The following is a 70666-nucleotide window of genomic DNA, read 5'->3' as shown; positions in this document are numbered from 1 at the left end:
GCACAGCTTCTAGTATAATGCTGTCCTACTCTCCCCAGTCACTCACTCAACAAACGTTTATTGAATGTCTCTGTGGACCAGGCAGTGCTAGGTACAGGGAAACAGCAAAGAACAAAATGGAAGATCTCTGTCTAGTGGAGTTTACTGGTTCTTTGAAATATTTTAAAGCAAGACAGGTGGATAAACAGACACTACAGGTAACTTTTCCCCTTTCCGGAGAGTTCAAACTTTGGTTCTGTGCCTGAATAATTGTAACTTTTACACAGATAATTACTTTTTGTAATTCCTAACAGGTTAGTGACTTAAACTCTGAGTCTCAGTTTATTCATCTGCAATATGGGGCAACATTACCCACTTCACTGAGTTGTTCTGGCCATTAAATGAAGTGAATGTTTAACCCAGAGCTTGGCACTGTGGTGTGTGCTCAGCAAACAGACATTCTCACTGTCCTTGAGGTCCCAGGCCTCTTGTTAGCAATTGTATTGCTATTGTTAGCAATTGTATTGTATTGGATTCAGTTCCTGAATCCAATAAAAGGAAAGTAGTGTAAACAAGGGGGTGGGGTGGGGGACAGGAGAAATGACTCACCTCACCTTACTTTACCCTTGACAGGGAGATTCTCGTGAACTATGAGGCTCTAAAGTCTTGGGCTGCGGGCTTCATCCTGGGCCCAGGGTCCTGATAATCGTTCATTAATTCACTCACCTCCCCATCTAAAAATCATTTGCTGATCAGGAGCCCTGAGTCCCCAGGGCCCAGCACAGAGATGAAACGAGCTGGCCTCAGCCCTTGGCCGGCTCACAGGCTGCTCGTGGGCGGTTTTATGAAGGGTCTTGGGCTCCCCCGGTCTGCTCTGGGACACCCTGAAAAGCTTGTAGAAAGAGAGGACATCTCGGCCTTATGGCTGCCTGACCCAGGCCGGCGGCGCTGATGTGCTCACTCACGCCCTGGGCCCTCCGCTCGCGCAGGGGATTCTTCCCTTTCCACGCTTTCCGCGGTTCGGTGCGCAGGACGCCGGCGAGGGAAAGAAAGGCATTCCTCGAGCCGCGGACTGGCTCTCGGGACACGGAGCAGGGCGGGCGGCGGGGCGAGGCAGAGGGCTCGGAGGCGTGGAGCAGACGCAGCCCGCCCCGCCACGTCACTCCCTGTCGTGTTGAGAGGCTGCGATCGCCTGCCGTTTCCGGGGTCAGCTTTAGCTCAAGCGGTTACTTCGCAACTCTTCAATTGTTCTGAATTAGTCCCATCTGGGGTTCGAGACCCGCGGGTGCTTTCTGACCCTTTTGTGCCAAATTACTCGGAATTCTGTACAATTATGTCTCTGAGGATTTCAAAGTGTGTTCACCATGGCTTTCATTTTGCCTAATTGCTTAATGAAGCCGTGGATAACATTAATTGGGGGCCCTTTGATGACCTTCCGGACTATATGGAGAGGGTCACTCCTGGGCCCGGACTTGGCCCGGTTCTATAGCAGGACCGGCTGACCAGCCTCAGCTGCAAGGTGGGATACGTGCCAGCAGGCAAAAAACAAAGCAAAACAAAAAAGGGCTCAGCGGGAGACTCCCGGTCAGGGTCAGATCCCGGGACCTTCAGGCTGCGGTGTGGATTCTGGATTTCATCCCAAGCACACAGACAGAGGCTCCGGAGCTTGAATAACAACCGCTGCCATGTGCTATTATTTTATCCGTAGACTATTTTCTTCGCGTGTGCCGCGGTGCACAAGGGCCTGCTCGATCGACCAGGGCTGGGACACCTCCCCCTCCTCCCCCTCCAGCCGCCCCGGGGTTTTCCTTCTGGGCCTTGAACGCCCCCAGTGCCTTGCTGCGGCGGTGCCCGCGCTGCTTCACTCTCGTGGAACCTTCCTCCGCACGCCGCCCTCCCAATCCAAAGGGGCTCTTCCCTCTTATCCTCCTGCCACCCTGACTGGTTTCCTCTAGAGCGCTTGCACCATTTCCACACATTTTATGTGACCTTGTTTAACGTGGGGCTCCCCTCTAGAAGAGGAGCGGCCCGGGGCCAGGGGCCTTCGAGCGGCGCCGCATCCCCGGCACCTCGCACGGTGTGGGCTGGATCGAGCCCCGGCTGAGTTAACGCACAAAGACGCACAGGCATCGTTCATATTAACTTCCTGTACGTGGAGTTGCAGGCTCAGGACTTGCATGTCTCCGGGGCTTTAGATACACGCGTTGCCGAATTCCCTCGGGAAAGGTCGGGTTGGTGTGGGGAAGGGGCCTTGGTTCTCAGCGGAGGAAATCCTGCGACCCCGGGGAGGCCGCGACTGTGGGAGGGGGCGGGAGGTGTCAGGGCCGGAGACAGGGGTTGTCAGGGCCGGCGGGGAGGCCATCCTGGGGGCGCTCTCTGCCTACAGCCACGACTCCTCCCTTTTGGCCCTCGGAGACCGTTGGGGATCGCAGACCAGCTGTCCGACCTCGCCGTCCGTCCCTCCTGGCTCCGGGATCTCCCGCGGTCACGCCGCCGCGTTGTCTCGCGCTTCCGAGTCTCTGCACCGGCGCTGCTCCCATCGCCTCGCCGCGCACCGCTCAGCCCTCAAGCCTCGGCTCGGGCCTGGGGCCCCGCGGACACTGAGCGCGCCTCCCCTGCCGCCCGCGCCCCAGGCAGAGAGAGTCCTGGGGACCGCGCGCCCCTCGGGTGCACCGCTAGCTGGCGGGTGCTAAGAAGGCCCTCGGAGGTCGTGCACCGCCTCTGCTCCCCACCTGACCGGCTGCAGGATACTGACAGGAGGCTGGGAGCGATGAGCGGCCCAGGAGCAAGCCCCTTCATTTAGGGGCAAACAGTCCTCGCACAGAAAGAAGAGTCTCCCCCCACCCCCAGCCACCACCACCCCCTCCACCCCCAGCCACCCGCCCCCCTCCACCCCCAGCTGACCTTGAACCTCACAGGGGAGAGGAACTAGGAGCTAGTGAGAGGGAAACTGTTGAGCTAGAACCTGAGACATTAACAGTGATGAGGGGGGATTAAACTTCACATTTTGGTCAATCCTCATTCCAATTTTCCATAAAGAACACAGATTATATACTTTCCTTCCAATTTTCTATTATGAAAAAAGTAAGGAAATGCTCAAAACTCCTGAGATCATATTAGAAAGATATGGAAGCTAGCTTGTCCAGAAGGGCCTGGGGAGATGACCTGAATCTGCTTCAATCCCTAAATCTGAGTCTCAGGAGGATGGCTGGAGACACACCCCATCTTTAACGCAAAAGCCTCCGGTAGGAAACAACTGGATGGTGAAAAATGTGTATATTGGGCAGAAGATGAGGTGGTGACAGCACTGTCCTCTGCTCAAGTGCAGCTCTAAGGAGCTACCTTCATTGGCTGTTGGTGTGTGGCCCTTGATGCTCCTTTTCTTTCAGACCTGAAACAGCATCACAGCAACCCACCCTGTCTTCTCTGTGAGGAGTTCGTCCCTTCCCTATCAGGAGCCCTCTGGATGGGACGGTGCCCTCCTGCATATTTGGCCCATCCTGGTTTTTGAAAGCTTCCATATAGGGCCAGGCAGAACAGCTGGGCTTTGAATGTGAGCCTCATGTGACCTCCCCAGACCCCAGGGCTGGGGAGCTAGAGAGCTGGCCTATTCTCCAGGGAAGTAGGGGCCACTTCTCCCTCCAGTGGCCCGGGGCCCTTGTTCTCTCCTGCTTCTTCCACCCTTGGCTATAACTGAGCCCCCCTTTCTTCATGGGCCAGTGAGCTGCAGCTCAAAGAGCCACAGCCATTTTGGGCTCTGTGTTTAGAAGGAGACTATTCAGAAACCCCCAAAGACCCCTGTCTAGAAGCCAGTAGATCCAGAGATGTAGGATTGTGTCCTTGGAAAGGGTAACTGGTGACCTTGTGGGGCTGGAGATCCTGGCTCCTGACCTCTGGGGTGGGCATGGGGTTGGTGGGATGGGCTGTCTTCAGGGTAGAGCAGGAAGAGGATCCTGCCAATCCTGAGAGCTGGACCAGTGAGGCCAAGCTGTTCCTTCCATCCTTCTCTTGTTTTTCTTACCCGCATTGTGTCCCCAGTGACAAGCACTGTGCCTAGCATGGAGTAGAGGCCAATGAAGAGATGGTGAGTCAATGAATAAGGTGTAAGTGACTCACATGGCAGTCATCCCAGAAGAAGGACACTCAGAGCCCAGAAGCTCTTCTTTCTTCCACTCTCCTGGGGCTGATGTGGATGGGCGGGGTGGAGCCACATGAAGTTAGTGTGGGCTAACCTAGCAGACACACACTGGCAAATTCTTCATATAACAAGCGGCCATCCCCTTTAGGATCTTTAACCAAGTGCCTCCACCCCCAGTTTTGCAAGAACACAGGTAGTAGGTAAAGCAGCCCTGCTCCCCACTTTCATCCCCACCCTGAGGTCCCACAACTGGCATGTGATGATTTCTCTGAGCCTCGGTTTATTCATCTATAAAATAGGGGGTTTACAGATAATATTACCTACCTCACAGGTGAGAAAATATTAATTGTAAAGACACTATTAACTACACACATTAATTAACCAAACATACAGTTAAAAACAAGACAATAGGCCCCAAGAGAAGTCACTTATGCTAAACCCCATGTCTCCAAACTGAGAGTTAATTACAGTTTTGGCCTTTCCTAGAAATGGAATTTTAAACCAGTTAATCAGAAATCACATGATCAGCACCAGTGAGGTAATCTGCCTGACAGACCCCTGCTGTCCACTAAAGGAAAGAGACCTTGCCACAACCAACCCACATTTTGCTAGTATAACTTCCTTGTTCCTGCAACCATCTCTGCCATTTTGTACAGCTCCTCGGAGCGCCTTTCTACCTGCTAGATTAGATGCTGCCCGATTCATAAATCATCGAATAAAGCCAATGAGATCTTCAAATTTACTCAGCTCAGTTTTGTTTTTTTAACAGTTTATATGTTAGCAAACATACCATTAACTAAGAACAAATAGTATTACCATGTCTTCCCCTACACCTCCACAGCCCCACTCCTAACCCCCTAGACGCCCTCCCCCCACTCTCCAACCCCTTTCCTAGCACAGTTCTTGGCACACAACAGGTATTCGATATGTACTTATTGAAAGAATAAATGAATGAATGTTCAGAATGATAATCCCACCACCTCCTGTCAGGCAGGTGCTAACTTTCCCTATTTCCCCAGGCCAGGGAGATCCCTCTGCTTTCCAGAAATGGGTGTTTAAGCTCCAGACACTCAGGCATTAAACTGAGGAAAATAACCCAACCAAACAAACTGTATTGCATCTATCTCCCTGGCTGCTGTTGGTGAATCAATAAGTAGACATCTGGAGTAGTGCTGAGCCAGATGTCACTAAAATCACCAAGTCAATGGCTTTCCTCCACGAATGTTGCTTCTTGCATATTTGCATAATGATACCAAAGTAGCTGCCTCTGACCTTGTCAGGAAACAGAATTCCTGCTGGGCTCCAGATGTGGCTGGCAGGACCCCACTCTGCTTCCTGCTCAACCTGACCTGGCCTCTGGGGAAACAGAGCTTTGCCTTTGGAGCCCAAAGCAGAGACCAAGAGATCCCGACACCCCTTTTCTGCTGGCTCTGTCTTGGCAGATGTGGCCCATTTCTCTGATAGCCGCTCGAACAACTGCTGGCTCCACTCCCGAGTTTCTCGTCCAATAGGTCTGAGGTGGGGCCCCAGATTTTCATTTCTAACAAGTTCCCAGGGGATGTTGCTGCTCCCAGGACCACACTTTGAGAAACACTGGTCTAGGGCAGTTCTTCCAAATCTGCTGTGACACTTACCACTCAAAGTGTGGCCCCTGGACCAGTAGCATTAGTGTCACCTGAAAACTTGTTTGTAATGCAAAATCTGACGCTCCATCCCAGACCTGCTGAATCAGAACCTTCCTTTTAACAAGCTTGAGAAGCAGTGAGCTGCGGGGGAGGGGGTGGTGTTAAATACGCTAATACCTAGGCTTCACCCTGGCCCACGTGAAACAGAATCTTGCAGGGTACGGCCTAGAAATCTGCATGTGTAACAAGGTCCCCAAGGGGTTCTTACACATGGCAGTGTCGGAGAACCATTGCTCTGCACATTAAACCCACCCGGGGAGGTTTTGAAACTACTGAGGCCCCGATTCCCTTAAGACCCACTAAAATCAGAATCTCAGGCCTTGAGATCCAGGTTTCAGGATTCAAGAAGCCCCATAGAGGGTTCTAACACGCAGCAGGATTGAGCACCACCGACTGCTCTGTTATGTTGTTGCTGAATGCACGCCTTCCCCTTGGCTCCTAAGGTAGTGGTTAGAAGAGTCTAGAGTCAGAGCTGTGTCAGAATCCTGGCTCCGTCACTTATTTAACGATGCCTCCTTGGGTAAATTAGACAACCTCTCTGAGCCTCGGTTCCCACCTCTGTAAACTAGAACAATGATAAGATAATAAATGAGAATGAGTGCAAAATACCTGGCATGAGCCTTGTTCACGAGGCCTTCAGTGAGAAGTGGCTGTGATTATTATGATTGGCACTAGAGGGTGCGATTGGAGGAGCTCCAGGGACCTTTGTGGTCCAAGTTCTCTCTCCAGCCAGCCCTTGGCTGCTATAAGACAGAAATGGGAATACTTCAGTGTGTTAAAATGCAAAGGTGGCACACGTTCCCAGAAGGCCCTATAAAAGCACAGAGTTTCAGCTGATGGGGATCATAGTTAGTCAGTCAAATGTAGTCCCACTGTGTGTGGATGTCTTTGGGGTGACAGCTAGCCCACCAGGGAGGATGCCCAGGAATGCATGTGGAAGAGGGATGCAGCTAATCCAAGGGAGTTCCATGCCCCCAGCTTTCAGCAGGTCTCCTGTGGGTCTGGGACAATTTTGGGGTTGGGGAGTTGTCCCACTTCCTGGAGGAAGGGCCTTTACTTGCATAGCAGGGCCTCACAGGGCCTGGCCCTGAATCCCAGTCCCGGAGATGTCCTCGTGGTCCAGAACACGAGCTTTCATGGAGCAAGGGCAATTCAGAGGCCTCTGCAGATGCTGAGTGAAGAAAAGAAATTAAATCCACAAGATTATTCCCAAATATGATTTTTCTAATGTTGAAAATATAGTTAGAAAGATGATAAAAGGGGTTTTCTTCTTAATCACTCACCAGTTTAAATGTCTATATTAGTTGTCTATAGCTGTGTAACAAGTTACCACAAACTTAGAGGCTTAAAACAACACCAAATCTTTCACAGTTCTGTGAGAATTCTGTGGACTAGACTGAGTTTTCTGTTCAGGGCCTCATGGCATCTGTGAGCTCTTGCCTGGAAGCTCTGGAGAAGAACGCATTTCCAAGCTCCTGTAGGGTGGTAGAATCCAGTTCCTTGTGGTTGAGGTCTGAGGTTCCCATTTCCTTGCTGGCTGTGGGGGTCTGGGCTTGGGAGGATCTGCTCTCTGCTCCTAGAGGGCTTGCATTCCTTCTCACCCAGCCTCCTCTATTTTCAAACCAGCAAATTTGCATCCAGTTCTTCTCAGGCTTCAAGCTCTCTGACTTCCTCTTCTGTCACCAGCCAGAGAAAACTGCTTTTAAAGAGCTGTGTGATTAAACTGGATAATCTCCCTTTTGCCATCAAGGGAGTAACTCGGCCTATCGCACACCTGCTTTGTTTTTACTTTGGAACTTATTAATGATTTATTTTGGTGCAATAAGGAAGATTACAATATGTTACGTATGCTCATATTTTCCTCAAAAACATCTGGAAGTATCTGCTCCAATAATCTGACCATCGTTGTACTGGATGTTAGAATTATAGGTAGTCTTTACTTTTTCTTTTTCTTCTCTATACTTTTCTAAAATTTTTGCAAGGAGAAAGTGTTAATTTTATAAAAAGAAAAAAGTTATCTTCAAAAGAAAAGAAATCCGACTCTATGAGATGTTACAAGATGCTAAATTAACACCAATTTAAGTGGTGTGGAACAGGTGCAAGCACAGATATGTAGATCAAAGGAACAGAAAATGTGGCCTCAAGATACTAGCTGATGTGAATAAGAATAAAGCACATCTCCAAGACGGCAGAACAAAGTAATGGAGAAGGAAGTGTTGAGTTCCTGATGATGGGATAAAAATTTGGAGGTGAAATTATTCATCAAGACCCTTAATTCCCATCTTAGTGTACATCAGACTCAAATTGGATTTAAAAGTTAACAAGCAAATGATAGACACAGTAGGATATGAAACTGAATTCACAAATATGATTTTTCTGAAGCTAAAAATACAGTTAGAAAGATGACAAAAGGGCTTTTATTTTTAATCATTCCTTGGTATAAATTTCATGATCTCCAAAAAAGATATAAGCTATTGATAAATACTTTCAAAGATTTACTTTATTTATGGAGTATTTCTCCTGGTTGAATTCTCTCAAGTATGTAAACTATAAAACCACAAATAAAGGTGTTTCCATGTTACTTAAGCATTCAGGGATTCCCAACAGTGGGGATTCTCCCATGTTGAAGACATCTTACCTTCTGAGTGGTCTTCCCACACTCCTGACATCCGCAGGGTTCTTGGCAGTATACTTGCGGGGGTGGACTGCACGTGAGCTCTGTGTGAAGGTCTTTCCACACCACACCTGATCGTGAGTTTTCTCTTTCCTCTCTTGCTGCCAGGCTGTCTCTGTGCCATTGAGGGACAGCTTCAATGCCCCGTTGCAGGCTCAGCAACTGGGTTGCAGTTCGATGGCCTACTCATTCTGTATTTATTGATGACCTACTGTGTATCTAAGCTAGACGCTTTGGGGGCAAAGGACTTGCTGGCTGCATTCAAGAAGTGTGCAGTGCTACGGAATTCAGGTCTGTCTGAAAGATATTTGGAGTCGGGCTCAGGGGGAGCGGTCATCAGGACTGTGTGTTGTGGGTACCTGTACATTTGCCTGAGGAAAGGGTCTCCAGCTTTTGTCAGGAGTCTCTGGCTTAAGGAAGACTAGGAATCCCTGCTCTAGGGTGGAAGTTAATAGGATCTGAATATAAGTGTTTCCTCTCAGAGCAGGGCAGGGATTTGAGGCTGCATCTTGGCAGTTTGGAGACTGTTCTCCCTTCGTTCTCAGGCACGTTCTGAGGAGCTGCCCCTGCACAACTGAAGAACTGAGGACACGGCGGGCTTACACTGTAGCCCCGATTTTGCTCCCCTCCCCCACCATGGTGTGACGAAGCATCTTCCTCTCCCAGGGCTGTTTTGCTCACCTTCCACTTCTGGGATCCCGACTGAGAGCCGTCATCAGGGAAAGGTCCCTGCATGCAGATGGCTCCCTTGAACTTGAATTATTTAAGGGCTGTTGCCAAGAAGCCATAGGGACTCACTGGCCCCACTGACAGGGGAGAGAGTGGTTTTCCATCTGTTCACTCAAAAACTCATTTCCGCCCAAATGAGGATATTTAATCAGAAGTCTTTCCCCTCTGTCTCTGCTGCTCACAAATCTCAGACCTTCTTCCTTCCAGCAGAACTGGAGGGAGAGGATCCTAGAAACGGGGAAAAACTCTCCAAGCATGAAACTTCCTCCCCAAAGCGGTTAGAGGGTCAGGTCACCTGCTCAAGATGAAGTGACCCATTCTGCAGTGTGATTAAGCAGCCATTTGTCTGTTCTCTGGACTCAGATGTTCTCCTTGACCTGGGGCCTGCTGACCCACGGGTGCCTCTCTCAGTTAGGGAGTCTTCTCTAACTGGGCAGACAGGCTGCCCTGAGGATGGTGATGCCCACAAGGCCACCCTCTACTTTCCTGGGAGAGACCTGAGGAGAGTGCTGGATGCAGGTTTCCTCTAACCCACATGCATGAGAACCCCCCAGAAGGATACCCCAAGTGACTGGGAAGCCTCCTCTTCCTTTTCAGAGAGCAACAGGGACCTGAGCCCACTTTGTTGAATGAAGGGACCATTTGTTTTCTGGAAAACAGGCTCTAGGGTAACACCTTTTGAATATTTCCTGTGTGCCAGGCCCCGTGCTAGGTGCTGGGACATAGGGGTGGGACAGAATCCCTACCTTGGAGCAGCTCACACTCTAGCAGGGGGAGCCAAAAAGGAAGCAGGAAATTACTCCAAATAAGTTACTAAGCTCTGTGATAATGGATGCACAGGGGATGGAGGGAGGAGCTTCTGATCCAGGCATGAAGGATGAGACTGAAGGAGTAGATTATTTCTAGCTTTTCATTTACCTACAAGGTTCTCGATCCCTGAAAACGGTGTCCATTCAAGCACTCAAACCAGAAAATGTATCCTTATCACCCTCGTTCCCTCTCACTACAGATGCGGTCCTCTTGCCTCCCCTGAGACTGTTCTTGCCAAGGTTACTGATGACATTCATATGGCCAAATCCAATAGGCACACCAATAATTTAGCACAGTCGATGCTCCCTCCTTCTTGAAAGGCTCTTCTCTCTTGGCTTCCAGGTTAAACACACTTCTCAGGCCCTTTTGCAGGTTTCTCTTCCTCTGCCAGGCCTCTAAATGCTGGAGCAACCCAGGGCTCTGTCCCAGGCACTCTTCTTTCTCTACCCTCTCTCGCTAGGTGATCTCACCCAGTCACTATTTTTGAATAACACTTATTTTTGATGACTCCCAAACACCCCATCTCAGGCCTGATCTCTTCCCTGAGTTCTAGGCTTGGATATCTAGAAGTCTTCTTGACATCCCACTTAGATGTTAAACTAACTTCCCCAACTTAAAATATTCAAAGTAGAACTCTTAGTTTTCCTCTACCAGTAGCTTCTCCCATTCTTCTGCATTTTGGAAAAAATGGCAAAACGTGAACATCATCCTTGAATTCTCTCCTCCTCTCACGCCACTCCTCTAGCCCATCTTAAAGTCCTGTCTGTTCTTCCTCCAAAATAAATCACAAATCCCTCATGTCCTTTCATCTCTAGTGCCACTGCCCTGGTCCTCTATCATCTCTTGCCTGGATGACAGTAACAGCCTCCTAACTGGATTCCCAGCTTCCACTCTTACCCTCACCCTAACTTATCCTCCACATTGAAGCCAAAGCAATCTTTCCAAGACATATTGGGAAATTAAGAGACAATTCCATTCACAATGGCATCAAAAAAATAAAATACTTAGGAATTAACTTAACCAAGATTCTATAAAAGACTTGTACACTGAAAAGTGCAAAACATTGTTGAAAGAAATTAAAGACACAAATAAATGGAAAGGCATCCTGTGTTCATGGATTAGAGACTTAATATTGTTAAGACGTCAATACTACACAAAGTGATCTACAAATTCAATGCAATCCGTATCAAAATCCCAATGATGTTTTTTTGCAGAAATAAAAAAATCCATCTTAAAATTCATATGGAATCTCAAGGGACCCTGAATAGCCAAAACTTGAAAAAGATCTTGAAAAAGAAGAACAAAGTTGGACGACTCACTTCTTGATTCCAAAATTACAGTAATCAAAACAGTGTGGTATTGGCATAAAGACTGACATATAGACCAATAGAATAGAGAGCCCAGAAATAAACCCTTGCATATATAGCCAAATGATTTTCAATGAGAGTGCCAAGACCATTCAATGGAGAAGGAACAGTCTTTCAACAAATGATGTGGGAAAACTGGATATCCACATGCAAAAGAATAAAGTTGGACCCTTACCTTATACCATACACAAAAATTAAGTCACAGTGGGTCAAAGATCTAAACATAAGAGCTAAAACTATAAAACTCTTAGAAGAAAACATAGGAGAAAAGCTTCATGACATTGGATTTGGCAATGATTTCTTGCATATGACATCAAAAGCACAGGGAACAAAAGAAAAAATAGATGAATTGTATGTCATCAAAATTTAAAAAATTTATGCATCCAAGGACACTATCAACAGAATAAAAAGGCAATTCGTAGAATGGGAGAAAATAGTTGCAAATCATATAAAAGAGATTAATATCCAGAATATATAAAGAACTCCTATAACATTAAAAATGCAAACAACCCAATTCAAAAAATGGGCAAAGGACTTCAACAGATATTTCTCCAAAGAAGATATACAAATGGCTGATAGGCACATGAAAAGATGCTTAACGTCCCTAATCAATAGGGAACAAAAGGAAATCAAAACCACAATGAGGTATCATTTCACAACCATTAGGATGGCTATTACCAAAAAATAGAAAATAGCAAGTGTTGGTGAGGATGTAGAAAAATTGGAACACTTGTGCACTGTTGGCAGGAATATAAAATAGTACAGCCACTATGAAAAACAGTATGGTGGTTCCTCAAAAAATTAAAAATAGAACTACCATGTGATTCAGCAATTCCATTTCTGGGTATGTACCCAAAAGAATTGAAAGCAGGGACTTGAACAGATAATTGTACATCCATGTTCATAGCAGCATTATTCACAATAGCCAGAGGGTGGAAGCAATCCAACTGTCCTTTGATAGATAAATGGATAAACAAAATGTGGTATATACACAATGGAATATTATTCCCCTTATAAATGAAAGAAATCTTGACACATGCTACACTTGGATGAACTGAAGTCATGCTAAATGAAATAAGCCAGTCACAAAAGGACAAATCCTATATGATTCCATTTATATGAAGTACCTAGAGTAGTCAAAGTCATAGAGACAGAAAGTCAAACAGTGGTAACCAGGGGCTGAGGGAGAGGGAGAATGAAGAGTTAGTGTTTAATGGATATAGTTTCAGTTTTGCAAGATGAAAAGATTCCTGGAGATTGGTTGCACAACCATGTGAATGTACTTAATGCCACTGAACCATATACCTAAAAATGGTTAAAATGGTAAATTCCAAGGTATGTATATTTTACCACAATAAAAAAAAATCTGATCATGGCACACCCCTCCCCATCCCTCTCCCCCAACTAAAACCCTACAGTGGCTTCTCATTGTCCTAAGGATAATGTCTAAAGTGCTTCCCACAGCCTGTAAGTCGGGCATGGTCTGGCTCCCAGACATCTCTCCAGAGGAATTTTCTCTACTCTCTCCACTCTAGCCACACAAATCTCTCTAGCACTTGCCTCAGAGGCTTTATGCACATTGTTCTTTCAGCCCAAACTCTCTTCCCCAGTTCCCTCATCCTTCTGGTCTCAGTGTCAACTCCATCGCCTCTCTCATTAATGGCAAGCTCCATGATGGCAGGGGCAACACAGTCGCAGCTGGCTGGAGTGTAGTTGGCTCTGTGGAGCCTGCCTCCAACAGGCCAGCAGGTTCCTGTGGGGCAAGCACACCTCAGCTGCTGCCTTCCTCCCCCAGGTCCCAGAGTCCTCTCCCCATCCATGAGAGTGCGTGGAGTGCGAGTTCTCTGTGCCTGAGGCTCTGTCTTGGGCCTCTTAGGCCTGTGGAGGGATGTGTGTGTGAGTGTGTGTGTGAAGGGGGTTGTCCCAGGACTCCACTCCCCACTACTTATTCTCTAAACTGGCTTAGTCTGGGATTTGGCCAGAGGTATCCCACCGAGTGGATGTGTTTCTTTCCTCACCAGGCAGGACGGCCAGAGGTGGCCCCATTTGACTTCTCTGGACAGGGCATTGGGCCCATCCCTCATTCCATGGCCTTCTCTCCTGGCTTTGGAAAGTCTTCTGAGCACAATATTCTGGGCAGTGCCTCTCAGACCATGACACTGAATTATGGTTTCAAGCTCGGAGGCATTTTCCTCTGCATGAGAAATCTCTTTGCTCTCTCTTCTTTCCTGACATCCAGGTTGCTGGGGCATTTGTGGCTGTTACTGGCCCCCCTCCCGCCCCCCACCACCATGTAAACAAGTTATGCTCTATGCCATGCAAGCAGAGACCAGATCGGCTGGGGCTTCTCACAAGGGAAGGGAGTTTTGAGCCCTTTCTGGCCACCCTGGCACCCATGTCCTACTTGCCCAGGGCTGCCTGGGCTCCTCCTCAAAGGACCCTGGTGTGAGGGGCAGAAGGGGCAGAGGTTAAGAGTGTAGGATCTGGAGTCTTATGGGCCAGGCTTGTGTTCCAGCCTCTTCCTAGCCTGTGACCTGGCAAACTAATTCACCTCTTTAAGCTTCCATTTCCACAGCAGTAAGATGAAAATTCTACTAGTACTTACCTATTTCATAGGACTGATGTAAGGAATAGAAAAGATCATGCATTTAGGTGCATAGCCCAATCCCTCCTCTGGCCCAATAGCTGAGCTGGCCTCTCGGTTGGCCAGTGCGGCCTCCTGTGTGGGAAAGGCACAACCTGGAAGGCCTTGGCCCCACTGCTGAGGGGCTTTGCAGCCCTCTCTACCCCAGGGGCCTGGTAGCCCGAGTGACAGCAGAGAAAAGGGAACCAGGCAGATCCCCTTTCCCATCTCCCTCTCCTTCCCTTTCCTGGTTGGGGCTCAGTGGGCAGGGCTCAGATAAGGCTTGGGCAACCTCCCTCTGGCTTGGGCTGCTCTCTGGCCTTCTGATAGAGTGGGGCACAGGGCAGGCACACACCTCCCCCCAGCAATCATCCACCCCTGGAAACATCCAGTGTCTGACCCCTCAGCCCCAGGAGTCCATCCCCAGATGGCAGCACCTAATGCTTAGCCTGAGTCTCCAGGAAAAACAGGGTGGGGGCGTGTGTAGCACACAAAAAGGGAACTTGACTCTCTTTGGCTGGGAGGGGAAGGCAGACTCATGGCTGCTTGCGGTTCTCAGTCACATGGAGGACTCTCCAGCTGAAAGAGCAGAGCGGAGAACCCCTGTTGTGGAGGCTGGGATGGGGGCAGGGCAGGGGTCACAGGGATAGATGGAGGGAATTTGGCGTTCTTAAGGAATCACGTGGTGATTTTTACTTTAAATTAAAGGATCTTTAAAAGTTATGCTAATCCCCTCTTTGGCTTCTGACGTTGTCTCGAAAAGTCCAAGAGTGTGCATTTTGGATGCCCAAAGTCAAGCATAGCCGCAGCATGCCCAGTGAGAGCTAGGCCACCACTGGCAGCCCAAGGAGGTATGACCACTCGGGGTGGGTGAGCAGGGCAGAGCTGTGGGAAAGTGACAACGGGACCAGGCACACACACAAGGCTAAACCTCACCTCTCGGGACACCTTCTTCAGACCCCCCTCTAAATTAACTGACCCCTTCCCCCCAGGTTAACTCTTTCAACTCCTCTCATCTCCTCTTACATCTGGGAGCTTTTGGGTGTCCCTTCCTCTGGCCTCTGCTTCCTCAGATTCCTTCATCATCTGTCACAGAACCACAGTGCCATCCTTCAGAGTCCATGTGGATCCGCAGGGGTAGTGCTGTTAGCTGATTAACAATTCTCTTCCCTAGGAGTAGGGAAGCTTCCCGAGAACAGGGACGTGTCTGCTTTCTGGACCTAACACAAATATTTGTGGAACGAATGAAGAATGACTTTACTGGATGACACGTCTTTCCCCAGACTGGAAGCTATGTAAGGGAGGGGCTCTGTCTGCTCGTCCATTGCTCTATTCCCAGCAGTGCACAGACCAGCAGTGGTGCAGTAGACAGCACCATCTTTGGGTCATTGGGTCCGCTCCGCCTGCTGGAATGAGTCAGCCTTGGCAGAGTGAAGTGTGGGAGGGTAGAACTGTCCCATTCTCTGGGAAAGTGGGCTGCCTTTGGGAAAGACACAAAAAGGCTCTCAACTGCGCTGATCCTGAGCAGTCCTCAATGGCATAAGAGTAAGGATACCTAATGCTGTGCCAAATGTTTTATAAGGATCATCTCCTTTCATCCCCGCGACGGACCACGGAAGTAGATGCTATGGTTCTCTCTCTGTTACAGATGAGCAACAGAGGCACTGAGGGGTTAAGTGACAGATCCAAGGCCACACAGGAAGGGAGAAATGATGCCATGGCCACACTTTCCTCTCAGTGCTGAGGACATTTTAAGATGGAGAACACAAAAGGAGACGGCGGAAGGGATTTGAATGTGGGTCAGCACAGAGGGTATAGGCCTGGAAAACCTGGACTTGCTCACTTGTCAAATGGTGGTCTCCGGGAGTCAGGAGACTTAGGTTCCAGTCCTAGCTCGGCCATTTTCTGTTTTACGATGGTTCTCCCTTTCCTGAGCCTTGATCTCCTCATCTATATAATGGGACCGTACGGGCAACTACTTCATGGGGTGGTGCCAAGGATTCAAAAGTCCAACACAAAGGTGGGGGGTCACAATGCGGGAAGGGAGATGGACACTTGGGGCCAATAAGAGGAGTAAAGTGTGGTGAAGTGAACACTGAGGACTCGAAACCCCAGGGCTGGTGGAAACCGAAACGAAAACAAGCTCAACAAAGACTGAGGTTCAAACCTCCATGTGCTGTCTGGGCATTTGAGGGCCAGCTGCTGGCATCTCCCAAGACCATCCCTCAGGCTCCTGCTGAGCTGCTTCTGGGTGGAATCTCTGTATGAAGGAGCATCACAGCCCCGAGGAACAGAAACCCATACCTCGTGAAGACCCAGGGCAGCACACAGTTCCCATCCACACCAGCATACCTTTCTTTGGTTTTATTATTACAAACACACCGCAGCTCTGCCACACCTGGGGAATCCTGGGCTCCGCATGCTTTACCTACCCTCTCTTTTCTACCTGGATAGGGCCACACAGAAGTGTCCAAGCCACGTGTGGGCACAAGACACGTTTGACAGAGCAGTTCAACTCATAGCTTATAAGGATGCCATTTCTCCAGCTGCGAAAGAGCTTTACAAAAACCATACCAGGGCTCCCTCAGGATACTGGATTGCTTGATTCGTGTTTTATGAGCTCCACAAAACTTCAGCTCCTTTTTCCAGAGAGCTTGGCATAGGCAGAAAATTCCACGTTTGGGACAGGTCCTTTCTGGAAGTGAATGTCAGGCAGTGACATCCAGGTCTCTGCGTGCAGTGGGTTAACAGCCATGTTTGGGGGGGAAAAAGAAATTAAAAGTACATTTGTCTCCCTCCTCCCCCCACCCGCCCAAGGTTCAGATCTCATTATGTTGCAGGAAATGTACATTGAAGTATGATATTTGGATTCAAAAACATTCAGTCTCTTTGGCACATTCAGAGAAACTGGCGGGAGCCGCTGAAGGGCATTTGTCCTGTGGTCCGCAGACTACTGCTTCATCCTCTCTAATAACCGCTGATAGACAGGTGCTGAAAGAGAGAAGTTTGAAAGGTGAAGAAGATGCAGACTTCCCAAGTCTGTCCAGGACACTGTCGGAATCACAAGCATGGGGGTCCAAACTCTCCTGCACACAGCAGATGCCTTTTGGTTTGCGAAGCTTCATATCTTACCCAGTGATGTTCTGAACTGGGATTTTCTACCTCTACCACCTCGGAACCATGTCCTTACCACGGGCTCCTGCCAAGCTCCTGTGCAATATTCCCAGCTCCCAAAGCCAAAAACTCATATCAATCCTAAAAGGTTGGCACTCATTATCTCCATCTTACAGAGAAGGAAACTGGGGGTTCGGTGTCTGACCTCAAAAGCCAGGCTTGTTTTACTGCACCATGATGTTCTTATGTATACACAGCAGACGGCAAGTTTGGGGCTGCTTGGGGGTAAGGGCCGAACAAGTCTAGAGGACTTCAAACCCAGATCAGACTTACCTAGTTTCACAGAGCTCTGGGCAGCCTGAAAGAAAACATAAGGTGTCAGGTTTTCTAGTGAAAGTCATACCTGCACCCACTTGCGGCAGTGGCTTTGCCCATTGCAACCCCTGCTCAGAAAAAATGCTGGGGCTGAGGAAGAGGAAGGGGAATGTGGAACCGCTGGGCCCTGGGGAGCCCCAGAGTCAGTCTTATCAGCCCTAAGTGATGTGCAAGCCCCTCCCAAGAAGAGTCTGAGGTGGACATTCCTGGGAGACCTCAAAGCCAGACTTGCACTGAGACCAAAGCCCAGAGCTTGGGGAGCTGGGATACACAAGGGGTGGCTCTCAGGAGTAGGAGCTCAGTGCCAAGAACCCTTCTCGAGGGGCACTAAGGAGACCCCTCTGTCCGAAAGTAAAGTGAGGTATTCCAGCTCCAGGCCTCTGGGTTAAGGGCTACTTCCTGCACCCTCTTCTCTTGAAATCCAAACTCTGTACAGCACCCCATATTCCCAAGGGGCTCCATCTGACCCAAAGCAGCAAAGAGGCCTGACTGGGGCTCCTGGGCCCGGGGCAACCTGGGGAGTAGGAAGAGAAGCACAGAAAGAGTCGGAGAGGTTCTGAGAGGGAGGTGGGGCTGAGGCAAGGAAGGGAGGTTCCATATACATAGTGGGCCCTATATTCAGAATCCACACCACTGCCCAAGAGAGCTCCAGTATCACCCAAGATGGGCCATGTCATGGAAAAACGGAGGAGTGACTTGGAGGCCAGGCTCAGGGCAGGCCGGGCTGCTACAAAGCGAATTCGGGATGGGTTGCCCTCCTTGGACAGATGGATTCCAGAGCTGTTTCTGTTCTTATCAGCAGTGGCTTCCCACAGACTGAGAGCTCAGATGCCTCGGTTTGAAGGCCTGGGCTTTCGCACACAAAGGAAGCAGAGGCTGCCTAGGTTCTTTTCTCTGAACTCAACACAGGCCAGGGCTAAGGATGCCCCAATGGGAGTGGGGAGAAGTTTCAAGAGAGCCCTAGGAGAGCAGCCAAGGAAGACAGGGGCCCAGAGAGCCTCCTCCATGGCCCAAGCAGAGGACCCAAGGCTGCCCGGGCCAGGGGCGAACCTAGCAGGCGTCTTACCCTGGAAAATGCTGATGCTTGTTTGAAGATTTCAAGCGCAGAGTCTGCAAGTTCGTCCCCTCGTTCCTGAGGTCTGTTGGCTGGAGATGAAAGAAAAGGCAGCTTTGGTGAGAGAGAAACTATTAGCACGACATTCATAACAACCGTGACTGAGGGGCACTGTTGGGCTTTCTGGTTCACATTCTCAAATAAATTTTTCCTTTATAACTTTTCATAACTTATGGTAGAATTTGGCCCATGGCGAGAGACTCAAAGAAAGATGAATGCACAAGTGAGGACAGAGGCTGGATTCAAGTTCAGCTTTGCTGGAGGTAAAAAGAGCTCACACGAGGCGAGATGCTGTAAGAGGGGTGCTCTGAACCACGTTCACAGCATCCACATGTAACAAAAAATGGGCTGTGTCTGTGTGGCGCTAAGACAGCCAGGCAATTCAGCAAAGAGAAATCTGTCCCTGAGATCCTTAGTGTAGTGCATTCGAGCCAACAGCTCCTAATTCGCTTTTCAATCAGCCATAGCAATGTTGTCCATGGAGGCTCAGCTTACATGTCGCGTATTATTCTTATCTTTACTTAGAACACTTTTTCTATTGAGCACCAACTGCCATGTGTAGAGAAGGGCCAGCTGCAGACTGAGTGGGGATGTGGTACTTCAGGCCTGACCTGGAGGCTGCAGGACAGTGGAGATGGCATACACCACGCCATTGGTGGCCATGATGTCAGCTTCAGCGACAGGTTCCTTATTGACATTCACTACATTGTTTTTCTAGGAGAAAAAAGACAACAATTGTTGAATGTAGAGCATATTTATCTCATTCATTCAGCAAAGGTTTGCTGAGCACTTCTAGAAGCTCATTGCTAACTGCTGGGGATACTCTGGTGAATGGAACCGTCCCTGCCCGCTGCAGATCTACAGTCTTGTGGATTCATTCTAGTCCCCTGGGTAGACTCAGCATGTGGTAGTTTACAAAATAGTCTTTTGTGTTATTCACTTAGTCCTCACAGCAGTGTATGGAGAGGAGGTCAATACTATTGCCTTGTTTAACAGAAAAGGAAACTGAGACTCAAGAGAGGCCAGGTACCTCCTTTAAAGTACATAGGTGGGACGGCTGGGAACAGATGCCAGGCCTCCAGCTCTGGGTGAAGGGCTCTTTCCACTTCTCCTCGATGCCCTACTTCAGATTTCCTCACAAGAAGCACTACCTCAGGCCTTCCCAAACAACCCACGTATCAGACTCCAGGTGACAGACAGGACCCCCACACCCAAATCTAGGAGCTGGGAGATTCCCAGGTGACCTGCAGAAGTCAAATAAGTCATCACATCCCTCCCTACAGGCCTTCCCATGCTCCAGAGAGAAAGTGATGAACAAAGGGACGGTTGAAGGTTAGGAGAGAGGAGCAGAGAGCAGAAGTTGAGCCAGCCACACACTGAAAGAGTGGCCCCTCCACGGGGGTGTCAGTGGCCTTGGTTGGTGCAGCCAGAGAGGCCACAGGCAGCTTTGCAGAGCTGGGCTGGCTATCTCTTCTTTTCTCCAAGGTAGGGACCCTCTGAGGCAGCTCCCGAGTGGAATATGTATCATCAAGGTGCAGAGCAAGGGAAGGCTCACAGACCAAGCACAAAAGAAAGCCTCTTGGGATGGTCTGGCTCATGGTGCAGCACAGTGAGCCCCTGGATTCGGGATGGGTGGGAGGGGATTGGGGATTGATTTCTCAAGACACATAAGTAATTTCCTATCGTCTCCTTAAGGGAAGGAAGATCTAACAGCCTTTCCCACATGCTAAATGAGATGCTTATTCCTCTGCAAATCTGAAAGTTCTTATTTATGTCTAACCACAATCTTGCTTGATTTCCCTGAAGACCCTTTTCTCTTTTCACTGTTCTCTTTCTCTTTGGACAAAAGGCACTCAGAGATTCAAGATGCATCTTAAAAACAGTGTGTGTGTCTAATGCCATCCCAGGGGCGAGATGTGCCCTGGAACCCTAGTGGCAGGGCACGGCCAGCCTTTTAATTTTTAGACACACTCACTGAGCTGACTTCCAGCTTGTCGCCTTGGAGAGACTTCAGCCGCACCAGGGCCCCAATGCCTCCACTAACCAGGATTTCATCGCCAATGTGGTATTTCAGGATGTTGGCAAGCTCCTTGGCATTGCCTGCAGGTTTATGGGAAAAGGGGACAAAGTTAATCACAAGGTTGGCAATTCGTGTGGTCAAGGAGGGCCCCCAGAGAAGATGCCAGTGGTCACCCCTGAGATGGAGAACTCCCTGCCCAGGTAACAAGCACTCATTAAACACTCACCATGTGCCCAGCCCTCTGACCCACTGTCTGCATGGTCAGGAGCACAAGGCACACGTCCATGGCTTTGAATCTGCCCCTGCAGTCGGCAGGCTGCTGGGTTAAGCAAGTGCTCTCTGTGATGCTGAGAAAGAGTTAATCCATACTCCTCCACGAGTATGACTCATGTTTCCATGAGCTAAATATTTGCTTGGAAAGCCAGGGGACCTTTCCAGCACCAGCATCTGGGACATTTCATCATCAGTGTGGCTCCCGACGGTTATAACACAGTAGTGAAATATTTACACATTCTGCCCTCAAATGCATATTCTGAGACGGCTGTTTCCTGAAGGGAGAACTTAAAAGACTCAACAGCTGCATTCTGGAGGAGCTATGGAGCCGATGAGGTCAGGGCCGAGGGGGATATTCCCTCCGCAGCATCCCTCCTTGTCACGTCTCAGCATTCCTTCCAGCCCACGTCAGCTTCTCCACCAACTGGGGAAAGCATCCAATTGCTCATAAAGGTGCACAGGCATTTCCCAAATTAAGTGTGGGAGGCAATTCTGAAAGCTGCCAGCTGCCCTCTCGTCTTTGTCAAGCTGCCCCTGATGCTCAAATTACCAGCCAAATGGCTGGATTTCCCCAGGGCTCATGGATGGCTATTTCCAGCATCTTGAAACGGAGAAGAAGGAAGTTTTAAACCATTTTGGAGAGTTCTCTTGGTTAACAAATCCACATTCGTGCCATGGGATGGAGCCACCAGGTACCAAGTGATTTCTAAGTATCCACAACCTGGAGCCAACAAGAGTTCCCTTCCACAAAAACATTGCTTGGAGGTGCTGAGCCAAGAGAGTCCCCGGGGTGCAAGGGGCCTCCCTCTTCTGAGATCTCTAACACCTGCATTGACCTTTAACACCTGGACGTCCTCCGTCCCCAGGAGCTTGGGGGTCTAATCTTGCTGGCAGGCCTGGGGGAGGGTGTGTATGGGAAGCTTTGCCCGGGCCCCTCCTCTGCTCCTTCACACTGCAAATGAAAGGGAAGCTGAGCGGGCTCAGGCCACCTGGGAAATATTCTGTTCCTGCTGGACAGGGAGAGGATGGAAAGTTTATGTTCCAGAATGAACTTCTCCCCTCTTCTCAGGAACATACGTCAGCATCACAGACATAGGCATTCATTTAGCAATAAAGAAAATGAAACCGGACACAAATTCAGCTCACAGCTGCCTGCAACCTGAACTTTCTATTCTCCTGCTCCAGAGCAGGAAGGGAGGTGTAGACGATATGGGCCCAAAGGTTTGGCCAAGGTCCTTCCTCCTCCTCAGGCTCATCTTTCTGTGATGGGTAGAAGACTCTCTCATGCACATGCATCAGAGCTAAACACCACAACCCCGTCCCACCTCCCAATTATCATAGCCAGTACTGATACAGGACATGTGCCCAGCTCTGTGGACAACACACATTTAATCTTCACAACACACTGAGCAAGGTAGTCTTACCTCTCTCATTTTTCTAGTGGGGAAACTGAGGCTAAGCAAGGCCAAGCAACTTAGAGGCCACTTAGCTGGTAAACACCAGAGCCAGGATTTGAACCTGCTCTCAGGTAATCCAGGGGCCCACGCTCTTAACCACTAGATTGTCTCTCAGACCTCCTGAATTGCATTTCTCAGGGCCACGACTAGCTTCTCAGGAAAGCTTTTATCCTGAAGGACTTTGTTATCATTATGGCTTCACTATCACTGTTCTCACAAGTCCTCAGTGGAAGGCACGCCTGGGTGACCAGGCTGTTGTGACCCCCCCCCTCAATTCCTTCCTTTCTTCTCTGCCTTGGTTGGTGCCTGAGGAGGCTGACTGCTGGGTACATCATCCGGGCTCCCTCGCCCTCCTGTAATCAGCTGACAGGAGGCCTGGCAGACGGCGGGCATGTGGGAGGAGAGGGAGGCTGAGTCACTTAGTGGCCCCCTTGCCATGATTCTGATGGCAGCTGCATGTGGCTCCGGCCACTGTCCTGTGCCCCTCCCTCCTCCAAGGCTCCAGCTCTCCCTGGTTCCTGCCCTGCCCTCTCTGCCCCTAGGCCTGGAGTGGTAAACGCTTCCCATGGTAGCTAGTCCCTGGGTGTCATCACCCTTTGCTGGCTCCTTAATCCTGTCCACATCTTTGCAAACAGTCTCTTCATTAAATTCCTTTCAGTCAAACTCTTTATAATGTGCCAACTGTTTCCTACTGGGACCCTGACCTAGACAGTTACTTTAGAAAAGCTGAAAAATGTACTTAAGTTGGTCTTTACCCAAGAGTTTGTTCAGTTCTCCTGGTGGCATGGCTTGGAAGGCTTCATTTGTAGGAGCAAAGACCGTGTAGACTCCTTCCCGGTTGAGCGTCTCCGTCAGCCCTGCAGACTGGATGGCGGCTACCAGCATGCTGCGGATATACACAGAAAATGTCACCTGCCAGTAGGGGTGAGGTGGGGTGCCACTTTCCCAAAAACCTCACCACTGTGGGTAGGTGAAGCCAAGATCACTGGGGTTCACACCTCTTGCTGGTTTTCATCCCCTCCCCAGGCACAAAGAGGGAACGATTCCAGTTTGTATGTTCTCTCCATAAATGCTAAGCTCAGTTAAATGGCCAGAAGTCACAGGCCAGAGTGGGAAGGAGGAAGAGAGAAGTCAGCAGCACGGCTGACCCAGAGATTGGCTGAGCCACTGGGCCCTGGGAATGTGATTCCAGGGAGGGCAAAGGGTGGGTGATCTCCCAGGCTCTTGTGCAGGTGGATGAACTCAGTGACAGGAAACACTCAATGTCACAGCACCCAACGGTGAGCGAGCAAGTCAGAAACGGAGAGAGCAGGACAAGAAAACAGAGTGACATGGGGAGCCTGAGAAAGAGCGGCAAGGAATCTTCAGGTGCAATTATTTGACACCACACGGAGCACCACTCATCACACACTCAAAACCAGGTGCTCTCAGCTTACTTGGACTTTAAAATGGGAGTATGATGTTTTCCTTGCATTTCAAGAATAAAAATGCAGTCTCCTCCCTGTTTCCCTGGATGTGAGGATTACACTCCCAGAAGTAACCCTTCTTCCCAACATGAGCTTTCAAGGTGACCCTCATCTTTTCCACATTCCAAGCCTAGAAGGCCACACCAGCGCACCACAGTGTTAACTGAACCCAGGAGGAAGTGGGGAGCTTGACAGATAGTGAGGCCCAGTGTCCTACACCAGCATGAACATTTGGCAGAAGACCCCCAAGGATTGGGCTGGTTACCTGAAGCGATTGTCCCCCTTCAGGACATCCATGACGGTCCCCACTGGGGGGGTCAGCACCCGGTCCATGGTGAACAGAGTCCCGTACCGCCCCCTCTTGTCATGGGCAGCGATGCAGCTGTTCTCGATGCATAGGCTCTGTGCAAAACAGGGGCAGAGAAAGGGCAGGTTATCCCCCCAAGCAGGGGACTGATTTGTTCAGGGAATGTGCTGATGGCTTCATCCACATAGATCATTAAATATACTGGGGTGGGTCTTTCAGACTAGGATAAAATGATGTGTTTTCTCCAGGAAAGAAAAAAATAAAAATGATGTTCCTTAAGGAAAGAAGGGCCATGGAGTGCCCAATAAAGATACAGAGAGGCCTCATAATGAGAATATCATGTTACACGTGAGGCTCATTGACAGTGATCAAGTAAAATGATGGAGTCTATTGATATATTTATTTAACAGATGACTACCATCTTTAGTCCAATGGTGCTAGCTGGTCCCAAGAAAGGGCTATGTTGTGTTGTGCTTCCTGTTTGATATTCCAGGGTAACTGCTGGGTTTGAAGAGAGAGAAGAGAACCTTCTGGACCAAGGAGAGCTGTGCTCCAGTTTGGGGGCTTCTCTTCACATAAGCTAAAAAGGACTCCAAACCTCCACCCCTCCTCCTTTTGTTTGTCACTCTGAGTTCCAGGTGGACTGCTGTCTACCCAGCCAGGTCACACAGGTGTGTGGTTTATTTCCAAAGGCCTCCAGAAGAGGAGAGTCTCATCCTTCTGCAGGATCCCATTTTGATCCTTTGATATTAGATATACTTTCCAGAAATTCCCTCCTTCCTTCTTAGAAACCAGTTCTTAGGCAAGCTCCTGCTTATTGAGGACATTTTTTTTTTACACTAAGACAGCTTCCATTTCTTAGAGCTGAGACAAAGAAGGAGCATGATTTAGGTCTCAGAACTTACATTACGATAAACAAAAACTCTCAGTTTTTTGCCACCCAGCGTGTCCAGGGTCTGTCCATGGTACAGATACTTGGAGGACAGCTGGTCTTTAATCATGTGATTCCGAAGCAAATTCCTCATTTGGGCATCAATTGGAGGGGTTCCATCTGCAAGAGAAGGTGTGGTTAGGTCAGAGGCATGCTCCAGAAATGAAGAGAACGAGAGACAAAGGCAGTGAAAAGCCCACCCCTCTTTGAGTTTGGAAATTGAGATTGGGAAATCAAGGGAGGCTGCCAATATTCCTTAACATCTGGCATCTGAGAATTAAAAAAACGGAGAAAGGTCTAGATCATCAAGGGTGTTTGGAGTTTTGCCCTAAGAGGGAGGGGAAGGCACGGATACAACTTGGCCTTCTTCTCTGCCTTCCCTGTGGCCATGGTTCAGCTGTACCCTCACTCTGACCTCCTGACTATCACATTGGCAACTGACCCTGCAAATCAAAAGGCAAAGGAGTGTTCTGCTCTCCTGACAGATGCAAACTCTAGAATTTTGAGGACCAGATCCCCAGATGCATCCTCTGCTCTGCCAAAGAAATAACGGGGCCTCTGAAGTTTCTGGTGACGTCACCTCTGCTTTCCGTTGAGCTGGGTGGAAGCGCTCACGTTCCACATGGTGCTGCCGATCGGGGAGAGTGCTGCGGAGGTGACAGTGGGGGGCAGCTGCCCCCAGAGACAAGCTCACAGGGATGCCTTCCCCACATTACCTTTGAATACAGAATTCAGGGGGGCCAGGAGAGTCAACCGCTCGTTTCCAGAAAGATGAGTGCCGAGGCCCGCTTGTCTGAAAAGGTCCATGGCTGTGGAAACATCTGAGTCTGCAGCCAACTCAAATAGCGTCTTGGCTACAAGGAAGGAGAAAGTCGGTTCCAAGTTAAAAGTGCTGTTTTCATTTATTGTTCGTCCACCCGAGAGCATGACATAGATCAGCAGGAATGTCACCTCATGAATCAACAACCCCTCTAAACGCTGCTGGAGCACAGCAGGTTGGTGTCATCAGGGGAGCAGTGGCTCAGAAAATCTCTCTGGTCGGGGAAGTGAGGTGAGGTTCAGTTCAGCAGAGGTCAGCCTCTGTCCCAGCCCCTGGTGAGGGCACTTCCAATGCTGGGGAGAAAGGCAGCATTGTCTGTGTTGTGGCTTCTGAAGAGTAGATAATGCCAGTGACCACGCCCATACAAAGAGTTTTCTTGTGGCTTGGTTTTGTTCTTGTGAAATTCCTTCACTCATGGGCAGTAGACCTCCCTAGAATTCCACACTGGGGCTAGGATGCTGAATGACACACAAGCCAAAGTCCATTTGGTCATTTCTCCCAGGACCACTGACCCTGGGATGCGCTGGCACTATTGAAAAAAACAATGCTCTGAGGTCAGCAAATGGCCCTCTGTGCCCAACGAAAGCAGGCAGATCTGCTGAAAGCCTACTTGATTGAGTTGCTCCCTCCCCAGACACCTTCAATGGCTCCCCACTGCCTCCAAGATAGCATCTGAACTCCCATGTCTGCAGCTCAAGATTCTTCACTGTCTGGCCACAACCCACCAGGTGCATAGGCCTTCTCTTCTGAGAGGCTGTGAGCTGGATGCAGGCAGGGAAGCAGCCCCAAAGGCCCCTGAATTCCCCCAGCCCCGCCATCATGGATGGCAGACAGGACAGTGAGCCTGGCAGGACCAAGGCCCCGAGGCCTGGCTTACCTGAGTCTGGGATGAGCAGCTCGTCGATGTAGTGGATCACACCATTGGTGGCCAGGACGTCTTTATTAGAGATGATGGGCTTCCCGTTGATGGTGAGCATGTCCCCGCTGCAGCCCACCTCCAGTGTGGTGCCCTCCAGGGTCTCCATGGACAGCCCCGCAACAATGGCTTCAGCACACATGGCTGACTTCAGGATGTGGTTCTTCAGCAGGTCTGGGGGCCGTACAGGACATAGGTCGAGTCAGAGCCTGCTCCAGGCTGCCCACAGCTGTGGGGATTCTATTGTCGCCCATGCTGACCTTCAGACGAGGCTGGGGCACCGCACAGCCTCGATCCTCCTCTCCTCCTGCCTGCTGACCTCTAAAACCAGCCGGGGCTCTGCAGTCAGACTGCCCGCGTTTCAATCCCAGTTCAGCCACTTTCCAGTGGTGCAGCCCTGGACAAGTCATCTAGGCTCTTTGCGTCTCCACTTGCTCATCAGCCAAGTGCAGAGGAGCACAGCACTCACCTCCCAGGGCTGCTGTGAGGAGGGCAGGAACTTTGGGCATAGAGCACCGAGCACAGAGCCTCACGCCAGGGTATATGCCCAGCACAAGTCAGCAACTAGCTTCTCAGCACCTGAACTTGAGGGTGAGCTCTCTTACTAGGACCTGGACTTCAGGGATGGGAAAAACGCAAATGAGTTCACCCTGGGATTTCTCATCTACGGACCTTTATAAAAACGTAGAATGTGGTGGGAAAAGATGGAAATGTTAGCAAATGAGAGTTTTGAATTATTTGTACATTTTATTTGTTTTTGTTGATTTCACCCATGGGTCTACCAGCTGCCAGGATCTGTCTTAGGGGCTGGAGGTGGTAATCAGTAAGACAGGGTCTTTGCCACCCCATTCACTTCACCCATAAATCATAAATATAGTTGTTTATTTACTTGTCCAACTGCTGCTTTAGGAACAAGGCAAGGGCTGGGGGCCCTGAGGAAGCTGCAAGGAGCAGTCAAAGGGGACGTGCCTCCAGCCTCAGCCAGGCAGAGCAGGTTCCCGGACCTCTGCTCACCAAGGTCACCAAGGCCCTTTGTCTTGCGTTCTCACCGCAGAGGCAAGTTTCAACTTGTTCTGATCGTGGGAACCAAAACAGGGCTGTTATGGACAGGAGGACATGCTGAGGCCCTGTAGAGGCAGCGGGCTCCTGCGGAAGTGTCAAGGGCCTCGAAAGCCAGTGCTGACCCGATTCAGCCGGCAGGGAAGAGAAAGGATGGCAAGACTGCTATGGGAATGAGGCTTTGGGGATTAGCTTCTCGGGGAAGGAAACAGAAGGCCAGGGTGGGGTAGGGGTGACCTGCCAAGGCCACTCGGACGGTGAGCAGGGCCAGGGCTGGAAGCCAGTCTTCAAACAAGGCACACTGGCCGGGAGCCACTTCTCGCCTGTCTGCCAACCCGCTAGTAACAACAGGAGACTGTCGGGGTGGACTCACAGCCCTCTGCCTTCCAGCCTGCCAGCTACGGCCCTACACAGGGGGCCCTTGCTTTGAGCAGATTACTGAGTAGGAAAAGGCAGAGGTACAAAAGGGATAAATTAGGCATGCTTTTTTCCTTTCACTTTATAATGAAAAGTTCTGGTATCTACAAAGATAAAAACGTGCTCTGTAAAAAACATGTTTTAGGGAGAACATAGCTCTAATGGAAAGCTAAACATGCCAAGCTGCGCCCAAGTCTCATGTCCTCCAGGAAGCCTTCAGAACCCCTGGGCTGCAGGTGCACCACCCCTGCCCTCATCCCCACGGTGTTGGGAGTATCTCTGTCTTTGCACTCACGACGTCAGATCCTAACAACCTGCTTTTAAGCCTATTTTCCCAACTAGGCTTAAACTTCCTTGAAGGCAAAGGCTGTACCGTGTTCACTTTTGTGGCCCCAGTTCCCGGCACAGGCCAGGCCCATCGAGGCACCACAACATCTGGACACAACAGATCCCCATCTGTGCTCTCAGAAATGTGCCCTTTCCCATCCCTGCATGGCTGCAAGGAGAACATTTTACGTGTATAGGGTGTCTAAAATGCATTAGGCTTTTATATAGTACATTTCAAAGGTGAGTTTAAATGGATTCAAGGGAATGAAGCCATCCCTGGATTATATTTGGGAGGAATAAGTGTGGTTGGGGTTCACAGGGCACCTGGGGCCTACTCCCCTTTGCAGGGGACTCAGGGATCAGCAGGCAGCAGCTTAGTGGTCCTGGAGATGAAGGGGGTGGGTGAGGGCGGGGGGAGGCAGAGCCCTGTCTCCTCTTCTGATCTCCCTCCCATGCTTGGTCCTTCCCCCTCTTCCAGCGATAATCAACGCACCCCGTAACTTAGCAGCCCACCGAGGAGGCGAGGAAGGACCCAGAAATGAAGCGTCAACAGTTGACTGCTACTGGTTTTTAACTGTAATTTTGGATTACCCATGAGACTCCTGGCCAGACATAGGAGGAGTTTTAGGGTCAGAATGATGATTCCACTTCAAGGATGCCAGGACCTGCCATCCCCTCCCCACACCTCCAGGCTGCTGCCCGCCTGGCCACTGTGCTTTGGCTTTGATCATTCGGGCCTTTAACTCCCCCTGAGTTTGGCCAGGGCCTGCTTTGGACCTCCAGCCCTGCCTCCCTCCTCAGCCCAACTGTGTCCCTAGACAAAGGCTGCTGGATTCTGTCCTCGCCCCTCTGACCAGGGCTCTGCTCTGGCCTCTGCAGAGACAGGGGCGGCTGGGAGCTATGGGACAGGAGGACAGTAGAGTATCTATCCTATGACAGGATGGCAGGCAGCACTCCTATCTGGGACAAGAGCAGGCCTTGGCCTCAGTCTGGCTGCTCCAATGAGGCAGCAGGAGGGACCAAGGGGTGCTCACCTCTTAGGGCTTCTGGGTCACCCAGGATCCGGTTCAGGGTCTCGGCAGGGATCTTCTCGAAGGCCTCGTTGGTCGGGGCCAAGAGCGTGAACTGGCCGTTACTTTCGAGCAGGGTGTTGAGGCCTGATGCGGCCACCGCAGCCTGTGGGGAGAGGAGACAGAGAGCTCCCTGAAGGTTCTGGGCTTCTCTGCAGATGAGAGGCACACTCAGCCTTGCCGTGTTCCCTCGGAGGGCTCCAGGCTTGTGTAGAAGCCAAAGACGAAGACGAGCCGAAGCAAAGCTCACCTCTACCATGGCCGGGGGGGCCTTGCCAGGCCTGAGCTCCAGCCACTCTGGCCATCTCAGTGACCTCACACCTCTTCCTCCCACCGCCAGGCCTTTGGCTGTTGCTCCCTCTGCCCTCCCCCTTTCTTTGCTTCTCTGATTCCTATTCCCTCTTTGGGTCTGGACTGAAATGTCCTTTCTCTAGGTGGTCAACTTAGCAATACTCCCCACCCCCACCCCCGCTCTGCCCCACCACTGCCCCTGCCAGATGAAAATGAGTCTGTTAGATGTTCACGGCTCATGCTCCTCCTTATGTTGTAATCAAATAGTTATTGGTAACAATTCCTTGTGTGAACTCCGTGAGTGGAAGGATCACATAACCCACTCTCTACAGAGCAGCCAGAAGGATCTTCTAAAAGTGCAAATGGCTCCCTGCTGCTTTCAGGGTGAAGACACTCTCCTCTGCCGGGTCTACAGGGCCCTCCCTGCAGGATCTGGCCCCCACTGGCCTGGCCACCCCCACCTCCCGTTCCGGCCACCTCGTTGTCTTCCTCTTGCTGTTCCCGCTTCTGAGCCTTTGCTCTTGCTCCCTCTCTGCCGGCTGTGCTCCTCCCCCTGCGTTTTGTATAACTGGCCATTCTCATCCTTCAGGGCTCAGCTCAAAAGTCACCTCCTCCAAGAGCCCTTCCCTGACCATCCAGTCCCAACTGGCCTCCTCTGCTCACCACTTACACACTGACTTCACACACTTGGCACAATCTGAGGCTACTTTGTTTGTCTCCCCAGAAAGAATATAAGTGCCCTCGAGGACAGAAATTTGTCTGTCTTATTCACCTCTATACCCCTGGCACATAGAACAATACCTGAGAAGTAGCAGGTGCTTAATAAGTATGTTACTAGAAGGAAAGGTGGGTGTTAGGGAGAGCCAAAGAGGAAGAAGAAAGGAAGGAATATTTGCCAAACCTAAATAGTAAGAGGATGTTACTCAGTGGCGAATCAGATGCTGGTAAGCAAGACACGCCACCAACTTCGTGGGAACATCATCCCCTTGCAGACCCCTGACCTTTGAGTGACCCAGAAAGAAAGCAGGGGAAGAGCTTAGAGAGCAGGGTCCCCAGGCCCTCCAGAGGCACTTCCTGAGGCCACTTCAGTGCCAGCCCTGCCCAGGGGTGTTTGTCTCTCTGTGTTGGAGATCTCCAGGGGAGGAACCACCCCACTCCCACTTGGTATCCTTTGTGGTCAGGAAGTTCTCCTTGAATCAGGGCAAAAACCCTGACGGTGCAGCTTGTGTTCACTTCCTCTGCACAGCCATTGCCAAGAGGAACGCCCACTCACCACTCTAGTTGTAAGACAAACGCCTGCTGGGAAGAGAGAAGGAACGATATTCTGTGGCCCCAGAGCAGTTAGAAACCAGGCCAAAAGTCAAACCCCAGAGTCCCATGTCCACACTGGTGGCCTCTCTGCTGATCTGTGCTCCAAGGAAACATGGGTATGGCTGAAGCAGGGGTCCCATGGTGGGGACAAGTGGTCCAGAAGATCATGCAGCCTGACAGACTATTTACTCTAGTCCTGCATATGGGAACCACCTCCTGGGAGGAAGGACCCTCCTACCTGTGGAAACCACAGGTCACGCCCAGGCAGCCCAGGGCTCAAAAGACCCTGTCCTGCTGCAGCCACAAACACTGAACTTTCCAGGGAAGTCAAGGAAAAAAAAGCTTTACAAAGGAGAAGACAGCCTGAGGGGATTTCCCAGCAGAGGATTATGATGTTTCCAGTGGTCAAGCTGAATATCTGATTAGTGGATTCTCCATGTTCATGGGCATTTAGAGGAGCTCGCTCCATGTCCCCTAAATGCCCGTGAATATGGAGATATCCTCCACTCCTCCCACAGAAGAAGCCCCTCTTGGGAGGTGGTGTGTCCCCAGGCTGGGCCTCCTCCGAGGGCAGTCCCTCACCCGAAGGGTTTCGAAGGTGTCCTCGATCTCGATGATCTGCTGGATGTTGTTGGTGACGGTGGAAATGACCTTATCAATGAGGTGCACCACACCGTTGGTTGCGTGGTGGTCAGCTTTCAGCAGCCGAGCACAGTTGACAGTCACGATCTGCCCAGAGAAGAAGTGAGGATGAGCGGTTAAGAAATCAGAGGCACAGTCTCGAAGCCCCAGGAGGGGAAAACACAGTACAGAATGTGGGTTCCACAAGCTGTGGAACTAGAGGGCCTGAGGAGGAGCAGGAACAGGATGCAGAGGATTCTCTACTGCTTATCTTACTGCAGGACAAAACCCCAGAAACCAGCCCCACATGTGGACCAGGAGTAGGCTCAGTGTGGGCACAGGGCAATGCTGTGTAACTGGGGATTCCCTACCCCATTGGGATAGTGGTGGATTTGGATGTCCGAATTCTGGTACATGGAGGTGAGGGCCATGCCGTGTTTCAGCTCGTCCGTCAGGACCCGTCTGTTCACCATGTGGTAGCGAAGGGCGTTAAGCAGCTCGATGTTGACGTTGCTCACCAGGGAGTCCAGCACTTCCTAGGAGGAAGGTCAGTGTGGCAGTTAGGGGACTGTAGACCCCACCTTCAAGAGATGGGTCCTTGCTACCCTGGGAAAGGTGCTTCTGATGCCCCAGTGACCCCAGGCCTCCATTCTGCCAAGGAGGCCTCCTCAGTGAGCACTGAGGTCTGTCTGTCCAACTGGAGGGATGGGGCATTGGAAGCAACCTGGTGAGTATATTTAGCTCAAGTTCCCTAGTTTTATCTGAGGGCTTAAGGAAAAAGTTTCCTGAAATAGTGGTAAATCACTATAGAGTCTCATCCTGCATGCCCACCAGCCCACCCAAAGTAAGGCAGTTCCCAGTAAGAGTCCCCTCAGCAGAAGGAGGTCATCTCACAGCTGGCAAGGACGCCCAGGCCTCGTTGCTGGGGGCAAAGATGGTGAAGCTGCCGGGCCCTTCCATCTCGGGCCTCAGCTTCTCTGTGCGGTCCGTGTACAGCTGAGTGGTGGTCGATCCAACGACTCCCAGGGTCTCATAAAGGTTTGAGAGCGGCAGGGCTGCAGGGGCAGAGGGCAGAGGAGGGATGGGCCTGTGAGGTCCACCCCGATCAGACCACACCCTCCCTTGTCTGCAGAGAGGACGGGACACCTGCAGGAGAAGTGTGTGGGGAGGCCCAGAGACAGCCTATTGTTGGGGAGCCTGAGGCTTGTCACCTGCTTCTTAAAGCAACTCCGTAGCTCAAATGCCTCCCTACTTGAGCTCAACTGGTCATTTTTAATCATTTTAATCACAGAAGCGCAAAGCTTTTGTTCATAGACATTTAGATAATACAGGCAGGAATGCATGCCAGAAATAGATATCCTAATTACAAACTAGTTTTACAGATTTATCTAGTTGTTGAAACTGGTTCTCTAACGGCCTCTACTAGAATGAAAGAACATTACAAATCTTTGAGGTGCTCTGTGTATTTACAAGTAATAAAACGTTATCTCCTAAAAGTAGCCTGAAGCTTCGGAGGGACTTCCCCTCACATGGTGAGCTTAATGTTCATTTTAAAGGGTGTGAACTAAGGCTCAGAGGCGGAGCTCCTCTTCTGAGGTCATTCTTTTCCCATTCCCTCTTTCCCATTCTGTCTTTCCAATTAAGTCAGGAACATCATGGCCCCAGCCCATGCCAACCTCACCTCCTTGTGACCTTGGCACCAACCAAATTGCCCTCTTCCTTTTAAGTCTCAGTCTCACATTCTCAACTAATAAAATAGCAAATATTTCAAAATTAAAAAAAAAACTCTGCGCAGTCCCTGGTGGCGCGTGGAACTAAAGGAAAAAATTCACAGGTGCCACGTGGTCTTTGTCCGTGCATGGCCATTCGTGGTACCCTTTGTTGACTCTGGGTAAGCCCGCCTGGCCTGCTGCTCTCTTCCCTACGGAACTCCAGTGGGCCAAGTTTCAACAGAGTGAGGCAGGCGTGGCTTGGTGTTCCCAGCCCAGCAGGAGACCAAGCCTATCCCATCCGCTCCTTAGCAGGGCTGATCAGAAACGCTGGATGCGTTTAGAATCACTCCGAGCCAGAGACAAGGCCAGGAGCCCGTGCCTGGTGAGGAGAGCACGGGCAGGTCAGAACTGGAGTCTGTTCCACCAGCTGGTTAAGTAGGTCAGCTTGAACAGGAACGAGCAGTGCAGGAAACTCTCTGTTTCTAGCTTCCATCCTCTGGCCCTCGCATGGAACTTAGAGGGCAGAGAGCACATGGAAAGGCTGTCCACATAGCCTCGTCCCTCGGACACCCATTCAGACTCTGCGGCCTTTTATGTTAGTGCTCCTTCCCCTCCTCCCCTCCATCCAGGCCAACAGGCAAGGCCTGGCTTATTCACCTGCAGGACAGCCCTTCTCTCCTGGGACCTTTTCATATCCAGGACAGCATTCGTAGCTGATGACTCTGCAATGAGACACACACGTGTATTAGGCAGGGCTTCCCTCCCTCACATGTCATCAGTCCTCTCTCCAGGAAGAATGGCCTCCACAGCCAAGGAAGGGAAATGGGAACATCCTGCTCTTGAAGAAGATCATCCACTAAGTCATATTTGTGCCTTCCATTGGCAAGGAGCTTGTCACTCCCCCTCAGCTTTGTAGAATGTTCCCAACGGTTGCCGTCACATACAGCAAAGCAACTGGGAAAGGTCAGAGCACTGCGGCAGCAAATTCAATAGTAGGATTAGAAAACATACTCACCAAGAATTTATCTCCAACCTAATTTGTGGGGAACCCAATAGTTAGGGTTCCTGAGAGGCAGCAGAGAGGAGTAGAAAGAACCCTGGACCTGTTCTGGCTCTGAGTCTGCCACTAACTAACTGGGACCTCTCCGGCCGGGCCTGTCTCCTCTCTGCATCTCAGTTTCCTCATCTGTAAAATGCACATATGTATCATGTGATGGTTGTTGGATTAAATCTCTCATGGTCTTCTAGCTTTCCGATTTAACAACCAAAAAGGGTAGTGTATAGATCATCCCGTTTTTCTGTCTTTACAATCAAACTTTAAAACTTTTAAAAGTAAAATAAAGACAAAGCTCCTTCTATTAAAATGATTTTTTTAAATTAAAAACAAAATTCTGATCAATAAAAACACTTATATGGTTTCAAATTGAAAATATACAAAGGACTGTACAGCAAAATGGTCCCCATCTACCCTCCTCCCTCAACCATCCCATTGTCCTTCTAGGAGGCAACTGATACTGCCAGTTTGCAAGATTCTTTGTACTTGGATGAAAACAAGACTGGCAGTATACAGTTTTAAATTTTGAAATCTTGTGGTAAAAAAACTTAAAATTTTCTCTTGTTCCAATTCAGATCAGTCCGTCATGAAATGTTTACCACGTTCTGGAGGTCTGCAACACATAGCGTCAGCTCACCCAACGTTCTGGGGAAAGCCAAAAGACTAAGAATTTCAAATAACATCGCAAGGAAGTAAGTATTCTAGAAGCCTACACCTAAGAAAGACTTGCTTCAGATCAAATCCCCAAGTGCTGCCTAAGGCCACCCCTGTCCCGCAGTGTGAGCACAACCCCTCCTTGGCAGCCCTGGAACCAGAAGCAAACAGCCATGTTCTGCCCCTTCCTTCCTTGTACATGGATCTGCCCTTTGGGACAACAGAGAACTCAGACTTGAACTGCAGCAGGTTTTACCATAGAACTGCTCACCCCGAGGCTCTCACAGGATGTTTAATGACATCACCAGAAGAGAAGCAGACAGACTGGGAAGAAACATGGGCTTTGGAGTGGAGGAGGGTGCTCTCAATGAGCCCAGGACATTCCGCTCTTATTAATTCCACTGGAGTCGTCTCAGGGAAGTCCCAGAGAGTCACAAGAAGATGAGCCTGGCTCATCTGTTATCCAGGGTGGTGTTGCAGAGATGGATTCGCTAGGATTCTCAGGCTGCCAGGGAGCTACAGGTGTCACTCTGCCAGAAATGGTCCCCCAAGGACATGGCGGAGGAATGACAAGCCCTGCACATTCTTCTTTGCCCCGCTATCTTCATCCTCATGCCATCCTGCTCCTTTCTAACCTTTCATCCCTGTACTTATAAGGGCTAAACAGGCTGGTGGGCTCAGGACTGACCTCGACTGACTCACAATTTTATCTTCAGAAACTAAGTTATCTTCTGCAACTAAAGTAAAATTTGATTGACATACAGCCTCTCAAAAGCAGCGTGGTGTAATTGAAACAGTACCAGAATTAGGAGACTTGGCTTGTGATCAATTAGTAACTAGCAGGGTGACCTGAAAGTCCATTTCTCTCTCTGGGTCTCAGTTTCCTGATCTATAAAAAGGGATGAAGTTAAATTCAATAATCTCTAAGGTTTCTTCCAATCTTATACTCACAATTCCAGTCAAGGGGATTATTTTTAGGTGGCAGAGAAGCACTCTTTCAAAGAAGTAGAGTGTCTGCCAGCTTCTCCCAGCTAAACCTAGGGAGAGCTGCAAGCCTTTAGCCCACAGGACCAGGGGACACCCAGGCATGGGATCCTTGGCTTTCTCTGATAAATACCAGGGCTCTGTGGCTGGAATTGGGGAGGCAGGATTAGGTCAAGTGCCCCAAAGCTTAGCTTCTTTCCAAAAGCACCTGGGTGACATTCCATGGAGTTGGAGAAGCACAGTTAGAGGATGGGTCTTCTCCTCAAAGCCTTCCTCACCTCTGGGGTCCCCTGTGAACATGAGTGTGCACACTCCATGCCTTGGAGCCCCCAGCCACGCTGGCCAAAGACTCTTCTTCCAGGACGTCAGTGTCTGAGTTCCATCCTAAAAAACCACAAGCGAGCTCATCAGCTCAGGTGGCCTCACCAGGATTTCATCGAGGAGAAAAGAAAACCAATCCCCAATGTGAACTCCCTGGTTCCTGTGGTCACATGTGTCGGGGAGAATGACACAGGAGAAACAAGGGCTGAGGGGCTGAGAGCAGGGACAGATCTAAGCAGAAAAGTCTCAGCGTGGAGAAGGATACTTAGGAGGGAATCAGAAATGTGCACGGGCTCTGAGGGATGAGGCCTTTCTTCAGACAACAGCTGGGGAGGGCCAGATCTGGGATGCTCCTGGAATTGCATCAAGTCCAATCCTGTTTCCGTTGCTCTTGACAATGCACATGTTTGGGGGAAAGCAGTCTGATTGGAAAGTTTGACACGAGAGGACACAGGTCTTCTCTCCCATGTGATCAGAGCTAACCCTTGTCTCCACTCACTATGCCTCTCCAGGTGGGCTTTCTGCACTCATGTCCCACAGTGGCTGGACATGGGTGGTACACTACCCCCAGCAGGGGCTCAGTCCCCCAACCGGAAGCTTTTTCCTGGTTAGCCGAGTGTGGCTCTCTGCCAGGAAGCTTTCTCCTAATCCTCTTGCCCTGCTGACCTCTCCATTCTCTGCCTTCCTGCTGCCCAGTCTGGCATCCCAGGCACTCTCTAGGTACACAGGTGTAAGCCATGCCTCTCAGCCTGAGCACAGCAGCCCTGTGGGCTGAGATGCTTCCACGGTTGGCAGTTTCCCTTCTCCCAACTGTCCCAACAATACCGCCTCTTCTCAGAACCACTCTGCATGGCCCCAGAGAAGCAGAGGGCAGCTGGAAATCGCAGACTGAGAAGACAGCCCTTTGAGATGGTCTTGATCAAATATTTCTGGACTAGCACACCCTGTTCTCAGCCTAGTGTACCATTCTCCTTGTGCTCTGGTCTTGGGGAGAACACACATGCTGTGAGGAGACAGGGCTGGGGACAATCACAGAATCATGGGCCTGATGCCATCTCTCTAGGATGAACGCAGCAAAGGATGGAAACCATGGGGAGCCTCCACTGGCGTCTCCCCAGTTCCTTGGCTTCCCTGCACAGAAAGGACCAATCTGTTGGTTTCTGAATTGAATCTCATCAGCAAAAGCTGTTCTGATTAAAGGCTCCGGGCTTCTCTTTGGTCTGAAACAGTCTAAGTGAAAACCTCAGGTCAGAAAAAGCATATCCTCTGGGGAAATGAGACATTAATTTTTTTGCTCCAGCTTCCTTGGTCAGAAGAACAATTGGAGGAAGAAAGTGAGGGAAGGTGCCCAATTTAGAAGGGCATTTGGGGGGGAGAAGGGGCAAAAAGATAGTGTTAATCCAAGGCCTAAGAATAGAGATGTTTGGGAAGCGCTCCTGCATTCACCTCCAAAATTTTTACTCATAATTGGATAAAGAGAGAAGTATTGGTATTTCTCTCCCCAAAGTAACTTTCCAAGAAGTGAATATAGAAAGTTAAAACAATCCCTCTTGCAAGTGTGCTCCATAGCTTCGGCTGGCTGTTGCGGCTGTAAATACCCAGGGATTAACTAGGCTCTGGAAGTGGGGGGAGCAAGGAGTGCGGCCTGAGAGCCAGTTTCCCGTGACAGAAGGGAAACCACTCAGTGTGTCATGCTCTCCAAGTGGAATCGCAGAGCAAACACAGACCCACGCTGTCTAGACATTGACATGCCCCACAGACCGCCTGCCTGGAGCGGCTCATTTTCTGTACTCCTGGCCTCCTGGTACTTGCAGAGCTTTCTCAAGTCTCCAGGAGAAAATCAAAATCTTGAGCCCCCTGGTGAAAAAGGGCTTGCTTTACCCTACTGCCCACCACCAAAGACCCCACCACTACCCTATTCACCAGAGTCCAGCTTGGTTAGTGAGGAAGATGAAGCCTTTAGAAAACGTACTTATGTTTTTCATGGCAATTTGGTGCCGCGTGTGAGGGCATTTTGGGGGCTTCTGGATGCTGACTGTGTCTCTTCCGTTCCCATGCCCTTCATCTGACTGGGGTGTTGGGGAGTCCCCTTGCATCAGAGGATCAGAATGACCACCAGACTGGGGGTGAGCAACCAGAGGAAGGTTGGTGACTCTGGGCCAAAGGGCCTCTGCTGACCCTGAGGAGGCCTTGTCCCTGGGACCCACAGTCACAGGTTTTGGGGCTGTAGAGAGACATCTGGGGCAGTTCATCCCGGCCCTACAGGGCTGCTCACCCGTGGATTACTGACATTAGCTGCCGGGCTTGATTCTCCCTGGAGAAGCACAGCACAGAGCTAGTCCTCAGCTACTTACCAGCAGATGACTTTGAGCAGGTTGCTTAGGCTTTCTAAGCCTCAGTTTCCCCATCTGTCAATGGGCTGATAATCATATTGATCTTGTAGGGTGATTGTGAGAATTGAATGAGCTTACAAATGCGAAGCACTAACAACTAAATATCAACTAGTTTGATATTTACTAAGCACTCAGTTGTTGACCTTCTTAAAAAATTCCAAGTATAAACTTTAAAATTGAAGTTAGGCTAATAACTTCATTGAAAGCAATGTCCTGCATGAGACCATCGATCAAATCACACTGTAATAAATAAATCCCCTATAACACATCGATATAACTCAATAGATAGAGCCTGTATTAGTTTCCCATTGTTGCTGTAACAAATTACCACAAATTTAGTAGCTTACAACAACACAAATTTATTATCTTATAATTCTAGGTGTTAGAGTCAGAAATTGGCCTTATGAGGCTAAAATCAAAGGCTGCATTCCTTCTAGAGGCTCAAGGGGAGAATCCATTCCTTGTCTTTTCCATCATCTAGAGGCTTGCCTGCATTTCTTGGCTTGTGGTCATATCACTCCACCTTCAGTTTTCATTGTCACATCTCCTTCTCTGACTGTCCCTCCTGCCTCCCTCTTATAAGGACGCTTATGATTACAGTGGACTCACCAGATAATCCAGGATAATCTCCCCTCTCAAGATCCTTAACTTAATCATATCTGCAAAGTCTCTTTTTCCTTGTAAGGCAAATATTCACAGGTTAGGGGATTAGGATGTGGACATCTTTAGGGGATCATTATTCTACTTACCACAGGGCCTCATCCTAGATGGTACATGGATTCATGTAAATACTCAACAGAACAAAATTCCACGTCAGCTAAGCTGCCTCTTAGGAGTTTACAGAATGGGATAGAACCTTCAGGAAGCCTGCCCAACAGGGGCGTTTGGTGAACCACTGGTGTTTGGTGTATGTCAAATCTCAGTTATTTCGGAGCAGATTATCCATAGACACTCAGCTAGCTGCACAAGGACTATGAAACAGGGAAGGAGGTGCCGGAGTGGGTCTGGGGACAACCTGGCTTCCCTAGATGGCTTCTCACCATCCTCTAGTTTTTCCTCTTTGGATCAAGGTTGTAGGATACAGGAAAAAGAAGAAAAGGAGGGCTCTTCCTCAGCGTCACTGCAGATGTCCTTGGGTGCCCTGCACAAAATGAGAGCTACTGGAAAGAGCTCTGCCAGCTGATGGAAAAGCCGACCAAACACCAGCTGGCTTCGGTAAAAGTTAAAGCTCTAAGCTTTAACGCAGTGCTGAAGTAGTATTAATGTTTCAGCCCTTGGGCAAAGCAACACTTGCTACTAGGGAAAGGGGAGTGTCCTGCCAGCTCATCTTGGCTCCAGAGAACGGCTATTGCACTTGTGAAATGTGTTCCTCGTGAACCAACTTCAAGACTTGGATGGACAGATGCCACCCCTACCCGCTAGCTCCGTGCTGGCCCCCACTGTGCCACGTTTATGATGTCTGAGCTCCTGCTCTGACTGTTACAACCCCATGATGTCAACTCCAACTTGGCTGTTAAATCAGCCTCCCTCTCACTGGGGCTCACACAAAGGAGGCCTGTCGAGAGGCAGCAAGGCTTCCTGACCACAATTTCCTGCATCATCGCTCAAGCTGTTTCCACGTAAAAATTTTATGGTTACTGATCAGACTGGGGCCTGAAATCACAGAATGGGATGCTGTCTCCCTCATAACCCTCTTTGCTTGATTAGCTATTGCATTGTTCTGGTGCTCTTTAGGATCTAAAATAAAAGCTAATGTGAATTTCCCAGAAATAAAATTAACTCAAGTCACTAAATAGGGGCCCATTGGTAACCACGTCCTGTAATAAAATCCATATGTTGGGCTTGACAAATAGCATGAAAGACTCAGGAAATGCAGAAAAGCTACTGTCTGAGGACAACGTAGTGTCTTCTGATCTGAGCGCTGAGTGAGGCCAGTCCCCTCCCACCCCTCCTCCCTCCGTGGAGGTGGAGTCGGGGGTCTCACAGCAGCAGCTCCAGGCTCCTGGGTCTCTGTGTGACCTGATACTGCAAAGTCTTTACCCCCTGGCCCTGTGCTTGGTGCCACTTGTCTGCTTTCAGGTTCAAATTCTCGTTCCAAGTCTTGTGTCCCTTGGTGACCTGTGCCCCCTTCCCCATAACACTTTGCTCCCTTTCATCCCAACACACACTTCGGTTCCAGCCTCTTCCCCAGAGTCTTGCTGAGAAAATTCCCACTGCCCAAGTTGGCCTCATGCTGAGACGGTCCTCTTTACTCCAACCACCACCATGCTCCCCATTTCCCAGTCGGTTCTCACCCAAATAAATGCACCCAGGGATCCATTTTCACCGGGATGATGTCAACTGTCACAGCCCTCTCCCCCTCCCTTCCTGACCACCCATGGCACTGAATTCCTGGAGTCAGGTGGCAGCTCTCTCAAGGGTCTGAGTTGCAGGTACACAAGTGAACAAGGTTGCTCTTCCTCAGCTCTCTTGACGACATTGGAGATGAGTTCAGCTGCTTCTCCTTTCCCTCCCCGGGTTCTCCAGACCTCTTCCCAGTTGGCTCCACCTTCCTGACACTACACACGACGGTCCAGGCAGGGACCCTCTTGTCCTGGATCATAAAGTTTTATATAAACTCACGTTTTCCTATCCTCATTTCCTCTTTTTGAAGCTGTCCAAAGCAAAAGCCACACTGAAGAGTTGGATGGGCATATCATCGCCTTCTGGCTTTGTAAGGCCAGGTCTACAACCAGGACTGGGCACCGGGCTCCGCTTAACTCTACTCTCCACCTCACTTTCCCTATCCACACCCCACATCGATTCCTTTTCTAATGCCTGGGCTCCCCGGTGCCCACTGGTGTGAGGGTGCTGCACCACCACATCACCACACTCTCAGAGCCAAACCCGCCCGGAGGAAAGACCGGGCCATCAGGAACACAACACACAGCTGTGCTGCCTCGCCTTGTCCTGACACAGAGATGGAGAGGGTGCAGGTACAAAGAGCCAACAAGCCAAGGGGACCCATCCTCTACAACAGCGTCAGCCGGGGAACTGCCAGTGAGTATTACCAAGCTACTGTTAACTAGTGAGGCAAATGCTTCTACACAGGGCCACCCAAAATACCAGGGCCAATGTCACTCTGTTGCCAGCTTGACATCACAAGCAGGTCCCATTTTTAGAGAAACTGGAACTAACAAAAATGTGGAGCTCTTTGAAACCCAGGGCTCTGAGATGTGGAAGAGCTGTTTGCTTGGTACTGGCGCTTTAGTCTCCTTCCAAGAAGCAATTAGTTGGGGCCTGGCTGCGTGTTTAACTAAGTAGTTAATTAACTATTTATTTGAGTAGATAATATACACACATGGGAAAAATCAAAGAGTACTAAAGGTTTTTTTTTAAATTAACATCATGGAAGGACGTGGGACGGAATTTGCATAATCTCCTTTTGTCCATAGCAAGAATTATCACTGGGCGTTTGTTCACAGAACCCAGAGAGTGTGTCCTCTTAGCTCGCTCAACTCTTAGCTCTGAGGCTGGGCTTGGTCAAGTGGGAAGCCAACTGTCATGGACCTGCCCTCGACAGGCTCCCAGGGAGCTGCTGGTCTCTCCCCAGCTCTGCCATGGTCCCTAATTTCCCTCGATTCCTACTAGGATTGAGAATTGCCTAACAAAATCAGGGTCATAAGTTGGGATATTTATTTCCATGTACATTTTAAGGAAAGAGCGTTTTTCCCTTCCTTCAGTTGGTTATGAAGTTGGAGGAGATGTCTGCTCAAAAGTAACGTCACAAGCAATATGTCTTAGAATCCCTACCTTGAGAAAGGGTTCAAGATAGGGGTTAGAGTCTCTTAATCCTCCTATTATGCAGACAAGGGGAAGGGGAGGCCTCACAAGTGGCTCAGGAGGTTTCACATAGCACATCTTCCTGTCTGTAGGAGACAGCCAGCTTTGAGATCTGTTGACGATGAGTGCCAAAACAGATTAGGTTTCCCTGGAATTCTGCTAGAACATGCCCGCCACCCTGTTTCAATCAGGCAGCAGGGCAGTCAGGGTGAATGCCGCCTCCCTCCATGCTAATTGAGGCACCAACAAGCCCTACTGTAACCATACCGGGTTACATCCCATTGGCAGTCTCACTTCTGTTTGCATGGCCTACATCTGCAAATAACAGCAGGTAGCATTCATGGAGCGCTTACACCGTGCCAGGCGCCATATTCAGCCTCTCGTGTGCATTATTTCACTCAATCCTCCTAACAACCCCAGAAGGTAGTCCTATTTGCTATTTTACAGACGAGGCATCTGAGGGTTCCAAAAGTGAAGCAACCTGCTCAGGTAAGCGGCAGAGCCAGCACCTGAATCAGGGAGTCTGAGCTTATGTTCTTAATACACTGTCCCACCTTAATACACTGTCGTGCCTATTTCTAGGCCTTCTAAGTCTTTTGGGGGTGTTTACCTTAGGATTGCGAGCAGGGGTGGTGTTATTTAGTATAAGTTTACCATTGGGCTTTCTTTCTGAGAGTCACAGGCTGGGGGCTGGTGGCTTCTCCACTAAATATTTGTATCATTTAGCGATGATTAAGAAGCGCACACACACACAAATGCACACCATGTGTCATGCTTCTTGTAATCCCAAATCAGCCCTGAAAAATGTATCCAAATCTTGTCAGGAGCCTTAAAAATGCAAAACAAAATTGGCCAGCTTACTAAAATGCCACTCCCAAGCACACTGTGCCCTGACATGTTTGCATCTTCATGGCTCCTTAGGCAGCCTGACTTTCCACGAGGCTGGCCCAGGCCCCGGGGGCACTGCAGCTGGCATACACGCAGCACAGCCTCCTGCGTGGCTGGTGGTCTTGGGTGGTTACAGATACTCACGTTGATTTGCCACAGATTTTCCTCTGGTACCACTGCTTGCAGTTGGTGAAGTACTTCTTGTTGGTGCCGATGAGCTTCTGCACAGCGCACACGTTGGGGCTAAAAGAAAAGCAGCAACATTAGCAAGATAGTCAGGATGTCCACCCCACCTCCATATCCTTCCCACCATGCGGGCCTTCCTGGGTCATTAGAACATTCTAGATATGGAGAAGATATAGTCATTTCAATCTTGGTACTGGGGGTGGCTCGGGGTAGACTTTGCCCCTTGTGGCCTAGATTTCCATCAACCTCCCCTTAAAGTTTCCCCCCAAATTAAATGTTATCAAAGTATATCCCACACATTGATATAATCTCATGTAAGTATCCTTCTTTGACACAGACCTTCGGTAAGCGTAAATAAAAGCATCTTAAAATTTTTAAATTGTATGTTACAGATCGAGAAAACTAGCTAAGTAAAAGTGGTATGTTTGCTAAGCAAAGCAGCTTCGAGAGAAGCCCCCAGCCTATCTCTGCACCCCCACCCCACACTGAGCCAAAACGCCCACAGGCTCCAACCTGGCTCCCAGTGCCCACTGCCGGCCCTGTTGTCCCGGGGGCCGAGGTCTGTGCCCAGCACCTCCCAGGAGGCTCCACACACAGACATATTCTGTGTGCCTAGGCTAGCTGCCTGGCTCCCAAACACGACATGCCGGCTGCCATCAGGACTTGATAGGAGACTCTCTCCCACTGGACTCTCAGTCGTTCATTACTTAGACCCCAGCTGAGCCCCACTGGAGAAAGCCTTCTTCCAGTGTCCCAGGTAACACCCTCTGTCCATCCCCTGACCTGGGACACAGCCTTCGTTTACGTGGGGTACCAACAGAACCCAAAACCGATCACAGTGTGCATGTCTCCTCTCCTCCACCACCTTCCAAAGAACCTTGAAGGCAGGTGCTCTGCCTTGTTCTTTCTTTTACATTCTAGGTGGGGCCGAGCACTGGGTCAGGGTGGAGAAGGAGCTGGAATGAATTTGTTGAAAATTCTGCTCCCAGGATCACCCAGCTCAGCAGAGGCCTCAGGAACTCTGTGGAAAAGCTGAGTGCAAATGCCCTGGGGTTGTGCTGAGAAGCCTTCTTTCCCAGAGCCATGAGGTTTTGGTTTTGTGTATTTTATTCAGTGTACCAAGTCCTGAACCAAATCGTGCTCAGGCCATGTGGTGGCAGAACCTTCAATAGGAGGCCCTGGGGAAAAGAGGCAGCTGTGGCTGTGTGGTGAGGGTTGGGAGGGGGTCATCCTGAGCCAGAGGCAGGGCAGTTCATCTGGCTGAATCACAAGTCAGAGGAAAGCAAAGTGAAGAGACTGAGGGCTTTCACAAAACCTCTGCGCCCAGAGAACTTCAGGTATCATCTGTAGGTATCAATTCCTCTGTTACTTTAGAAATGTAATCAATAGCCATCATTTGACATGCACGGTATTTTTCAGGAAGATGCTGATACTGCAGTGAGAGCTATACCTGCCATCCCTATCACATCGGCTGCAGGAACTTGGTCACTTCTCAAATACTCAGAGTCGGGTTACTGGGTAGGAGGGCACACTGACCCTTTACTTCTCTGCCCTGTCTCTTCTACTGTGTGGATGTCACCTCGTGTCCAGTGTGTGGTGCAGGAGGCAAAGGTGAGTGGGCCAAGGAGGCACAGTAAATCTTAGCGGGTTGATGTAAGAACCTGAGGGCAAGAGAAGTTAAGGGTGGAGAGGAGACTACAGAGCGGCAGGGAGGAGAGAGGCCACGTGCCCTTAGTCCTGGCTGGGTCTGGCCAGCTGCCTGCAGCCTCCAGAGGATTCTAACAGAAGCCACCTGGCCTCTCTGTGTGCTGCCTGGGATTCATGCAGCAGTCCCCAAATGAGCCCCGGAGCGTCCCTGCTGGCTACACACCAGCCCTAGATGCTGTTCACTGCTACACAATCTCAGAAGTTCTTCTATCTGACCAAGCAGGAAACAATTACTGTCGATGAATTCCCAGCAGCCTTCCGTAGGCGTCTGGCGAATCTTCAGCAAGTCTCTTGTGGATGTGGCTCCAACATTCCTCTGCAGAGTGAGTTGCCACTGCTGCTGCCCTTTGAGACAGGAGCGGGGCCTGGGGGTCGCTGTGACCTGCTCCCTCTCACATCCATCAGGGTGGGAGGGGTGGGCTGTGTATATAGGAAATTTATGCTGAAGTTTAATCTAAATTAGCAAGCCATTTCTGGGCTTTCTGCCTCAAGCACAACGGCTCTGCTGTGCAACTTGGATTTGAAAATCAAGTGCATCAGGAAATTCTGTCCAGTTTTGGTTGCTGATATTCAGAAGTATGACTACATTTTTATTTCTCTCTTGGTGCTACTTTTTTTCCCTCCCTATAGTAACACAGATAGAGCCAGGAGTCAAGAGACCACATCACAGTCACTACAGCTTCCTGCGTTTGGACTCACTAAGCTGTAGTTTCCCCATCTGTAAAATGGGAACACGAACAAGAGATCTCATGGCGTTGTGGTGAAGATGAAAGCAAAAGTGGTGATGGGCGATAAAGTGCTGCACACGAGCAAGGCACATATCATCTCTTCCTTCACGTTTTGGAGCACACCACATTTCCCTAAAACAGCAGAGAGATTTCCTTCCCTTTTCACCAGTTCTCACTTTGAATGAAGGGTCGGAGCTTGAACAAGGTTGTCCATTTTTCACAGGGTGCCACACACCTGTGCAAGGCCAGGCAGCCCTGTAGTATTTTCAGGGACACTTAGATCAGAGCAAATGCAACCACTCGTCACAGTTCATCTGCTTGTGCATCTCGACTTTACCATGGGCACATATGACTTAGCCCATTCTGCCCATCACAGATCACTACAGGCCTTTCCAACTGCACAGCGAGAAGCTAATCAAGAGGATTAGCCTACAGGGGTGTGTGGGGGGGGGCGGTCGGTGGAGAGGAAGTTGATCTCATATCTGAAAGTCCTAATAAAGAGCATTTGCATTAAAAAAAAAAGCACCCTGTTTTCTGGCTGGGCAGTGTCTCTTCTGGGCTCTGATGGGAAGGAGGCTTGCTATAGAGATGGTTCTTGGTGGAACAAGGTCAACACCTTTGGGGAAGCTTCACTGTGGTGTGCACAGAGACACCATTCCTGGTGGCAGTGCTGCAGGGCAAGCTAGAGGAGTCTTCTCCTGACTTAGTGGCTAAGATACAGAGGGGACAGAAACCTCCCAGGCGGATTGTGGCATCCAACCATAACGTGCTTCATTGGCAAGAAAGGTAGAGACAAAGGTGAGCCGGGTAGTGGCAATGAAAATGCCATTTGCTCACATTTTGACTTTTATGCCTGATATCCTCCTCCTCTTTCTGACCTGCCCCCTCACCCTTTAGGACACACAACCTAAGTCAAAGGTGACTCTCCCGCTTCCCTGAAGACCCCAGGACATCTGGCGGTGCTCTCCTCTTTCCAGGAGGGTGTTGAGGCTGAGGCAGGGCCCTGCTTGATCTCATTCTGCAGAGCAGCCAGACTCACTGCCCAGCAGGCCCCCTCCCGGCAGCCCTGGGCACCTGAGAGGCCAAGTAAACCCCTAAAGCCACAGGCAGAGGGAACGAGGATAACTACTTCCTGTGAGGCGGCAGCCTGTGCCCACCCCCAGAGCACTCCTAGGGGTGGGGATCCAACGCTTTGTAAAGTCCTACGAAGTCAACTCTACTCACTCCCAACAGTGAGTTTTGATCTGAGTACAGATCTGTCCAGTCATGGGGTGGTCTGCGTTCTACCAGGGTGTGAATGTCAGAGTCAGTGGCAACGGGCTCCCCCTGAGACCCAGCGGCATTTGTGCTGCTACACGACTCTATCCACATATAGTCTGACCTGGTTGTGAAAAAGGAGCTAGTGCAACCAGCTCTGTGCAACTAGCTCTGGACTGGAAGCTGCGGCCAAGCCGTGCTATGTGTGCAGCAGGCTGGTCTAGTCTGGGAGGTAGAAACATTGCCCACCTCTGCTTGGGTTTGGGCCAGGGTCTTTACCAGGTCAGACCCTCTGCCTGGGCTTGCCTCCTAAAGGCAACACATCTTCAGTGCCTCAAAAGAATATCTGCAATGACAACGTCCCAAATTTACAAATCTAGCCATTGTTTTAAGAGAGATTCTAACCCCAGCTCCAGTGCATACTGCAGGACTGTGGGAAAGCGGTGTGTCCTCTCTGGACTCAGTTTCCCCATCTGAACAATGTATGTGAGGCCCACGGAATTCTGCTCTTCATTTGCCAGGGGAGGAGATGCCACATTGCCTTAACTGCCTTTGCCGTGCCTGGAGAGCACTATCTGTGCCAGGTGGTGGGTGCGGGGCCTGGCTAGGTGAACAGGAGCCTGGGGGCCTGGGATGCTGTCAGCTTGTGTGGCCCCAGTCTCACATCTGGAAGCACTGGACAAGGACCTGGCTGGACTGGAATATGTGCACTGCTGGGTGGGCTTCCTCTCTGCCCTGGCCACCTTCCCACGGTGATTCTGGGCAGAGCTGCCAACTCCCCCTTCCTCCTCTCTGCTGGGAGAAGCTGAAAGCCCGGGTCAGGTCTTCTGCTCTTGACCTGAGTCTGGTCGCTGGTCAGCTCTCCCACCGCCATCCTCTACAAAGCGTCCGCTGCTGGCTTTCCCTCCATGGCCCCCGACCTCCCTCCCTCCACCTCGTGCAGGGCTGGTCCCTCCGAGCGCCCCACGCTCCCTGCTTTTCGTTTGGGCTTTGTCCCCTGCGCCCCCAGCCCGTCCCTCCGCCACCCCTAGCGGGGCAGCCCGGCTTACCCATGCTGCCGGCCACGGAGCCGGCTGTGCTGCAGCACCAGCTGGTAGGGCGACCTGGCGGGGCCCGCCAGGGTGGCGGCGGGACCCAGGGCCAGCGCCAGGGCGAGGGGCAGCAGCCGCACGAGGAGCGCCATGGAGCGAGACGGCGCGCGGACGGGCGGCGAGCGGGCGGCCGAGGAAGTGCAAGCGCTCCGCCGCGGGCCAGGTTAAGTAAGCGGCGGCGGGAGGGAGCGGCCGCGAGGGGCGGGGAAGCCCGGCGGGCGGCGCAGAGGGCGGGCTGCCCGGGCGCCTCGGCCGCCCCCGCCTACCAGCCCGCCGGCCAGGGCTGCGCGCACCGCTCACTTTCCTCACCGCCCAGCCCTCCTCTCCGCCGTCCGCCCTCCCTCTCCTCACCAACCGACTCCAGGGCTCCAAGGGCTACAGGTCCTCCGGAAAGGGGAGGCTGGGAGTAAGGGGCAGCTGTGCCCGAGGCTCTCCCCACACTTCACTCCCTCCAGGAGCCCGCAGGGCCCTGAGCCCAAAGACCCCTCGCTGGTCTTGAGGCTATGAAACACTGTGGAAGTGGGAAGGGAGACAATGCTGATCCCACAATACCCTCCTCGTCAGACTTGCCTCTGCATTCCGGGAGCACGCCTCTCTTCCCAGAGGCTTGCTAATTGAAAGACAGACAGGAGTAAATCTTATGATTGACAGAAGACAAAAAAATGTGGGGCAAGTTTTGTTAAGACTAAGCTACTCTTGGAAACCGTGGAGAAGGATGCGGTCCATCACCTTGGTGCATACCCGTTCTCTTTTGTTAAACATCTCTGCAGCACTGCATGCCAGGTACATGCTGCAAAGAGCTGGAAAAGACAAGATTTCTGCCCTGGAGGAGCTCAGCTCAACTAAACGTATAGTCACCTGGGAGGGAGGTACATATTCGCCCAAGCGCCTATTAATCACCCACCAGTTACTGGTACTGCTAGCCTGGGGAGACAAAGATGGATGAGTGAGTGAGATACAGGCGCTTTCTGAAAATGCTCAGTCAGGAGATCCACGGGCTAGCCAACAGTGTGCCATGGAGAAGGGCAGCTGGGGCCTTGGGAACCCACAGGAGGCACCTGGCCCTGACAGGAGGTGACACCTGCTCTTAGGCCCGAAGGGTGAGAAGGAGTTAGCCAGGCAAAATGAAGTGTGCGTTCAGGGAACCTAAGTTGTCCCTCTGGCTGAAGCATGGGAAGGTGGAGTCAAGGGTAAAGGAGGAGGGAAGATGTGTTGCAGGACCCAGACCCAAGCTAAGAGTCCTGCAGGTGATGGAGAAGCAGGCAAGTGACATGATCAGTGCCAGGAGTAGGCTATGCGAGGATCAGATAAAATAACATAAGACTGGAGGCAGGAGGGTCAGGTGACCAGCAGGGGACCGTGTGAGAGCTGGACCAATGGCAGTAGAGGTGCGCATGAAGAAAGGTGGCAAACCCAAGGGGTGTCTAGGACATAACAGACCAGCAGAACTTGGAGGCTGTACATGGGGATTGGGGGAGAAGGAGGAGGAGTCAAGAATGACTAAGGTGCTATTGGCATGGGCATCTTGGTGGCTAGTGGTACTATTTTTAGAATGAGGGACATGGAGGGGGTTGCAGATTTGCCAGTAGAGTCAGTGGTTCTGGACACACAGAGTTTGAGGTGCCTGTGATTCATTCAAGTGGAATGTCCTCTGGGCAGCTGGCCATAAGGATCTGGAGCTCGAGCAGGGATCTGGGGTGGAGATTCAGACGTGAGAGTCATCCTCGGCCTGTCTGAAGCCGAAGCTGTGGGAGTGGATGAAGTCTCTGGGGAAGGCATGTGGAGCAAGAGGTGGGTGATGACAGATGATGGAGAGGAGGCATGGGAGAGCAGCCACAAGGGAGGTGAAGGGGTGCTGACAGGAGAGCAGGAGGAAATGGGGGTGTGGAGCTGTGGTAGGAGGGGGGAGCCCCAGAAGGAGGGAGCTGCATGCAAGACACATCCTAGGAGCATCCGCTATGTGGAAACAGTGAGGCACTGGGGACTTGGCTGCAGAGAGCAGGAGGATGGAAGCCAGATGATGGTGGTTTGATGGAGAGATGGGGCGGTGATGGTGAGCGGAAAGATGATTTTTTCAAGAAGCTTGTCTGAGAAGGGAAGGGGAGAGTCAGGGTGGAAGCCAGAGAAAGACAAAGTCAAGAGAGGCTTGGACATGTTAGAATGCTGATGGAAAGGAGGTAGACGGGAGGAGGTCAACACCAGGGGCTGATCTGAGTGAGGGGCGAGGGTAAGCAAGGAGAGGAGGGGAAGCAAAGAGAGGGGGAGCAGAGCAGTTTGGGGGCTGGAGGAGGGGCAAGGTACTGAGGGAGTAAAAGCTATTGAGGGCCTGACTTGGGGGAATAGTAGAGGCAGTGGAGAGGAGAGGACAGGTTCCAGGGAGATTTCAGGGGTAGCACTGACTAGACTTGGAAACCCCTTGGGCACGCAGGGTAAGGGAGAGGGGGAGTCGGAGACAATGGTGAGGCTTGTAGCTGAGATAACTGGATGCATGCTGGGCACTCTGGTGAAGGTGTACACTGGGCTGCCTGCAGGGAGGGAGGCACGACTCCAGGTGTGTTCACATCATGTATGACAAGCCACCTGCATTTCCAGGTGGAGGTGTCCAGGAGGGAGCTGCCTTCAAAGGTCTGGATGTCAGGGGAGGTGTGAGGACTAGAGATGCAGATTTGAGTCACGGCACTAGAAGGTGGTGGCTAAAGCCATGGACATCCCTGGGGAGCGTGTTTTGGAAAAGAGGAGGAAGAGAGAGGGGAAGAAGAAAGGATGGCAGGCAAGAGCCCTAGGAAGCACCCATCTAGAGAGGTTGAGGGGCAGGCAGAGAAGGAATCCTGAAGGGACAGAGGTCCAGGGAGATCCAGTGAGGCCACAGGAGAGGAGAACTTCAGAGAGCCACTGTCATTGCCAGGTGGGGCAGAGCTCATGCTGGACCATATCACTGAGTGGTTCCTAGACTATGCTTGGCACTCAGGAAACAAAAGACCACAAGTCTATGGAAAGATTTCTGGAACATTCTGACTCCAAGTTGTATCTTCTGCATTGAAGACTAGGGGATGTTCTGGGGTGGCTTTGACCTTGGGGAGAGCCAGGTCGTTCCCTGATGCCTTCCCTGTCTCCTCCCCTCCCCATGTCCCCAGAAGGGAGAGGTGGGACATTCACTCCCCTGGCTACCTGTGGCACCAGTCCCAGTGCTGGGGACCTCTGCCACTTTGGGGGAAATGTTCCCATTGTCTGTCTCTGTCCAAGTGGGGCTCATTCTGCTCGCTGGTGAAGACTGTCAAGCACATACTTATAAATGGACTTTCCTGAAAACAACTTTCTGAAAGAGGAGAAGGCCTCTCCTGCTGCATTAGGTTCTGTGTTTGGGCTCCTGGGACTTAACTTCTCTTTATCTATGCATCCTTTTCTTCACTGTGGTGTTTATTATCATCTTCTTTTTTTCTGGATCCTTGGGGAGAAAATCCAGAGAACAGGATTGGAAGAACTATTTTGATGGCTTCCACATCCAAATATCCTATCTGCTGACTTCCTGCTCAGCCAGCAATCATGCAAAGAGAGAGGTGTCTTTGGCAATGACCCCACTCAGTGAGTTGATACGGATGGCCGCTAAGATCACGAGGTAGGAAGTCTGCCTTGGCCAGGGCTGAGGTTTGAGCACACAGCAGCCTCCACGGATTGCTACCTGAGTCTGAGCTGCGGTAAAATAATTCCCTTATAAGACTAGAAAGGTCCTGACCAGAAGGGTAGGGTAAGAAATGAAAGGAAGTTTCTGGGAAGGATATGTACTGAAAGGGGAGGAAGCAGCCGTTGGCAACTTTGCTTGATCCTTTAGGTGTGTAGCTTGGGACTCTCAGCCAGGATCCACCAGGTGGACCGCCAGCCCTGCCTGAGTGATGGCTTTGGTATAGCAAAGCTCTTCAGTGCAGACTCTGGAGGCAGGGACCTAGGTTCAAATCCCAGTCCTGCTACTTACAAGCTGTGTGGCTTTGGGCAAGCTGTTCAACGCCTCTGTGCCTCAGTTGCTACTTATAGAGATGATAATAAAACCTACCTCACAGGACTCTAGGATAGATTACATGATATAACAAAAGTAAAGTGGCCCAAAACTATGAGCTGCTTGCCTCTCCCCAGTAGTTGTTCTATGTAATAGAGGTCACTGGAAAGATAGGATAGTGTAGAAACTATAAAAATAATCATCTGAAAATGATAATTTAGTTGATTGCAAGCAAAACATTTCTCTGTTTCAACATGACAGTTTGGCATAGGACATTGGGAAGCTCTCAAGAGAGATTCAAGCTCAGGCTGGAAGTTCCCCCAAAGCCAGAGCATGGGCTGCATCATGACTTTAGGGACGATGCTCCTTGTGTGTAAGAACCCGGGAGCCCTGCCTTCCCGCCCAGCTCTCCCTCTGGCAAGATTTACAGGCTTTGGGGCAAGTCAGGTAATCTCACTGTAAAACTTCCCTCCTCCATAAAACTAACATTCGATGACTTGGGTTTTTCCATGAGCTCAGGAAAGAGATTACAGTAATACTTCATTTGCTGTTTAGATATAAAAAAAAAATTCCACCTCCATACCCCACCACTGCCCTCTCTCCCAAACCGGAAAACGCAGACCCCTGTGAATGTAAACACGTTCTCCCCCTAGACATCGCTGCTTTGGGGGGTGTTTTTGTTCCACAGGACAATGCTGCTGGAAGAAGGAGCAGGGGTCCTCTATCCCCGGGTGACCTGAAGCCAAGCAAGGCTAACCTGGCTCCCTAAAAGACCTTTCCTTTGGAAAGGATTTTCTTTTTCTTTCCATGTTAGACAAACTAAAGAGAAAGAGAGGCTTGTTTGGAACAATAATCACTAGACTTTTTCAGGCACTTTATAAAAATGATGACTTTCACATTCTGTGGCTCATACAAGATCACCAAAAACAGTTTAGTTTTTGAAAATAACTCTGTTGTGCTTGACAACAGGTCTTAAACAGCAAGATGAATTAGTAGTTCCAACAAGTTCCCCACAAAGGAAACTAAGAAAGAAACTGGTTCTGGGTCTGTCAGCAGGAGAGCTGGCATTTGCAGCCTTATCAACTTCATGCCTCCCTTTGCCATCCTCCCCAAAGTTCCTGGTGATGTTTGGGTATCAGTGGAGATAGAAGACATGGTCAAAGCGGTTTCTAGAGTGCTCTCGGCCTTTCTAACTGGCCACCATGTAGCGATTTAGAGAGCTCTTAAAATTTCCCTAAGACTTGCTAGGGAGAAAGAAAGGTGGGTTTTGGCATGAGATATCCAATTTTAAAGAGGATATGAATCAAATTTGGGGGAAAATTTCCATTCCTTGTACAATACACAGCACTTAGAACGGTACTTTACACACAGCAATTATTCCATCCACCTAACAAACAAATGCAAGAAACATCTCTATTTATTTAATTAAGTGGTGATTATCACACTGTTCAGAGGATTCAGATTTGGTTTTTCAAGGATTTCCCATGACCTTGCCACTCAAAATGTGATCTTCAAAGAGCAGCATCAGCACCAACCTGGAGTTGTTAGTAATGCAGAATCTTAGACAACCGCTACCCCCCACCTACTGAATCAGACTCTGCATTGTAACAGATTGTCAGGTCATTTGTGTGCATGTCAAAGTTTGAGGAGCACAGGCCTACAGGGTTATGTTAAATAGCTAAAGCTTAGATGAGTTTAAAATAGGATTCAATTTATGTACAACTTTTCCAGAAATACAGCCATTGATGAAAAAGAAATACACCTAAAAATTTGCACCAATGAAATGACCACATTGGAAATCTTCGCTCTCAGTGAGGCTCAACTCACTTTGTGGATGACAGTCAAGATGCTTTGGTGACTGGCAGGTGGCTTTTTCTCTAGGTCCAGTTGTTAGGTATTCAATATCTTCCTCACACTGAATGGGAAAAGGAAATTGTGTTTAGTGAGGGTCACCTTCCATTCTTCTCTCCTTTCAAAGCCTGCTAAGGGGGCCTGGGTGGTCCACAGATTTGTACCAGCAAAACTTAAAACACACTTGCAGCTTCAGGCTTGGCAATTGATGGGGACAGACAGCTGTCACAGCCCTAAAATGGCATTAGGTCCCCAGTGTTTACATTCTTAAGTGACTTGCAGTTTTCACAACTTCTCCAAACACTGGCTTTCTTAATCAGGGCTTGCCAAATGCTACTTGTTGGTTAGAACCCAACTTGATTTTCCAGGGAAATTGATTTTTCACAAGAGAGTTGCCTTGATTTGGCTCAGATAAAATATCTTAAGAGAAGAATCCAGAGGCGCTTTTGAGGTTGCTTCAATTGCCTGACCTCAAATACTTTCGCAGAGTGATGCCCACAGTGGGGAACTTACCAGGCCGTTGGTGGCTTGAGAAGCAAAGCTTACTCATGCCTTTCCTCTGCTCCCTTCAAATTTTCTTGCTGGAAAGCAAAGTCCTCAGAGAAATAGACACCACCCAGTGGCAATGCATTCCAAATTCCGGTGGCCCCCATGGCTTCTTTGTCCAGCTCCTCTTCATTTCTTTCTTCTTGCCAGTGGCACTGCCCAAGGTTGGAAACCACGCAGCTAGTTTTGCCTCTCCCCGCTTCCTGGCCCCTACATGCAATCAGTCATCAAGACCCTTTCCAAATCTCTCCTAGATGTTTCTATTCCCCACCCTAACCCTCAAATGCCCCAGGTCCCCCTTGCCTCATCACTTACCACCTGCAGCCCCCAGCCAGTCTCTCAAGCATCAGCTCCCACCCTCCTCATCCCCAGCCATCCATCTTTGCCAGCACTCCCTGTCTTATCTTCCCTAAACACCACTTTTACCAAAACACTGCTCATCTAGGACACTCCCAATGGCTTCTATTGTTTATGAGAGAAAATCCAGACTTCTCTGCCTGTTTTCTTTTGTTTTAATGAACATCTTTTTCTTCCTGGTTAAGAAAGGGAATACGCGGGGGCCGGCCTGGTGGTTAAGTGCGCGCACTCTGCTTTGGCGGCCTGCGGTCCACAGGTTCGGATCCCGGGCGCAGACCAACACACTGCTTGTCAAGCCATGCTGTGGCGGTGTCCCATATAAAGTAGAGGAAGATGGGCACGGATGTTAGCCCAGGGCCAATCTTCCTCAGCAAAAAGAAAGGGATTGGCAACGGATGTTAGCTCAGGGCTAATCTTCCTCGCACACAAAATAGGGAATACATGCACATTATCCAAAGCTTGGAAAACACCGAAACAGCTTGATAAGAGGATAAAAGTTGTCCATCCATAATCCCTATAGCAAAAGATACTTTCAATATATTGCCCTCCTTCTATTGTACCTGGCCTCTTAAGTCCGCTGTAGAATTCCTCCTTTTGATGGACCTAGCCTGCTTTCCCATGTGTCCTGGTGGGTGTCAGCCCTCGCTCCTGCAGGGCATGTGCCTTCTCACCCTCCCTGCACACAGCCCACACAGCCCCACTTCTGCCTCCCCTGTGCAGAGCCTGGGGCTCCTCTGGCCTCCACTTACATGTATAATACTCTTCCTTCAAGATCAGCTTTGCTACTGAGCAGCTGTGTGTCCTCAGGCAAATTCCTTAACCTTTCTGAGCTGCTGTTTTTTCAGCTGGTCTCCCTTCCATGGCCCTCCCACTTCATCGAGGCTCTCCCTTTCCATGTCTAACACCTCTAGCCTTTAGCCCTTGGGTTTGTCAGCATAGTTTGCACCTGTGCTTATTTTATAACCTCATAATAACTCAGCATGGAGCCCAGTTAACATTTACGGATTCATTAATTGACTGGCTGTCTGTGTTTTGAAAAGTCTAGCCTAAATCCCTTCTGGTGCAATTCCACCTATTCCAGTGGATTGGTCCGGGGTAGACAGAGACCGGCACTGCTTTAGGTGGCCGCTTCACCACACACCCGGGACTAGACTGACTTGTGTGGCCGTCTGGGTCAGGCCAAGACTCTGAAGGGCCTTAAAGAACACTGGTCCTGGCTCCCCTCCCCAGCTACCCTGGTGAGGGTCTTCACTCCTAGCGAGAAGAAGCCAGCTTCTCTGGGGCTGGGTGCTCTCAACATCACATCCTGATTCTCTGAATGTCGCCCCGTGCTAAGTGAAAAGAAAGCCTCTACTTCCTCAGCTACAGGGCTGTGCAGGCATCAGAGAGCAGAAAAAGGAAGGGAGGCTGCAGCTCCCGTGACTGCTGGCTCTATAGCAGCCATTCTGAGATTCAGGTTAAAAGTGCGTAAGAAATTGCTCTTACCCTGACACCACTCTGCCTGGCCCATAAAAGCCCTGGACATATGAATCTATGGTATAGAAGGCAATTTGTGCAAGCTGGAGAGCTCGTGGGATGAGAGCCACAAAGTTTTGACTGATGGTTTTAACATTTTAGAACATGCTCATTCTCCAGATCAGCTCCTTTATTCTGGAATGAAAGGACAAAATTAAACCCCGTGCAAGTGCTCCTTGATACCCAACCGCCTTCTCTGGCTGCTCCACTCCCCCTCCTCCTGCAGTCAGGCTCAGGGCCCATCTAAGAGGAGAAACACAAAGGCACGCCTGTCAGCTTCAGCTAGCTGCATGCCTCTCCCTAGCTGTTCCCAGCATTTTCTTCCTCTATCTTCCATCCAGGGGGCAGCTGATATTACACCGGGACGTAAATGGGGTAAATGCTGTGATAAAAGAAGGCACATAAAGGGGTCAGGATTGCTGCCTCTAAAGACAGCAAAAGCAAAGGATTAGTCTCTGAGGTTCCCGCAGATGAAGCCGTGCTACGAAAGGCTGTGAGATTGAGAGTGACGTAGAAAAGCTGTCAGAAGAGGAAAGCAGGTATGTGCATGCATGTGCACACATGGAAGACGGTCCTATTAAAGAAGAATTACGGCTTACCAGCGGCAGGCACTACTCTAAGTACTTTCCACATGTTAAGTCATTTCATCCTTAAAATAATCCTATAGGTTTGGTGTTGCTATTTTTCTTGTTTTACAGATAAGGAAGGCAGGGCTGGGAGACATGAAGGAACTTGCCAGGATAGTGACGGAGCTAGTAAGTGGAAGAGTCAGCATTGGAATGGAGGCAGCCCAGCTCCCAGCACCTGCCCGACCTATACCACTGCACTACACCTCTCTCCAGGTAGTGTAGTTGCACATTTTTTGAAAGCTCTGGAACCTTCTCTCCCTTGCACATATCTTTATTGAGCAAACCCCTGCAAGTCCCCAGCAGCCACTCTGGTGAATGAGGCAGCCTTGGTGAGGAAAGCAGCCTGCATATGGCCACTCCCCTCCTACCCTGGACAGGCAGGGGAGCTGAGCTGCTTGAAGCACTCTTTATTTTCACCATGAAATCAGTGTTCCTTTGAGTGGACCAGCTGGAATTACTTAGCAATCCTCAACGACCTTGCCGTGGCCACTCCCGGCCTACAAAAAGAGAGCTCTGTATTTACTGCGGGGTGACTCTAAGTGAGCCAGTGCTTCCAGGGCACAGGGGAGGAGCCAAGTACCACCGCTGCTCCCGCAGCCTCTTCCTCCTCCAAATCATCCCCTTGCAGGGTCCTCCTCTGATGAAGTCTCTAGAACTTGAATTAAACAAATATGCTACTCAGCTAGCATGGGCAAGAGGGGAATTGCTTTTCTGAATTAGTGGGAAGCACATCCCTGTCTTTTCCCCGGAATCTGGGTAGACACCTGAGGGAGTCTGCAGCCCTGACACTGGGCTCCCTGAGGCCTGGGGCTCCCAAAGGGAACATTCCCCACCAGCACCCCAATTTACATGAGGTATCCTCTAGGCTTCAGGTGCTAATTTACAGTCTCAGCTCATGTAGGATTCTTAAACATACGCAGCTGGAGCTGGCAAGGTCCCACCAGTCCGCCTTAATGTCTCGAGCCCTCTTTGCAGCCTTCTGTACTCCAGCAATGACCTCTGTCTAATTCTTTGGTTGGCAGGACGGATCATTTTCTTTCCTAATGCATTTCGCATTGGGGATGGGCTAATATATACTAAGCAGTCATTGTTTCTCTCAAAGCACCATAAAACATACTTTTATGTAAAATAAGAAGTGAAGGGTAATTTTTTTTGGTGCTTGGCACAACCCCACATGTGACAACACTTTGGCAAGGCACATTTAAAAAAACCAAACTTTCTTTTTATTCCTTTCTAAATTACTGATCCAATAGCAATTATCTGTGCCTGAGAATTCTTCAAACTAAGGGCATGGTCATTTTAATTAACATTTAATACAACGAAATCCCAGGACAATGAAAGAATTAAAATGACCCCTGGAGTTCATAGAAAAGATTTGCTTACATTAATTAGCACATTTGGGAAGTCACAGTTGAACTAGAGTTTGAGTTAGCCCTATTGTTATACATCATTTTTAAAAATACTACTGGCAATGTATGGCCAACCAGCTTGTTCCAGAAGGTGGTTCTGGACTGATTCTACAAACACTCACTGAACTTAGGCTATAAGCCCAGCAGTGGGCTGCCTGCTGCGGTTCTAGAGATGAGTCAGTCATTCTCTGGCTGGGAGGCACTCAGTCTGGTGGGGCAGCCAGGCGCATATGCAATGAAATAAGTGCCTACTACATGTACTACATGGCTCTATGCAAAAGGAACTCCAAAGGGCAGTTCCCAACCACAGGGCAGAGGTGGGGGGAGCGGAGTGTGGGAGGAACGGCAAGGGATCAGGATTCTTCCCAGAAGAGGTGATTCATCATCTGGTTGAGAGTGAAGCCAAGTCAGCAAGGTAGACTGCAACTCATCAAACCAGAAACCGGAGACAGAGTTAGTACCAGAGACATATTGCTGGTCTGGGTTTCTGGTTCTCATTAGAGCTTTACAGTTCCTGAGACACAAGAGCCTGAAACATTGCTTTTCTGTGCGTCCGTTCTTCATGGCCGAGGAAAATGCCATCCTGATTGTTCTATTTAAGATCATCCTTTTTTTCCCTCCATATAGAAATCTACCAAATATCGTAAGGCTTGATTTTTAGTCCTTCTCAAAAATAGACTCACATCTTCTATGTGGGCACTTTCCAAACTCTAAAACCAATGAGCCCTAGAGCAGGCCCCTGGGCCTTGTGGCCTCTGTTCCATCTGCAGGGCACCATCAACAACCAATGGCACACTGCTGGTGCCATGCAAACACACTTCAGGCTCCTTCCAAACTTTCTAGTCCCTTACATTTTAAAGGAGGCAAGGAGGGGCAACAAGTGTGTACCTCTGTTTGTGTCTCTGTGTGATGTGCAAACAGCAGACTCTATCTATGTGCCCAAATCCAATGAGTGCAAGTCCAACAGAGCCCCGGAGTGCTCAAGGCAGAGCTCATAAAGACTTGGCTTGGTGATTAAAGTCCAATATAATATGCAACTTCAAAAACATGTTTATTTAGATACAAACTTCATCCAAGACCCCATAAATAAGACCGTGGCTTGTTTTCATTGAGTATTGTGACAGTCGTGGCCTCTTTTTAACTTTGGTTTCTGTAACTTACAGTGGGGACCCCAGCTGATCACTCTAAACCAGTAAATTAATAAATAAAGCAGCAGAAAGGAAGACTGCAGGGTCATGAGGCCTGAGCTTTCATGCCTCTTCTTTCTTCATAACTGTTTCCAGATGTGGGGGTTGGCACAGTGTCAGCTCGGTGACAATAACTAATGAAAGTCCTTCCTCCCCAGCTAACAGCAGGCGGCTACGGGTCCCAGCAGAATGGCCTGTTTGTGTTTTCTTTTCGGAGGACTCACTTGGCTGGAAGCACAGCCCTTGCTGTGTGTTTCGCTGGCATAGGCCGTGGAGTTGATTATAGCCAAACACAAGAACCTCAGGGCACGGCGCCTCCTAAAAAAGGAGGTTGTGGAAAATTGCATACTTATAACAGCGGTCCTAAACAATAGACAAAGACGGGGGCTGGATTTGGGGGTCAAACATCCCATCACTAAGGAAATGGTAGCCGTGTAGGCGTTAGCCCAGGACGCTGTCCTTGCCATTGATAAAATGCTTCCTCTAGGGTTCCCGGGAGGAAAGGCGAGAGATGGTCCGTTCCTGACTTCAGGGTGCTTACAATCTGAGATGGGGCACACACCCATGAAACAAAACCAGAGGAGTGACTGGGGCCGGATGAGCTTTGTCAGGGAAGACATCTTGGAAAACATGCATGCTAAAAGACTCATCAAGGACAGTCAGACTGCTTTCAGTAGCAAAAAGAGGTGCTCTTAGAAAATGGCAGGTTCTGGCATGGTTCAAGTGGCCAGTCTCCATGCATGGGGAACTTCACCCTGGACCTCAGACCATGATCAATGTACCAGTCAGGCTGCAAGTGGCCCAAGGCCTTGAGGCCAGGCCAACAGAGCCCAAGCTTCTCACATTCTGCTTCAGTCCTCTTCTGACTTTTGGGAAAGTCTCCTTCTTCTGTTGATTTTTTTTTGCCAGCCAACTAGCTCATCTCAACTGTAGGGAAAATCAACTGTGAATTTTAAAACTGGAAACATATAAGTTAGTTTTACATACATGTGGCCTTCTCCAGCAGACAGACAGGGAGTAAGTTTGCCTATGCAGTGATATCATTGACCACCTTGAAGACAAGCATAAGAATGAATTTCATTGCTGTCTAGAACAGAAGCGCCACTTTTGGATTTCCAGGAAAATCCTGCAACTGGGAATGCTCTGAAAGATCGCAGAAAATCTTTGCTTTCATGCCTCAAAAGATATATCTAATCTCAGTTGGTTTTGATTTGTCAGTAATCAGAGCTTGTTTCCCTGAGTCATGTGCAGGAGTTAATTTTGCGGACTTGAACAGAAAGCCCCAAAGGGTGTGAGGGGGAGAGGGAGAGCATGTGGCTGGCCAGGGCCACTTTGGGGCAGCAAGAAACGGTGAATCTGTCTGCTGGTAACAGGATCCGACCTGCCAGTGATAGAGCCAGAGTGTAAATGGACAATCCTGCTTTCCCATCCCTGCTGCTGACTCTGTGTCCTTCCCTGGTCTCAGATGGGAAAGGCAGGCTAAGACAAGCCACACATTTTATCCATCCCACAGACCCATAGCCCCAGCCCCAGGGCCACTGGGCGTGCACACCCTTTGCAGGGGAAATGCTCCTACATATTCCTGATTTGGGAACAATGCGTGAAAAGATATTTCAGAGCATGGCCTCCTGGGGATTCATGTCTTAGAGGCCAACAGATGGGGTTCTATTAGCTCTTTTCCTGGCTAGACTGTGTTCCATGTGTGCTGCCCAGATGCAGGGATGCATGAGATGAGCTCCAGAGAAGCTCCAGGAGGCCTCCTTTTCTAGTAAGTTCAACACCCAATGAGCATTTATTGAAGTGTCAGCTGTGGGTGTTGCATAGTTGAGCAAATATGGGGGTAAACACAAAAGACGTAGAAGATACTTTGTGTTTTCCAGAAGCATATCATCACCTGGGAGGGCCAACGAAAGGCAAGAAATCAAGTTTAAGACTGGGTAACCTTTATCTCTATGGCCAAGTTTACTAGTCTTTTCTGTTCTCAGAACCCAGCATGCTCTTTCTCACCTCCATGCCTATGAACATACTGTTCCTGCTGTCTGGCTTCTACTTGTCCATTTGATTTTAATTTACATAACACTTCCTCCAGGAAGCCTTCTCTTCCTTGATGCCCTTTCTCTGGGCTTGCACTGGCCCCTATTTTCCTATTACTGTGGCATTTCTCAGTGTTGTAATTATCTGGTGACATCAAGATCGCAAGTTTGGTGAGGGCAGGGAAATGTCTGCCTCTTTCACTACCCTTTTCCCAACATTCATTCATTGATTCATTAACTTATTTATGGAGTGCCTGTCGTGAACCAGTCAGATGATCAAAGAAGAGAGGCTACACTACTTGGGGGAGGCGTGTTGGAGGAGGTGCATATGAGGTCTTCTTTGAGGAAGTTTGAAAAGGGAAGACAATAGGAGGCACAGAACCCAGCTCCATCATGGTACCACCCCTGCCACGAGATGTCTGGGCTTCCATGGGAGTAAAATCTGGGAAACATTAGTAAGAGGGAAGGGTGTTCACACTCAAGGAGCTCCTTCCACATGCCAAGACGGTTTTCCAGATGCCAACCACGTTAATAATATCTGCCATTCACCCAGAGCTGGCTGCAGGCCAGGCCACTTCTTGGGCTCTCCCATTTGATCTTTCAACAATCCTGCTGAGTAGAGATGGTTGTCCCCATTTTTACAGATGAGGGACTGAACCTCAGAAAGGGTGGGATTGGGCCAAGACTGCATAGTCACTGAGCCAAATTTTAAAGTTGATATTTGAAGGTTTTATTATATGTTTAAATAACTGCCAAAGATGCCAGAGTACTGTAATTTGAATATGTGCATTTTGTTATATTTTTGTCAAAATATTAGAAGTATAGATTTAATTCATGCAATTTATAGAAAATGCTGTACATCAAGTCTACCCCTTACCAGCCATGTGACCTTGGGCAAGTTACTTAACCTCTTATATGTCAATGTTCTCTATAAACTGGGAATAGTAAAAATATGTACTTATAGGGTTGGTGGGAGGACCAAATGAATTAATTCATGTAAAGCGTTTAGAATAAGGACAAGTCCATCCTGCTATAGAAGTGTTTGCTATTATTATTATTATTATTATTGTATGATCTAATTGCAAAGCAAGTTGGCTAATGTCAACATTAGCCAAAGGACTTGCTTTTGATTAGAAAAGTATGATTTCATTTTTTAATTCAAATAAACATATTACTACCTGCCCTCCTGACAACCGTCTCTCTCATGAATTCTTACTCTAGCAGAGACATAAGGCTCTGTGCCTTATGAAACCAGGTGCAAGACCGTCACCTCTTCTTGCTTTGATCTCGGGAAGCTGCATTTTCTAGTCGCCTTTTTTTAGGTTTCCTGGGGACTTTTGCATCCTAGCACAATGCTCCATGGTAAGCCAGAGGAGAGAGAAATCTTCCTTTTGCAACGGGTGAGAGAGGAGATTGGGAAAGGGGAGGTGGGATAGGCAAATCAGCACTGAGGGGGTGAGCTCTCCAGCAGATCTGTTGTAGGAGAGCACACATGCGGAAGCTGAGAAAACTGATTCTCGTAAAAACTATGCATGCCCACATACCCCCCAGAAGGTCTTCCTGTAGCCCCAGGGGTATGTGTGCTTAAGTTTAAAGTCCCCATTTGTCCTTGAAGGTCAGCCACAACTAGTGAATGAGGCTGCTTTCTCTCAGCAGGGGCCCAGCATCCGAGAGCGTACCTGATGAAAGAGGTCAAGATTTCCTCAATTTTTCCTCCCCAGAAAGGTTAAATGCTAGGCAGGGGTTCTGCTGATGGGGTATGACTGAGTCTTATAGACCCTTGCTACTCAAAGAGTGGTCCATGAACCAGAATTACTGGCATTGCCTCAAGCTTTCTAGAATAGGCCCCACCCCACTGAAGCAGAATCTGCTACAAACACCAGTGGTTCTTAACCTTGGCATCTTAGAATCTTTGAATCATCGACCATGGGGGCTTTTCACAAGTCCAGATGCCCGGGGCCACACTTCAGACCAGTTAAACCAGAACTCTGGTCCTGTAGTCCGAGCAGCAGTTTTCAGGCTCATGGGTGATTTCCGTGTGCAGCCAATGCTGAGAGCTACTGTCACAGCCACATCTGCAGGACAGCTGCCAGGCCTTCCTCCCCTCCATTCACAGCTGCATGCTCCTCTTCTCTCACCTGGGCTACCATGGCGGTCCCCAGCCCTTTCCCACTCTAAGCCAGACTCTACAACATGGCCCTGACAACTCGTCTCAGCCTTTTCTCCAAATGCTCCCCTGCTTTTCAACTGAACTGGAGGACTCACTCTTCCCCAAGCATGCCTCAAAGTTTCCCACATACTCCCCTTTGATCTGTCTTCTGCTCCTTTTCTTGCCCAAATGCTGCCCATCTTCTGAGGCACATCTTAAATACCTGATCCCTTCCGCCTGTGGTGATCTCCCATCGTGTTTTATCTGACTCTCTCATGCCCCTTCATATTTTCTACTTTGGATTCACACTGGGTGTCTTCTGTCTCCGTTCCACCTCACCCCCTTAGGCTGAAGGCTGCGAGGGCTGAGTGGGGTCCCACTTATCCTGGTTTGTCCTAGCTCTTGCACACAAGAGCTACTCATACACAACTGCACCCCCACCACACTCCTTCCCCAGATAGAGGTCAGGCCCAGGACAGCCCCAGAGCCTGGAAAATTCAGGCAGGGGCCTGAGAGTCTTTGCAGTGCTGCAGACCATCCTCACCAACGCTGGGGATTATATAGCATGCCAATTTGTTTCATGAAATTAAAGCTATTTTAAATTACTACTCTAAGGGGTGTGGACAAAACCCACATTAGGCGAGTTGCTTTGGTTTCTGCAACATAAAAGTTGCCTAGAATAAAAATTTTTCCATCATTTGTAGTAATGTTCATACAGAACTTCAAAAGGGGGCCCCCTCCCTCCTAAATAATAGCCTTACTCTCTGGGGGACAAGATAGGTTCACTACCACAGCCAGCAGAAACCTCACCACCAAACTTTGTTCTCCAACCTCTCCTTCCAGCTCTCTCTGGCAGCCCGAGCCTGGCCCCAGTCCAAGCCCACAATAAATGCTCTTTGAATGCAAAGACCAGCATTAGCATTTGGACTTGAACCCTCCTCTGTTTTCCCTCCATGCTATGGAAATGATTTAGTAATTTGCTGTTATAAAATTCAGGCAGTGAACCAGATATTTAGCGTCTAACAACAAGATGCAGGGAGGAGGCCTCCACCTCACCATCACTGCCATTCATGCGCTTTTGAGCAGGGCTGACCCTGTGCTTCCTCCCCCGGGGTTTGGAATCCCAGCTGCTGCTCCTTTAGTGTTGGTGGCCTCCTTCACTTTCACCTCCTGCCCTTGTCAGGCACCCACTATTTTTTTTTTAAATTGGATATAATTGACATATAACGTTGTATTAGTGTTCGATGTAAAACAATGATTTGATATATATAGCGAAATGATTACCACGACAAGTTTAGTTAATATCCATCATCACACATAGTTACAAATGTTTTTTCTTGTGATGAGAACTTTTAAGATGTACTCTCTTAGCAACTTTCAGATATGCAATACAGAATGATTAACTATAGTCACCATACTGCACATTACATCGGCATGACTTATTTATTTTATAACTGGAAGTTTATACCTTTCAACCACCTTCACTCATTTTGCCTATACCCATCTGGCAACCACCAATCTGTTCTCCGTTTCTAAGAGGATTTTTTTTTTTTTTAAGATTCTACATATAAGTGATATCACACAGTATTTGTCTTTCTCTGTCTGACTTCTTTCACTTAGCATAATGAGATGCTAAGTGAATGGACCTGAAGGTCCATCCATGTTGTCACAAATGGCAGGATTTCCTTCTTTTTGATAGCCAAATAATATTCCACTGTGTGTATATGTCTATAATACGTATATATAGATATATACACACACACACACCCCACATTTTCTTTATCCATTCATCCATCGATGGGCACTTACGTTGTTTCCATGTCTTGGCTATTGTAAATAGTGCTTTAATGAACATGGGAGTGCAGATCTCTCTTCAAGACCGTGATTTGGTGCCCACTCTTAATATGGCTCTGCTAGCCTGCTTTTAGACAGGGTTCTGATAAGTATCAGTGTGAGTCACATTCAAGGTTCATTTTCTTCTCTTAGATTAGAAGTTGTACTGACAAGGTTGCAGGTGTATGGCAGGATTTATTAAAGGACCAGCAATTTTTTGCATTATTATCTTCTTAGCACCAAAGCATAGATCTCAAGAGAAATTTTAGAAAGTGTTGCTTCCTTAGTACATATTACATAAGAGGAGGGATATTTAACAAATATAGAAATAAGTCAGTCTCTCCGTGTCTCTCCTAGACATGTGGTATTAAGGCAGCACCCCCATAGGGCCCCAAGTTAGAGCATGGCAAATTTATATTACACGTTTAAAAGATTCTCTCAAGTGTTAGGCTTGGAACGAGTTGCAGAAGCTGCTGGGAGGGGTCCTGAGGAGATCTTTAAGAACATACAGCCAACTATTACACTTGGCTGAGGACAAGCACTGCAGAGAGGGGCGGGGTGGGGAGAGGGACCTTGAAGGCTGCTTCTGCCCTGGGACTTTGTGAGGCGTGCAGCTGGCCTCAGGCCAGAGCCAGGCAAAGCTGCGGTCCTTCTCCCACTTCTGCTTCATTGCCTGTCTCTCAACAAATGTTTCCAGCTCACTCTACCACTTCCACTCTCCTGGGAGGCCTCATTTGCACACAGAAACTTCAGCTCAGAGGCGACACAACTGAGTTTTTTGGGCCAAACTCCAAAAAGCTTTTGTTTGCACATGCCTGTCCAGTCGTCTCTTCCTAGATCACACAAGTGTTGAAGATCTAAATTCTGAACTGCCCTTTGTTTCCGAAAGATCTTTAAGAAAATGCCACCTCCAAGTTGACTAGGCACTCAGAGATTTATATTTTGAGTTCAAAATTTCTGATGAGAACTGCAATTTTGCCATTTATCAGGAAAAGTGTGAATTAGACACTTATAGCAAGAGGAAATGGCTTACCAAATATCAGCATTATTCTCGAGACTTCCGTTTAATTACACAATACTGTACTTCCTCTTCCTCAATTAACATGAACAAGCAATGTCTGAAATATTAAGTATACAAAACCACAGCAAATATTAACGAATAAATCCTAAAATTGTGTGTGTGCTCTTTACGTGCAAAGAAAAGCACATGGCTTTATAGGAAGAAAAGACTAAATACGGGAGCGATTCCTTCCTCCCCTCCCCGAGTTCCTTGGAGATTCTAGGAAACCATTTTTCAAGTTCATTTCTGATTTTCAAAACCACAGGCTGATAACAATAAATAGTTAGCTTTTAAATGTTTGGGTATAACCACCCAGATTAAATTGCTTCCTTATTAACCTAGAGAGAATAATTATCAAGTAAAAGATCTTTTCTTGTTCTTCAGCCATGATTTGTTTCAAATGCATCTCTTCAGTCCACATTCAATTTTTGCACATATGTGAACACTTAGACATTGGAAGAAGTTTCCTGTTAGCTGTCATTGTGCATTGCTTTTCAATTAAGAAAAGAAAAGATTTAAAAGATTATCAAATAAAAGATATTTCAAAGCTTAGAACAAATCCTCTTATTGTATTCCCAACTACTTTCTACCTCTTATCACAAGGTTAGATTAAGCAATAATTTTGGCTGTTTTCCCAAGGACCCAGACATGTTTTATGTGACGTGTGAGTCATGGTGGCATTGCTTTCATGGTTTGGGACAGTCTCCTTGGGGTGAAGAATAAACGGCAGTCTTAAGTTATTAGTGATGATGGATTGGGAGCTAGACATTTATCTAAGTGAAAGAAAACAAAATAGGAAAATGTTGCCGGCCAATTTTAAATAAAAAGAGCTAATTGTCTTATATGAGTTGTGTCAACTAAGAAGTATGGGATTGCGGCAGAGCCCGGAAAGAACAGACGTTGGAAAGGAGCTCCCTCATGAATGAAATAATTTAAACTCTAGAGTAAAACGGGAACTTGTAAGAATTTCAGGGAAAAAAAATGTACTGTCTTTCCTCCATCCAATATTGTTTTCTGTGTGGCAAAATTTCAGTAGACAGTGAAGTCAGTTATTTCCTAAAATATCGATTTTAATCCAAATGCTCTTTAACATATGAGTGATGAAACAAAAATCATTAATATATTTGTATCTATAGGCTTTGCCCTTTGGCATCACCCTTTGAGGAGAGTCTCGTTTCTGCCAGACCACTTACTGGAACTTTTGTGTTTTTGAATCAAGATATCCGAGCAAGGGGAAAAAAACATCACAGAAGCAGGAAGAAAAGGAAAAAACTAGAACATCTTCATTGATCTGACCCAGTACTGTCCAACAGAAATATAAGGTGAGCTACATATGTAATTTTAAATTTTCTAGTAGCATATTAAAAAAGCAAAAGGAAATAGGTAAAATTAATATTAAATATGCATTTTATTTAACCCAATATATTTAAAACATTATCATTTCAACATATAATCAATATAAAAAATTATTAGATATTTTACATTTCTTTTTTTTTATACCAAGTCTTCAAAATCCTGTGTATTTTACACTTAAAGCACATCTCAACTCAGACTAGCCACATTTTAAGCGCTTAATAGCCACACGTGGCTAGTGGCTACCATACTGGACAGCACAAGTCAGAGAATAAATTACTGGGAGTGGGGAGTAGAAATGAAGAAGACAAGCCTTATGGGCTATAGGCTTAGGAGTTTTGGCAAGGGTAAGAATTTTGAAGAGAGACGTGCCGGAGCAGCTGCGAACTGTCAGGTAAATGTATAGCATTGCTGTGGAGCATGTATTTAGATCCCTTTCAGAATTTTCAGAGTAAAAAAAAATATATCTGAGTTATTTTGAAATTAATTTAGGTAGATGGACTGTGTTTCTTGAAACTTGACCACTTCGTCCCAGCTTTATTTTATTTTATTTTTTTATAATTTTATTTATTTATTTTTTCCCCCAAAGCCCCAGTAGATAGTTGTATGTCATAGCTACACATCCTTCCAGTTGCTGCATGTGGGACGCGGCCCCAGCATGGCCGGAGAAGCGGTGCGGCAGTGCACGACCAGGATCCGAACCCAGGCCGCCAGCAGCGGAGCGCGCGCACTTAACCGCTAAGCCACGGGGCTGGCCCGGTCCCAGCTTTATAAGAGTTATATATCCGACCATGGATGGAGGAGAAAGAAATGAAAATGTAGGGTAGAAAGACGCTAGTAGTTCTTGGCAGATGTCAAAGCTATATTATTATCTAGATCTGCACAAAGAATGTCTGTCCCTTGTCTGTCATGGGTCACAACCAACCCAGGAGGTTACAAATCAGCATATCAATCAGATGCAAGAGAGGATATCAATTGGAATGGCCCTCTGGTGTTATGGAGCAACTGTCTCGAAAGCCTTGGAGGAGAAGGGCATGGCTGCAGATGCTGACATGTGGTGTAGTGTGGAGTGGTTACCCAGGGTGCAGCATCAGGGAACACACAGGATAAAGGCCACCTGCCGCCAATTCACCCCCCTCTGGTGCTATAGACTAAAGGTGCACCACAATCAGAACACAGACAGGAGACACTGACACTCGGGCCTTCATATGCAGCTTGAGCCAAAGAGTCAGGGTAGCCCACAGCTCTGAACTCATCCTGTGCTGGATGGAGTAAGAGTCATCCCAAACCAGCATGTCAGCATCATTCTGGTGGCCCAATCTTGTGAGATCCTGTGAAAGAAATACCACGCTGCCTTGCAAGAGTGATCCACTCACTAGACCATCTTCCTAGAACTGGGGCCTGTCCACAGGGCCCCAGGATAACTCCATGGATGTGAGTCCTAAAGTTCTTCAGAGCATCTGGTTGACCCCACATAGGTGAAAGAGGGTCAGAGAGTACCCTAAATGGGAGAAATGAGGGCCAGAGGTCATATGGATGGGACTGATGGCACCAGCTGGACCCAGGCATCAGAGGGGACCTGGAAAATTTCAAGGAAGTTATTCCAAAGCATGGAACCCCTTGAGGCATGGAGCCCAAGGCAGAGACCCCATTTCCAGATCTAAGGGCATTTGAGGAGAAGATTTCCTAGAGTAAGAGAAAATAAAGTCAATACAAAGAGAGAAACAGAGTGGGGGAAACCAAGTGACAGAGATAGTTTTGCTGACACTGAGCCCTTGAGGCCATTTCTACTCCTAGAATTATCAGTTTTGACAGCCAACAAATTCTTTCCGACTTTAGCTAGTTTGCATGGTGTCTCTGTCACTTGCAACTAAAAGAGCCATGGCCAATGCAGAGTTGTTCAGTACTTGCAAGACCAAAGTTGTGGTTTCCATCCTCATGGGAGCCATTCCCTTCCTCCTAGTCCCAAAGCCAGGGACATCCCTCTCCTATACACGTCCAAACATGCCCCAGAGGGGCTGAGCAAGTAAGGTTGTAGTAAAAGTTATCTCCCTCCCTAAAA

The 70666-nt window shown here is 49.1% G+C and overlaps 1 protein-coding gene and 1 long non-coding RNA gene across 3 annotated transcripts in view; both read right to left on the bottom strand.

Moving 5' to 3' along the window:
- Positions 1–1368, bottom strand: part of LOC131405699 (uncharacterized) — a 10187-nt gene extending 8819 nt beyond the window's left edge. Inside the window, exon 1 of the long non-coding RNA XR_009220015.1 lies at positions 589–1368. This is a non-coding gene — a long non-coding RNA (uncharacterized LOC131405699). The remainder of the gene's footprint in view (positions 1–588) is intronic.
- A 14986-nt stretch (positions 1369–16354) lies between these two features.
- On the bottom strand, positions 16355–48811 carry TGFBI (transforming growth factor beta induced). Of its 2 annotated transcripts, XM_058540764.1 has the most exons (17): positions 48650–48811; positions 43867–43965; positions 34264–34328; positions 32789–32949; positions 32266–32430; positions 31856–32002; positions 29636–29777; positions 26760–26972; positions 25779–25916; positions 25037–25182; positions 24090–24226; positions 23114–23244; positions 20584–20708; positions 19220–19322; positions 18561–18640; positions 17453–17477; positions 16355–16996 (listed from the first exon to the last, which is right to left on the bottom strand). In XM_058540764.1, the coding sequence occupies exons 1-17, from the start codon at positions 48781–48783 to the stop codon at positions 16956–16958; spliced, it is 2052 nt and encodes a 683-aa protein (XP_058396747.1). In that variant the 5' UTR covers positions 48784–48811; the 3' UTR covers positions 16355–16955. The 2 variants fall into 2 exon arrangements, with proteins under 2 accessions (XP_058396747.1, XP_058396755.1); XM_058540772.1 differs by lacking the exon at positions 17453–17477.
- Between the last annotated feature and the right edge of the window lie 21855 nt (positions 48812–70666).

Source organism: Diceros bicornis, chromosome 1, assembly GCF_020826845.1.
Source record: "Diceros bicornis minor isolate mBicDic1 chromosome 1, mDicBic1.mat.cur, whole genome shotgun sequence".
NCBI classification, from domain to species: domain Eukaryota; kingdom Metazoa; phylum Chordata; class Mammalia; order Perissodactyla; family Rhinocerotidae; genus Diceros; species Diceros bicornis.
This window is presented reverse-complemented; position numbering and strand designations above follow the sequence as displayed.

Bases quoted from the DNA above. Each gene is read 5' to 3' on its own strand.
- TGFBI (XM_058540764.1), bottom strand. From the start codon at position 48,783: ATGGCGCTCCTCGTGCGGCTGCTGCCCCTCGCCCTGGCGCTGGCCCTG. The intron at 43,966-48,649 runs GTAAGCCGGGCT...CTTTTCTTTTAG, and splicing joins CTCCGTGGCCGGCAGCATGG to CCCCAACGTGTGCGCTGTGC. The intron at 24,227-25,036 runs GTAAGTTCTGAG...TGTTTTGCACAG, and splicing joins GAGTTTTTGTTTATCGTAAT to AGCCTATGCATCGAGAACAG.